This window comes from Vulpes vulpes, chromosome 1 (genome assembly GCF_048418805.1).
Source record: "Vulpes vulpes isolate BD-2025 chromosome 1, VulVul3, whole genome shotgun sequence".
NCBI lineage: Eukaryota > Metazoa > Chordata > Mammalia > Carnivora > Canidae > Vulpes > Vulpes vulpes.
In genome coordinates, this window is record NC_132780.1 from 44238385 (window position 1) to 44299332 (window position 60948).

At 41.4% G+C, this 60948-nt stretch overlaps 2 protein-coding genes across 2 annotated transcripts; both read left to right on the forward strand.

The window, feature by feature from the left end:
• Window positions 1–46463: 46463 nt before the first annotated feature.
• On the forward strand, window positions 46464–54316 carry LOC112911322 (spermatogenesis-associated protein 31D3-like; the record flags this gene model as incomplete). Its single annotated transcript, XM_072747802.1, is given in 6 exon segments — window positions 46464–46560; window positions 49176–49220; window positions 49771–49831; window positions 50107–50119; window positions 50122–51666; window positions 51668–54316. Coding segments are annotated over 6 exon segments (2052 nt in total), but the record flags the coding sequence as incomplete, so codon positions are not given.
• Window positions 52700–54316, forward strand: LOC140599606 (spermatogenesis-associated protein 31D1-like). The gene has a single exon (XM_072762909.1). It carries the CDS (start codon window positions 52700–52702, stop codon window positions 54287–54289), a length of 1590 nt encoding a protein of 529 aa, XP_072619010.1. The 3' UTR covers window positions 54290–54316.
• Window positions 54317–60948: the final 6632 nt, after the last annotated feature.

Below are 60948 nucleotides of genomic sequence, written 5' to 3' on the forward strand. Positions count from 1 at the left end.
AAAAAAAAGCTCCCTGAGCAGACTGTCTTCCTGTGGTTACATATGATCATACTGTCTTTCCTTATGAGGTACATTGCTTAGCTGTGTGATTGTGAGTAATCTCTGTGTGCCTTGGTTCCCTCATCTATGAAATGAGGGTAATCAAAATCACTACTTCATAAGGTTGTTATGAGGAAGGAATTACAAATGTATCTTAGAACTTTACCTAACATTGGAAGTTTAAATTGTTATCTATTATTATCATTCACTTAAAATGCTAGACTTCTTCTTTCTTATCTTACTGATATTTACCCACCAGCCTGCCTGCCATCCTTCCATCCTTCATAATGAATATATTTATTTAGTACCTAATATGTGCCAGAAACTGTGCTGGGCTCTGGAACACATTGGTAAGCAAAAAAGACATAAAGTCTCTACCTTCCTGGATCTTATAGTCCAGTGGGAAGGCAGGCAGAAATTCGACAGTCATACAAGATCATATAAATGGCCTGTGATACATTCCATGAAAGGTTCATGAGCTGGTTGATGGTGCCAAGGGAACTTAGAACATGGGATCTGGCCCCACCAGGGAGGAGAGGGTTTTCCTCAAGCATCCTTCAGGAGCTGATATGGGTTAAAAGCTAAGAGGTGTGTAGGAAACAGTGTGGCCAACCAGGGAGGCAGGAGTGTTCCAGACAGGGAAATCTGGGTGATGAGAGCAAAGCCAGCAAGGAGGGAGGAATGTGATGCAACAAGAAGAGGGAACAGAGTGGGAGACACAGATTATGCACACAGAGCTCTCTGGGCCAAACCTGGGATATAGCACACATTGAGTAAGTCTTTGGAGCAATAGGGAGCCAGAGGGAAAAAAAATATTATTTATTTCTTAAATTCCAGTATAATTAACATACAACATATTTCTTTCAGGTGTCTAATATAGTGAGTAAATAATTTCCCTACATTACTCTGTGCTCATCATAAGTGCATTCTTAATCCGGTTCCCCTATTTGACCCATCACCCATCTTCCCTTCCCCCTCCCCTCTGGCAACCACCAGTTTGTAGCCAGATAAAGTTTTTTTTTTTTAATATTTTATTGGTTTATTTGACAGAGAAAGAGCAAGAGCACAGGTAGGAGAAGCTGCAGGCAGAGGGAGAGGGAGAAGCAGACTCCCCGCTGAGCAGGGAACCCTACATGGGGCTGGATCCCAGGACCCTGGGATCATGACCTGAGCCTCAGGAAGATGCTTAACCTACTGAGCCACCCAGCTGCCCCAGAGAAACGTTCTAAGATAGGTTTTCTGTGTACGTGTGAGGTACTCTGATTTTAGTAGTAGCATTTGAATTTCTTTTTTTTTTTAATTTTTATTTTTTTTATTAATTTTTATTGGTGTTCAATTTACCAACATACAGAAAAACACCCAGTGCTCATCCCGTCAAGTGTCCACCTCAGTGCCCGTCACCCATTCCCCTCCAACACCCGCCCTCCTCCCCTTCCACCACCCTTAGTTCGTTTCCCCGAGTTAGGAGTCTTTATGTTCTGTCTCCCTTCCTGATATTTCCCAACATTTCTTTTCCCTTCCTTTATATTCCTTTTCACTATTATTCATATTCCCCAAATGAATGAGAACATACACTGTTTGTCCTTCTCCGATTCACTTATTTCACTCAGCATAATACCCTCCAGTTCCATCCACGTTGAAGCAAATGGTGCGTATTTGTCGTTTCTAATTGCTGAGTAATATCCCATTGTATACATAAACCACATCTTCTTTATCCATTCATCTTTCGATGGACACCGAGGCTCCTTCCACAGTTTGGCTATTGCGGCCATTGCTGATAGAAACATCGGGGTGCAGGTGTCCCGACGTTTCATTGCATCTGAATCTTTGGGGTAAATCCCCAACAGTGCAATTGCTGGGTCGTAGGGCAGGTCTAGCATTTGAATTTCTAAAAGATTAGTGTGAATGAATGAATTAGAGTAAATGAATTCTGTGAATTAGTGTGAAGAGTGGCCTGGGTGGGGGGGTTTGCTAAGCAATGGAAGGCTATTGCAGTCATTTACGACAGAGATGATGTCAACATGGAGGCCAGTGTGGGGGATGTGCATGGATGTGAGGTCATTTAACAATTAAAATCCTTGGAGACCGATGTGGTTGGGGTTGGGAGAGCCGGGTGCCTTGGATGACTTCAACATTTTCCCTGTTGTTTCTCTCCAGTGACCAAGAGGTTTAGGTCAGTATAGCATGTGGGGTCTTTTCCGGAATAAAAATAGTCAGCAGACCCAAGACATTTGGGAAAGGCTGCTTAGTCGTGCTGATTAGCCAAAATAGAAGAGGAAGTTGACCTTCAACCCTTGTCTTTGTTTTGTTCCAGCTGCAGAAATCATTTTCAGTTGCTCTCTGCCTCGAGTAAACAACAGTCCCTGTCACCTTATCCCTTTGATGGTCAGTTCCACTTCTCTATTTTCACTGGGACATGATTCTCACTGACAGTAGAAAGTTCAGCACCCAGACTGGCAGCTGTGAAACTACTTGTTCCTTTCCTGAACTATTAGTACTTGTGGGAAACACGTCACAGTGCCAACCACTCACTGGTCCTGAAGTGACCCTGTTATTTTAGGAGGTAGTAAGGGAAATGATATTTTAAAAACCCAAGTGGCACTCTGCGGGTATTGAAAGGTGTAAGTGATAAAAATGGTCACCATACTAAAAGAGCAGGGGGGTGAACGGGTGCTGGATGCTCCCCACACTCTCTCTACGTGTCAGCAGAATATATTGGAGCTCGGTGAAGCAACCCAGGACCGAAGTGCTCTCTTCAGTTGAATAATTAGACAACAGCGGTGGTCAATTTAGAAAAGCTAAGTATCATCTGTCCCTGCTTTAAAATTTTTATTTGAAGCCAAACACAATCCTTAGGCGGATTTAACAGCATGGGAAAGGGACTGCTAGATTTTGAACTGCGGTGAGGATAGCCCATGTTTTATTCATTTTTGTGTCTCACCCATCCGCAGTGCTTGTCATGTAGTAGGTACTCAGTGAACGTTGGTTGGATAAAGGATTCATCCATGTTTTCATGGGGTGTTTATATGGTATGATGAGTTCATAATTCTGTGCCCCACTAGGTAGAGATGGTTGCTTCCTGTACCGCATATTTATTCTGAACACTATTTAGCGACAAGGGTGTTCTAACATGAAATAATAAGGAAATCAACTTTAGCATGATTTTATACACACAGATAGATACACTTGCTGGCTAGGTGCAGATAGATATTTATGTTCTCCCTGAGAGATGCTTTAGCAACCTAAGCTGCACTAGAATGAGGTTATTGATGTGGGAGGGAGGGAAAGTAAGATAAAACTCAGAGCTTAATTTCTAGGCAGGACTGCTCCTTCCTTTTTTTTTTTTTTTTTAATAGATTTTATTTATTTACTCATGAGAGACATAGAGAAAGAGGCAGAGACATCAGCAGAGAGAGAAGCTGGCTCCCTGCAGTGAGCCTGATGTGGGACTCGATCCCAGGACCCCAGGATCATGACCTGAGCTGAAGGCAGATGCTCAACTGCTGAGCCACCCAGATGCCCCAGGACTGCTGTTTTCAAAACAAATTTCAAATCCTTCTTGTGTACCTGGCACAGGCCCTGGAGATTTACCAATAATATGTGGTTTGAAATGACCTGGAACGAGGTCCTGTGGCCCCCTGTCCTTTGAAACCCTTGGCTGTTCTGGTTTCTGTTCCCTACTTTCCCACCATCAGCTCCCTGGCCAGGGCCCCGTTCCTTCCGATCTGTGCTGTTGGATCAGTCCTTTTACTTCTGTCCTTTTGAAACTGATTTTTGACTTCTCCTTGTTGCTATTGTTACCGGTTCTCCCATTGTTCCAAGACCGGCAGCATTAGCAATCACCTGGGAACTTTTTAGAAATGAAAGTGCTGGGCCTCACCCTAAACTTGCTTAAGAGGAAACTTTGGGGTGGGGCCCAGCAGTTAGGTGTTTTGTTTTGTTTTAATTTTAAAGATTTTATTTATTTTTTCATGAGAGACAGAGAGGCAGAGATATAAGCAGAGGGAGGAGCAGGCTCCCTGTGGGGAACCCAATGTGGGAATCAATCCCAGGACCCCAGGATCACGACCTGAGCCAAAGGCAGACGCTCAACCACTGAGCTACCCAGGTGCCCAGCAGTTAGATTTTAACAAGGAGGTCATTTCAAATGTGAGAACCACTGCTGCTGCCGTCTGTGAAGCTCAATTCCCAGCGTGCCACCTTTTGGTTGCTTTTCCTGGCGTCCTTGCCAACAGCCATGTAAGCATACAGATCTGCGTCCATCTATTCAAGGCCTTCTACAGCAGCACCAGCTTGTGCCTTGTCCATGCAGGTGCGTTCCACACCGAATTCAAATGAACTACTGGCTCTTCCCACTGCCTTTTAATGTTGGTTCCTCTGCTAGAAATGCCCCCTCTCCTCCCAATTTGTAGAAACATTACTCATTCTTTTTTTTTTTTCAAGTTTTTATTTAAATTCCAGTTAGTTAACAGTGTAATATTAGTTTCAGGTGTATGATACAGTGATTCAACACTTCTGTATAATACCCAGTGCTCATCACTGTAAGTGCCCTCCTTAACTCAGCCCCCATCGAACTCACTCCCTCCTGCCCACTTCCCATAAAAATTTTTTTGCCATGGTAGATAAGATTTTAGGTAGATAAAATTTACTAGACGTCCCATTTTTCCTTTTCCCTCTTTTCAACATATCCTCAATTAAATCTTGATTTCATGCCAAGGCAATCCCTCTCATGGAATGTTTTCAGATACTGCTTCTCCTCTGCTGCCACAGAGGGAACTCCTTTGTGGCCCTCCTAGTCTGTACCCCCACCTCCTGTGTGACAGGGTCTGTATGTGTGTATCTCCCATCCCAGAGAGAGTGTAAGAGCCAGGGAAGTCTAACTTGTCTTTTATTTTACTGTGTCCTCCCTTGGCAAAACACAGGGCCTGGGACTGAGTAAGTTTGGCCAGTTTAACAACAAAGAACAGTATTTGCCTGAACATTGAAGTTTGTACTGTGACAGCAGTACTAGGAATGAGTTTTTCCTTTCCAATGTGGTTTTCTCACATTATTGTGGAGGGTATTAAATTGGAGTCAGGAGACTTAGGCCAGACCAGTCTTCTTCTTTTTTCTTTTCTTTTCTTTTCTTTTCTTTTCTTTTCTTTTCTTTTCTTTTCTTTTCTTTTCTTTTCTTTCTTTTCTTTTCTTTTCTTTTCTTTTCTTTTCTTTCTTTCTTTCTTTAAGATTTTATTTATTTATTCATGAGAGACACAGAGAGAGGGAGAGGCAGAGACACAGGCAGAGGGAGAAGCAGGCTCCATGCAGGGAGCCTGAGGTGGGACTTAATCCCAGGTCTCCAGGATCACTCCCTGGGCTGCAGGCAGTGCTAAACTGCTGAGCCACCTGGGCTGTCCGGGAAATTGAAATCTTATTGTCTGAAATTTGAAGCAGGAAAAATTCAAACTTTAGTACCATTTCCCTATTCTTATTTGTTGATGACAAACCAGCATTACTGCCTACCTTTCAGGCTTTGAAGGGATTTTTCAGGCTTTATCTTGAGTTGAGGGTTGAAAAAAAAGAAAAAAGTCAACCAAAAGCACATTTTCTAAGCCCTTGTCTGGCCCTACCCATTAGAAAAGTGTGAGCGACTGTTCTATCAAAACTAATTAAACCTTAAATGTATAACCAACTCTCAATTACCAAAGTTAATGGGGCTACATGCATACATAATTATATGCTACGTTTATATAGTGCTTTTAACTTCTTCAAAGCACATTTCGCTGTATTGCATATATAAAACAGATGGATTTTTTAAAAAATCTACAAATAAGGCAAAAAAGAAATCTTGGAATCAGTAATTTCAACTTTCTACCTTTCCGAAGGCATTAGAACTAGTGAAATTAAAAAAAAAAAAAAAAAAGAACTAGTGAAACTGTCTAACAGGGCTTTTATTTATTGCCCTAGTCTCTCCTTGACCCATCTCAACTAAAGGTGAGAAATGACTGAAAGATTTGGAGGAATCTCTGGAGGAGAGGAAGCCAAGGAGGAAGGGAAGCCAAGGACTCGGGCCATCTAACCTAGATCATTAGCTCCAGAGTAATTAAGAATAACTGTTATGTGTGATTATATCCAGAAGGTCCAGAAAGAGATGAAAGGCATAGGAAATGATGTGTGACTAACAGTATTTAGGGGACTCTTGTTATTGTCATTCACTCAACAAGCATTATTAAGCACCTACTGTATGCCAGGTGCTTTCAACAAAGAGGATGGATACAGCAATGAACAACCCAGGCAAGACAGCCGTTGTCATGGAGATGACCTCCTTGAATGGTGAAGACAGCCAATAAACAGGAATGTAAATACACAAACAAGCTAACTTCAGGTAGCTCTAAGCACTGTAAAGTCTATAAAGGCAGGAATGTGCTATTGAGTGCCACAGGGAGGGGATGCTTTCTTACATAGTGTAGCCAGGGAAGGCCTCTCAGTATATTCTTGAGCTGCAACCTGCTATGAGGATCCCACCCTGTGTGGGTCTGCTAACCAGAATGATGGAATGAATGAACCCACTACGTATGCTAGAGGGAGGGAGACCAGGCCTGCCACAGTTCTGTGGTTATTCATTTTGTGTCCTTTTGTGGATATTACTGAAACCTCTCCAGGACCCCTGATTTATTGCCTCTACAATGGGGGTTGCTAATACTGATCACCTTGACAGGGGTGCTCTGAGGAATAATGGGTAAACAATTGTGAGGAGCTATATAAATGCTAAATAATGATCACAGTAATAACCTTTTATTAAAGTTAGCACCATGATAGGCAGCTCACACTCGGATGCCTTGGCAAATGTGGAAATCGATACGGCTGCTCCCTGCACACACCAACACTATCCTTTAAAATAGAAAAAATAAATGAGCCAATGATCATGATATTCAAAGTGTTAGTGATCAAATAAGTGTCTTGAGAGAAAGCTGATGTGTGAAGTGTAAAATGGGAGTAGCAAGATAATGGCACATTACAGCCCGGAGCAGGTACAGGACAACCAGTGAATGCAACTGGATGCTTGCTGGTACACGCGCCACCTGCTACAGGGTGGTAATTCTAACCTCATCAGGACTAGGCGCTGCCACCACCAAAAGCATTGGCAGACAGAAAGTGGGATGAGAAAGAGCCGGATCAGCAGCATCTCTGCCAGCAGCCCCATCTGGCCCTCTTGGCCTTGGTAAGCCTTCCCCGGGGTAGGGTAGGGGAGAGTGATGGTGGGGAGGGGAAGGACTGAGAAGCCAGCACCAAGGGGCCCTACCTTGGAAGGGCACCAAGAAAGTAAGGCGGGAGCGAGGAGGGGAATGAGCATGGCATTTTTTCCCTTCAAGAATGAAATAACCCAATTCCAGGAAAGACTTTGGTTGGCTTCATACCAGATCCTCCCTACACAATTAGATATGTGAACCTATCCCTAGCTACTCTTCATCCTTTCTCCAAACCTCTCACTGAAATTTAACATTAACACCACAAAAAACAAATTCTTTTTCTGGGGTGGGGGGAGGGCGTGGTTTGGAAGGTCCTACCATCTCTTTGATATAAATATGCATGTGCCTGAACATTCTTTCCTGTCTCAAACCTCATGTGGGACAATCACATTGTGTGACACACAAGCACACAAGCCCAAGCACATGCACGCATACATACACCCTTCCCCCCCCCCATGAACCCACTCCCCCCCCCCCCCCCCCCCCCCCCCCCCGCCAATCCTTTGTTAAGCCCTGGCTCAGCTATTATGCAGTGCCTGTGGGGTATAGGCCACATAGAAAAGTTTACATTATTGTTTTTTTCTCTGAAAAGCAGGAAGAGAAGACCATTCAAAAAGACTTATTTTATGGCTGGTACTAAACACTTTATTCTGTATTGACTGAGCAAGTCACTTTCCCACCATGAAATAAGTAGAATCCAGATGACCTCTGAGGTGCTAAGAGCCCCTAATACATACTTCACTAAAAATGAGAGAGGTTACAAAGAATATGGCAAGGTAATCCTAGTTTTCAGGAAATTGTGGTTTAAATTGGGGTGAGAGAGGATCAAGAGCCTCAAAAACACCTAATTGATTTTGACCAAATGGAGAAATTTTAAAATATTAAGTATACTGGGCCATGACTTTATTATATTATGTATTGTGGGTGAGCATGCAACATGGGCCATAGTAAGTGCTCAGTAAATTTTCTGCTTGTAAGTAAAACATTTCTACCTATCAGTTTCTCAGGCTGGTTCAAACCTGAATTTATTTATTTAAGTCTACCATTTCTTCAAAGTTCTCTGTTTCTGAAAATAGTCAATGAAGAAATGTAGGGACAACTGTCCTCAGGAGATGTGGTCATCCTTATGGTCAAATCAGTCTAAGTAAAGTTGGTTTATTAGCAGGACTGCCTAAATGGCTTTCAAATTTTGTTTGGTGTTTTTTTTTTTTTTTAATTAATTTATTTATTTGAGAGAGAGAAAGAGAGAATTGAGGGAGGGGCAGAAGGAGAGAGAGAGAATTTCAAGCAGACTCCCCACTGAGCACACACCTCCTCCAGGAATTGACAGGGGGCTCGACAGGACTCAATAGAGGCCTCCATCTTACAACCCTGAGATCATGACCCAAGCTGAAATCAAGTGTCCAGACCCTTAACTTCCTAAGTCATCCAGGTGCCCCTTTTAGTAAGTGTTTGTAATGCTTTGTTATAATAGGCTGTCAACAAGTGACAGATAAAGTCATAAGGAAGGAAGGTACCTTTCAGATCCTGTGCTTTCTAAATTTATTTTAGAAAAAGAGAAAGCTGGGGTAGAGCCATAGGGAGAGATTAGCAGACTCCTCCCTGAGCACTGAGCCCCAAGCAGGGCTCAATCCCAGGACCCTGAGATCATGACCTGAGCTGAAATCAAGAGTCAGACACTTAACCAACTGAGCCACCCAAGCATCCCTGGATCCTGTGCTCTTAAATTAAGCTAACCCATATTCAACAAAATCCAGGATCAAGTTCCAAGGAATGGTTCTCAATTATTGTCTTGGGTTCTTTATTTCACTTTTCTTTTTTTCTTTTTCCAAGTTTCTATTTCTCTTTTTACCTGCTGCTTGGCTTTCTTAACTCCCCTTCTCCTAGCTTCTGCCTCTGTGCTTACCCATTTTCGACTTGAATAATTTTGGCTTTCCCACTCTTCACCTTTGGCACTCCTTCGAAAATGGGTTATGTTTACCTTCTGGCTCTTTCTACTTCTGGCTGCTCAGAAGTTTTGCCCTTACACAGCCAAGTTTTGATCCCAGGACATTTTCCTGGCTTTGGCCTGTCTCAGTGGCATCCGTGCTCATTTTGACTTCTCCAGATGGGGGCATGCACAAGAGGAAGGATCAAAAAAAAAAAAAAAAAAATCAAACAAGGAAACAGGAAGAATATCTGGTTCAACTTAAACTGTGTAGGACACTGAGGGCTTTCTATTGTACAGTCTCTGCCTCCTTATTCCTCTCCTTTTACTTTATTTATACATTTTTATTTACTTATTTTTTTAAATAAATCTTATGCCCAACATGGGGTTTGAACTCACGACCTTGAGATCAGAGTCCCATGTTCTACCAACTAAGCCAACCTGGGCACCCCTTCATTTTCTTTTTTTATTCTCTCTTATCTCTGACTCTTTATATTTCAATTTTTATTAAATCCCCACCTTCTAACTGGTCAGTATTCTAGTATCCCTTTGTAAGACTTCAGTGGGAATGAGAGTGACATCCATTATGCAAAATAAATTTGATAGCCAGGAGAAATTGCTGAATCTCTAGTGTCTTTATAGCACTTATCAAATGCCATTTAACCATATTTTTGGCAAATTGCTCTGGCTTTCAAGGGAGTCAGTTGATGGGTAAGTCAATAAATATCTGTCAAATGAATGAGTGAATACATACTAGTTGTGCAGCATTACATCAGGTACTTTAAATAATACAAAATATGAAACTTCAGTGGCTCAGTCAATTAAGTGTCTGTTTCTGGCTCAGGTCATGATCTCAGGGACCTGGGATCTATCCCCACATCAGGCTCCCTGTTCAGTGGGAAGCCTGCTTCTCCCTCTCCCTCTGTTCCTCATGTTCTCTCTCTTGCTCTGTGTACTCTCTGTCAAATCAATCAATCAATCTTTAAAAAAAAAAAAAAAAGAAAGAAAAAAGAAACTTCATCCTTGGCTTAAGAAAGACATCTTCTCATGCCCATGCAACAAAAAGCCTGCTTTGAAATATCAACAAGGGCCAGACCTGGTTTACTATGTCTTCTGGAAAATAAGAAGTCATCTCTCAATGCACAACCAGCTATATTTGGGCAAAAGTGAATGTGAGCAAAGCACTGGTTATAGCAGTAACAGACATCTATGAGCTAATGAGTTATAGAAGCTGAACATTATTACTATCTACGGTTTTCTACATAGCATCTTCATAAACAGCAAAATGTATAAAACATAAATGAGTAGAAAGAAGTGAGTACCTGTAGAACTGCAGGTAATACAACTTTGCTATCACCCTAGAAGCCTCTGCTCTTCTGTCTGAGATAATGTTCTTTTACTGACTTTTTAAAATAATTTTACCACCTTTATAAGTGCCCCTAAAAAGTTTCATTTTACCCAGTTTTGAAATGAAAAGAGATTAGAAAAGAAAAATAACAACTACATGCATGTTCAACATCCGACATGAAAAAGACAACTAGTTTTTTAAAATAAGAGATTTTGAAGCATAGGGGCACCTGGGTGACTCAGTCAATTAAATGTCTGACTGGGTTTCAGCTGAGGTCATGATCTCAGCGTAGTGAGATCTAGCCCGTGTCTAGCTCCACATTCTCTCCCTCTCCCACTGCCCTTCCCTGCCAGCTCACAGGCTCTTTTTCCCTCTCCCCCTCAAAAAAACCCTTACAATAAAAAGATATTTTGAAGTGTACAATTTCTACTGGTGATCAAGGCGTTTACTCTTTAGTGCGCTTTTATGTTTGCTGACTGCCATGCACTCCCCTTTTTCATATCTCAAAGGTATTCTTCCCAATGCTGCCTTTGGTCTTATAACTGCTTTCCTGGACTCAGTGGGACTTCAAAGGATACTGAGCTCATCATAGAATAAATTTTGCTATCCCATGGTCATCACTGTAATTATTCCTAATTTTTACTTTGCTTCAAAAGTCTCTTCCCTTGTCCCTTAAACTCTGTACTTTCAAAATGGTATCTACAGCTTTAATTACACCTGACAATAAACTCTCACCACAAAATCTGTTTGATCATGTACTACACCCATTATTATATTTAAACATCCTATTTTTAAAAAATCCCACTTATATCAGATTCCCAAAGAGTTATAATATTAGCAATGGTGTTTTTAAAATTGTTTCTGTAGTTGCTATTTGTAATTCTTGCAAATCAAAGTTGTACAAATGATTGATGCCAGTTGAATTATCTACCAAAATGGGATGAAATGGTCCTTAAACTACTGTGTACCAAACAAATCCACAGAATAAAAGCTGAAATGGGACTTGGGCAACTCGGTCTCCACAGAGAATCAAATCAGATGCTGTAGTGTTGACAAAGTACTTCAGATTCAGAATAATCCTGCTAATCCCACTTCTTCCAAATTCATCAGCTAATGTCATTTTCCATGAAGAAGAGGTCTTCATGAGTTGCAGTGAGATAGGATTTGGAAAGGTAGAGAGCAGCAGGAAAAGCTTCTGGGGATGGGATCAATTGGAGCAAAGGACAGAAGGCAAAAATGAGAAGGTCATGTGTCTGAGAAACAATCTGGACCTCGAGTGCAATAAATATAAGCTTATGACGTTGCCACTGCTTTGTGAAACATAGTATTTTTGTTATTTATCAGTTATTTCTCCTGATCCAGATTTCACTTTTTAATGATATAATAAATAGTGATATCTGGTCTCATTTTTCTGTGTTTTTGGATACAGCAACTACAGTGCTCTGGCCGAATGAAAGAAACAAGATAGAGGATACAAGATGATAGAGGCTGAGTCAGATTATGAAAATCTTTAAAATGCTTATACTAGACTTTACCCATAGAAGTTATTTAGTATTTTGTTTGTTTGTTTGTTTGTTTGTTTGTTTGTTTGTTAACTGGGTGCACCATGAGGACAACAGTGTTTTTTATGGCTTTTCAGGGATAAAGACCCTAGGCAGCAAGATTAGGTAAGATGATACAGAAATAATTCAGGCATTAAAAATAAGATTGGACAAGGTTGGTGATGGTGGTAATGGATCGGAAAGGAAGGAGTGGAAGCAGCATATAAGGGAAGAATTTGGCTTCTTTCTCTTTGTCTTTTCAGCCACTTGGGCTTAATACTATTCAGTCTTCCTGATATATTTTCCTTACCATTTATATTTTCCTTCTGCCCTTGATAATCTACTTTTTCTTTCCCACCTTTCCCCTCTCTTTTCTTTCCCTTGTCTGCGTTAAATTTTTTTTCTTTCACTTTTCTATACTCAATAAGACAGATATCAGATGGGCGATACGCGTAGACTTTAACTATGACTTACTAATTAGAATATGTTGCTGCTTAAGAAATTTTTTATACCTTTTATCTTTAGTTAGAAAGAAGGAAAGAAAAGAGAAGAAAAGACACAAGGGAAATAATAGTAGAATGAAAAAAGGAAAGAAAAAAACTTTCATTTATTTATTCATTCAAGAATGCTGTTTCCAGAGAGAGCCAAAAAGAGAAAATACAAAAAAATGACTTATATTATTGTAATTTTATTATACATTTCCCCTTCTAAGTCAGTTGGTAAAGTAGAGATCCCAGGAGGCAGAAGGTGAAGGTGTGATGGGTAGTCTTCTTCTGTTCCTTTAGGTCATGTGTTCTTCATATTAAGAGGTGGAGTTAAAACCCTATGCTCAGGCCTTAGTGACTGGCTCAGGCGATAGATTCTCTGGAAGGGACTTTTGGGGACTTTTGAGACTAGGTTGTAAGAAGCCTGGGTCTTTTGGAACACTTACCTGTGGTTTGCTCCCTTTTGGAACCCAGCCACTACTTTGAGAGGAACCCACGTCACCTGGAGACCCTCTGATTGCCAGCTTTAAATAAGATAATAGTCAGCATCCCTTGTCAGTTGTATGAATGAACCATCTTGACTTCGGGCTCAATCGAGCTACGGATGATTGCAGCCCCAGCTGACATCTTACTGCAATTCCTAGGAGGCCCTAAGCAAAAACTTCCCAGTCAATCCCAGTCAATCCACAGAATAATAAGACATAGGAGTAAATTTCTGTTTTAAGCTACTACACTTTGGTGTGATTTGTTATACAGCAATAGATAATTCTTTCATTTTTATATGAGACCTAAAGAATGTTTTATCAAGTGTTTGAAAGATTCATCATACCACCCAGAAAGCATATATATTATTTTTTGTATTTTTTCTCCTAAAAATCACTTTATTACTCATTAGCTTTGAAACTGGAATCTGAATTGACTTTTATTAGAAAGCTTAGGAAATATTTAAGCAAATATTTTATTTTTTATTATTTTATTTTAAAGTAGACTCCACACCCAGCATGGAGCACAACGTGGAACTTAAACTTACAACCATGAGATCAAGACCTGAGCTGAGATCAAAAGTTGGACACTTACCTGACTGAGACACCAAGTCCTCCAGCAAATATTTGAAACGCCATCATATTTTGAGTACATAGAAATGGTTCTCATATGCAATCAGAAGATGGAGTTTAAGTCCTAGCTCTGTCATTTATCACTATGTGATCTAGGGCAAGTTATTTAATGTCTCTGATTCCTAGTTTCCAATGCTATACTATATTTGAAGGTACTTAGTAATGTCTACCATAACATATTCAATAAATGTCCATTTCTTTATATTTCTATGAAAGTCTCATGCTCATAAGTGCAACCATGTTGAAACTTAATGTGTTATACTGCATCCTAACACTGAATATTTTTATTATTTATCAAATATTTCTCTTGATAAATATTTCATAAGCTTCAACAGTGTTACCTTTACTGATGTGATCCTCTTTGCTTTCCTGTGGAATAACTTGTTTAGTAGATTTGGGGGACTCATTCTGTTGCTAGATTCTCACAAAAGTACTTTTGTGACTACCGTTTTTGTTTTCCAAGGACATGACCCTGTTTTACATCTTGAATGTGGTTCTCTACCTTAGTACAAATGTTAATAAGTTAAGTGCATATCAAATAAGAATTTTAATTCAGTTCATCATATGTTTATGTATTTAAATTTAAGAATCAAATTGATATAATTGGTAACATTACCCATTTGCTTTGATTTGAGATGCCAAGTGATTGAAAAATTTTTTAATTTGGAAGTGAATTACCTTGCTTATTTGAATTTATCATTTTTGCATAATTAGGATGAACTAATTTAATTTGCAGTTATCCTTTTAAATGACTTAAATGATGTCTGCTGAGATATTCAAGGCCACATGATAGTGGAGTCATCTGAGTAATACTCTGTCTCATGGGTTGGAAAGGACAATAGAACTGTGAAGCCTGGGAATGAAGTTGCAAGCTTGATCTTTTCTCCTTTATATATATATACACACACATACACACACACACACACATATATATACACATATATACATGTATATATGTGTATACATATATATATGTATTTTTTTTTTCTGCTTGGTTCCTCTCACCTCACTCTAGGCTGCTTTATGTTTTCCAGGGGGACCGTACATTGCAATTTTATGATGGTCCTCCTTTTTCAACTCTGTTCTGATTCCATGTCATTTTCACTTATGTTCAGCTCGCATCTTAGTTCTGCAAAGGGGTGGCTGGTTACTCACTTTGGTGGGTTATGGTAAGAATCCCTGACAGTGCTTTTGATGAGGACTGAGGTTCTTCCAGCAAATACTACTTTTTGATGATACATTTTAATGAGGCTTTTAAAAATCAGGACACCAGACTACTGGCTAGCATAGTTGGAACCTATAATTTTAGAACGGTGTTTGCAGTCTAATTTCACTCCCATTAAAATGGCTACCCATTAAATTCATTAGTGGAATCCAACATATTGTGTTGCTTAACCTTTTCCGTCTTCTTATGGTTTTTATTTTATTTTTTTCACAGAAAGCACTGGCCTAAATAAATCCTTTACTCTTTTGTAATGCTTTCATTTTGGCCCTACTACTGCAGAAAATTAACCAAACTTCTTCATCTTTGCATCTCCACCCCGCCAATCTCCATCAACCTTGTTAACCAGGTTTTAAAACATACACTCAAGAGGTAGTCAACAAAGGTGGATGCCAACTTTACTCTGGGACTTCCCTCCACCACCCCCATATACGACATTTTCAAGAAATAGGAGCTTTGTCTTATTCTTTTCAAGGAGCTTTCAGAACAATCAGTAAAACAGAGTTAACCTGTTAACTAACATTAGAATCTCATTTGAAACTATTTTCTACAGCTCAAAAATGTGGCATGAGGCAGATCCCTACTTAAGAAGGACTTTATTATTTAAGTTGTCCCGAAGACCCTCAGATTGTAAGAGTAGAGCTACAGGATGATGAGAAGCACAATCTTGGCCACTCTGGTATTTAACTTCAACGGAGAGAGTGAGATGATCTCCCAAAGCATGGGAATTGATTTGCCCTAAGCCCTTCCTTGGTATTAAACTCTTATAATCACAGGATACAGAAAAGGAAGAAACTTGGTGTTCATTCTGTCTCATTTTGCAGACCAGGAAATTGAGACTCAGAGGTGCAAGCTCATTAAGCTCATATAATTATTTAGTTGGTTTCTTGGAGGAGGACAGTTTCAGAAAGGATGCATAAAAGTAGGAGTATTTGAGAACTATTTAGGAACTGTAATATTGGCACTGACTGACTAATTGGTGGGGGGGGGGGCACTGAGAGATTGAGTACCCACAGAGAAGGAAAATTCAAAGATGGTGCAGTCTTTAGTTTTAGCACCCAGGCAAATGGGAGGCATTCATTCTGAAGGAGGACATAGGGAAAAATGTAGCTGCAGAGAAAGATTATGAATTCAACCTGGAGTTTTGAGTGTCTTTGTAAGACCCAAGACAATATGTTATAATTGAATATACACAGGAGGCAAACCATGAGACTCTTGAATTAGGAAAGTTTAGTAAAGCATATTTCTGGGAAGATATTAGCATCATCCATAGCTAGTGTGAGGCCAAAGAAGACAAAGATGGAAAGGTGTCATTAGGTTAGGCTATAAGGCAATTGTTGGTAACCTTGACAAGTGATGGTCAGTGGAGTGGTGCTGCCAGAAGCCAGTTTGCAATGGGCTGGGAAGTGAGTGGCAAGTGGGAAGTAGAAAAACAAATATGAGCAACTATGAAGATATTCAGGACAGTTGAGAGGAAGGAAGTAGGGCGGCCCCCACTCCCACATCCCCACCCCACAGGGGGAGATGTAGAGGGAGGGTTTGTCCGATATGGGAGAGAGCATGTTTCAGTGCTGGTGGTAGGAAGCCATTATTTCTACTGAGGTAATTTTTCTGTTCCCTGGCTCCTGCCTTCTGTCTAAAGGTCTGTGTAGTTCCTGGAAATCTCAGAGCAGATCTTTTAGGAGCATCAGAATGATCTCTTGATAATCCATTATCAACTCACTCTTAACAACCAGCTTTTGTTATCAACTCATAAGCCCTATTCCCCTCTGACTACTTTCCAGATGCTTACACTCACATTAGATAAAAACATCTCTCAAATTTGCAAATGGGGGTAATGAGAGCAGAACTAATTTTTCCACATCTCAAATTGGCCTATATAGGAGTGCAAACCGAGAAATCCCCATTTCAGGGCAATTTTTAAAGATCTGAAGAAATCCCATTTTATGATTAATATTAATCACACAATTACTGACTCTCTTTATATTTATGTCACTATTTTTTATTGATTGCCTACTATATAATAGGTCTTCGGGACAAAACATCTAAACATGACCTGAATATCTTGTTTTCTAAATATTTTGCATTTTGAAGAGAAATTTCTGGACGAAAGAGAAATTGTTTATGACGATTTTCTACATTTTTGGTACAATGTTCTCTGCTGTGTCAAAACAGTGTTCTTTAAGATACAGCTGAAACTTTTTTGACACCCTACATCCAGATTCCCTTTCTTTTGCTGGAATAGATCCCCGCTGTGTAATTCTCAGTGGGAAAAGGGCCCAGCTTCTCACTGTGGAAGTTGAGGAGTCCAGATAGTGTCTCTGGATGAAACCGGCAGCTGAGGTACAGACAACAGATCTAATTAATCAATGGGCTACCTCACCAGGGATATTACATTGAGGGAATGGAGTGAAATCTCAGAAACATTAAGAATCACTTTTGCTGGCAGCAGCAGTGCTGAGTGTCTGTCTGACAGTGGTGGGTGCATGGTGTCAGCCTAACCAGGCTGATCCTGGGAGTGGAGCTTGGCTGTCTTCAGCTGTCTGGCCTCCCTTGGTTCCCACCTCTGCTCTGAGCCTACTTCCTGTTGATTCATTGAGCTCCCTGAGAACTGCCTAAGAAATTTCTCTTTTGCTTAGGTTAGCTGGAGGCAGGTTCTGTTGTTTGCCATCAAGAACCCTGTTTGATTCAGAGGGTCACAATGGAATAATAAAGCAACGAACCAAAACATTTACATTAAGCTTACAATTGTGGGCTGTAGGCATTGTGCTAAATGCTTTAAATAAATGATGTCACCAAATCCTCAAAACAACAGGGTGAGGCAGGCATGTGGGTCAGTTCTTTTAAGTATCATCTTAAGGAACTCCTCTTTTATGAGGCTTTTCTGAGCTCTTTCTCCTCTTGCAGGTAGACTTGATTCCTGCTTTCTGTCCACTGTGTGTCCCATAAAGAGGAGAGGATGTGTAGGTATGTGTAGATGTGTATTTGGTACAATGTATTCATATACCTACACATTCTCTCCTCTTTATACATATATTACATACATAAAGTATACTGATCTGATCATATTTCAGTTTATAATATATATATTTTTTATTTCCTGATCACTTATTAAGTTCTTATTATGTGTAGATATTGTGCCTAGTAGTTCACTCGCATTATCCCATGGCATTCCCACCAGAACTCTACAGGTTAGATTTATTTATCCATTTTACAAAAGAAGAAATAGGAACAAGAAAGGCTAAATGATTTTCAAAACGTTACCCTTCACAAGAGTTGCAGAGTTGAGATGTGAACATACTCCGTTTGGTTTGTTTTGACTTCCAACACCTCTGCTCTTAATACTCTGCAAATTACCTTCACATTCTCATTGTGCTCATAAGTGATGCTTCCCTCCTGTCTTGGCTAAGATAGTCTGCATTTTACTTTTTTTTTTTTTCTACTCTCCTAGTATTGAAGGCAAATCTCTGTTCCTTATGACACTTCACCCATTCCTCTGTCTGTGACAGACATCGGGAGTTTATTATTATGTTCTATGCCATGAGTCACTTCAAAGATCTCTCTCCCCATTCAATAGGAAGTCACTCCCACTTGGTTAGAGATGAATCTTATTTGCTGTTCCTGGCCTGGAACAATACCTCTTCCAAAAATATACTTAGAAAATTATTGTTAGAGTATTGCTATTTTCTTTATTTTGCAGATGGGAAAATAATAATTAGAGAATTAAATAATAAACCATTCACCTGGTACTATTTGTGTCCACCTCGTTGGGTTTTTGTGAGGATTCATTGGATTAATACACATAAAAATCTTCAAATCACATCTTGGCACAAGGTAAATTAGGAATTAGTACTACTATTCGAAAGCACACAAGTTGTATCCAGGAGAGTTAAATCCATAGAGATAGAACTGTTGGTGGTTACCAGGGTTGGGGGAAGGGAGAATGAGATGTGACTGCTTTAATGGGAACAAGGTTTCCTTTTGGGATGATGAAAATGTTGGGAACTAGATAGTGGTGGGTGTATTGCATTTTGACATAATGAATGTCACTGAAAGGTACACTTTTGAAATGGTTGATTTTATGGTACATGAACTTACTCTCAAAAGAAAAAAAAAAAAAGTAACAGAGGTTATACCGGATGGTAGGACCAGGGAGACTCAGAGTGAATGCTCACCTCACCCTAGTCCCTGCCCTGGTAATATAGCCAGAATGTGGACATTAGTTCTCTAAATAAAACGTTCTTTCCACTTCAGTATGTTGCTTTAGAAATCAGGACAAGTTTATCCTCACTGCTGGGTAGCTGTGATAATTGTAGATGAAGGAGGAATGTTCCTACCTTGGGTAGGAAAACAAAATTTTAAAGTCCTTTATAGTTTACCAAGCAGTTTTGGAGAACAATGGATTGCAAATAATGGGAACTTACTGTACCTGAGTGACCCGTGTAATGTGCATAGTAAACATGACAAAAGGAGGGGCAGGCCAGAAGGGAAGTCTTGAAAGTTCACAGTCAGAAACTTCTCTTCTTGCACTTTGGGGGTGGTGGTGGTGGTGGTGGTCTGTCTTTACTGACTGCAAAGGCAACTCAAAGACTTCAGAACTTTATCTATTAAAAGCAAAGTGACATCATTCTCCTCCCCGGTCTATAAGCAGCTCCAGTGAGCTTGCTGAGGCATTAATGGGGCTGGGGACCTCCGCTTAGTCTAGTGTAAATAGACCTTAGGGTACAGTCATGACTTTGCCATTAAGCGTGAAGCGACTGGGAGAGTTCTCGTGAAAACAAATAAAATCTCAGATCTTCCATTGCTAATCTCTTTGCAGCTTGCTTTATTTATAACTGTGTAAATGTGTTGTAGCAACAACCCATTTTGTAAACAGCCACCTCATTGCTCCTTAATAAACAGGAAGATACTAATAAATAGCCACCTCTCATTTTAAGGCAACTTGACATAGAGAACTTGGCTAAAAATTTAGAAGCAAATTGATTAATTTATTACATGTCCTTGTATTTATTTTAAAGGGATTTTGAGGGGGCTTTGATCTGATTTTGGGGTCAAGTGGGAAGCCACTGTCCAAGTGAGGAGTCCAGATGTCTGTCATCTATCTCCTTATAGCCCTGGCCCCTGATACACCTGTGGAGCAGAGGGTTACTTCTATTGCTTCTAAAACCTTAGAGATATCTCAAAAAACTTTTTAGATATTTTTCTCTTTCTTTCAGCATAAATTATGAACTTTCTCCCTCTGCCACTCGAGACAGAGAGAACATTCTTTTTTTTTAATTTATAAATTTATTTTTTATTGGTGTTCAATTTGCCAACATATAGAATAACACCCAGTGCTCATCCCATCAAGTGCTCCCCTCAGTGCCCATCACCAGTCACCCCCACCCCCCGCCCACCTCCCCTTCCACCACCCCTAGTTCGTTTTCCAGAGTTAGGAGTCAAGAGAGAACATTCTAATGGGAAGATGGTCACCAAAAGAGCTACCCATGGCATAGGTGAATAAGGACCATTCTAAAGTTTGGGGACAGAGTACTAGGTGAGCAGAGGAGAAAGGATATTTAATTCTTTTGGCCAGGGATCTTTGGGTGGCTCAGTGGTTTAGCCTGCTTTCTGCCGAGAGCATGATCCTGGAGTCCCAGAATCGAGTCCCACATCGGGCTCCCTGCATGGAGTCTGCTTCTCCCTCTGCCTGTGTCTCTGCCTCTCTCTTTCTCTCTGTCTTTCATGAATGAATAAATGAATGAATGAATTAATAAATAAATAAATAAATAAATATCTAAAAAAAAATTCTCTTGGCCAGAATGGGGGTGAGAGTGTGATAGGGGGGTGAGATTAGTGAGAAGTTGAGAAAAGAGATAGCATTTAAGCTGGATCTTGAAGGATTTCCTTGGATGGGAAGGGGTGTGTGTGTGTGTGTGTGTGTGTGTGTGTGTGTGTGTGTTGAGGACAGGGAAGAAAGTTTTCCAGAGCCATGGAAGAACACAGAACTCTTTGTATTTATATTTAGAAAGAGAAAGAGATCTGCACCGTTGGAATGTGGAACCAACTGGAAGGATAGGTCCACGAAAGAGTTAGTTGAACACATCTTGCTTCCCTAGTCCATCAGTGAGAAAGAACAAAGATGTGGAAACTTTAGTTGGTCCACGTTAAGTTTAGCAAGGTAAGAAGTCAGAGAGTCATGGCAAAGGGACACAGAGGGGGGGAAAAGGCCAAGAAGGACAAAGCTTTCTGTTTTGCTAAGAGTACAGATGGTTATCATGATTTCAGATGGCAGGTGTCAGAAAATATACCACTAAGGGCCAGTCTTAGCAGAAGTGCTAGCAGAGAAGGTGCTTTAATCATCTGGGCAGACATGTCAGTGTGGGTGAGGTGGCTCAGAGCCTTGTCACCACCATTCCTGATCCCACAGAGCATCACTGTTTCTTCAGCTTTCATTTTCAGCATTTTTATTTCCAGATTTTTTTTTTTTTTTTGGTGGTTAATTTTTATCATAGGGTGATCTAGATTCATTTTAGGTGAGTAACATTTGTGTTTAAATACATTTGTTTGTACTTTTAAGGCTGATTTCATTGGCCTGAGGTTAATTTTTTCTCCTTGAGAAATATAATTCCATTTTTGCCAAGAGACTCACTGGGAAAATTCTACTTTATCCCTAGTTTTAAGTCATGTGAGTATTCCACATATCAATTACAATGATATTTGTCAGAGTTTCACACTTGAAACATATTACATGTGCTGAGGAGTTGTCATTTGCCAATCCCAGTGAGCTTTTCACCTGACCCATTCTGCTCCATGCCACCACTGACTGGGCTTCCTTGCCAGCTGATGTCCAAGGCACCAGCTTCTCCATCTCTCTCTGAGCTTGGCCGATCACCCCCTTCCTTCCTCCCTGTAGGCCTCAGGGTGCTCCCTTTGGTTGGAAGCTCCCCTCTGCCATCTTCAGTTCCTCAGCCCCACCTACATGTTTGTGAACGTCCCAGTTGCTCTCTGAACAGTCCCAGTTTCCTGCAGGAGCCGACTGATGCATTATCTAGCTATGTTCACGGAAAGCGCACTGTAGATACATCTCTCATGCTTTTGCGGGTTTATTAAGTACATTGCATTCAGTGGGGTACGATTAGGAAGCAGCTATTTTTCTTTATGTTGGAATGTAAAACATTTTAAAGATGTACCCACAACTACCAATGTTCCTTAGGGCTTTTTCTTCCTTACGTCTTGAAAACAGCTCAGGCAGATTCGTATTTGGTGATTATTCAAGAGTTGTATTTTGGGGTATTAGAAAACCTAGTTCAACCTAAAACAAACAAACGAACACCCAGACTTTGCATCTCGCATGCGAAGTAAAAGCTTCCCTCAAGCTCTCTACTCTCTCCTTAGCTCAGTTCTAACTGGAAGCTTGGGGTTTGACAGTGGCAAAGATGGGCAGTATCTGTTCTTCCACTCTCTCTTTTCTTCCCCTGTCCCACCAGCCTCCCAAATTGTGAATTTGGGTGACTATCCAGCATGGGAGTAAGATACCAGCCTCCCTCTGGCAAGCGCTGGCCTTCTCAGTGATTCACTTGAAAAGCCTTCCTCAGTTGGCTCCAGGCTGGTGACGTCATCCCTCGCACCTGTGCATATAAATTTACCTTTGAGGAACTTTCTTTCTGATGAATCTCTAGATTTCCCTTTCATAGCCTGCCAGAGAGGTAAGCAATGGATGAGTGTGGCCTCCTTTTAATAATTCCTGAGAGGCTGTTGTCTAGTGCCTCCCTAGGAGGACCCTGTCATCTGTTTCAACAGCTTTGAGGCTGTAGCTAAAATCGTGAGACGTCAGGAACTATCTAATCTCACATCCCGTTATATGTGCATATATTAAAAGGCACATTAATAAGAAAAGGAAAACAGATGGAAGGGAAAAAGTGAGAAAAAGAAAGATTTGTGAGAAAATAGAGGGAAAGAAAAATAAGGAAAAGTAGAGAGAAAAAAACAAGAAATGAGACCCCTAACCTAGATGTCCTGAAATTGTCACTAATAGCTGTCTTCTGTTAGTAGACTCTGACATTGCCTTGAATGCTAAAGTATGATATTTTATTTGGAAATAGTTCAGCATAGTGAAATTAGTGATAACTTCCCCCTCAAAAAATTGGCACTTAGGAACACTGCACTAAATTGTTAGAAATTATTTTTTAACTGTAGTAAACATTGATTTTGCTCCTCTGTTATCTATTTCGTCTTCCTTGAGTGACAGCCATGAAGTTTAGCATAGATGAATCTTATCTTCAGATCCAGGGGAGGGTCCTGCTTGGTCTAAACCACTCAGAATATCCCATTTCCTTGCCATAGTGATTTTTCTTTAAGATTTATTTATTTATTTATGATAGACATAGAGAGAGAGAGAGAGAGAGGCAGAGACACAGGAGGAGGGAGAAGCAGGCTCCATGCCAGGAGCCCGACGTGGGACTCGATGGAAGGTCTCCACGATTGTGCCCTGGGCCAAAGGCAGGCGCTAAACTGCTGAGCCACCCAGGGATCCCCTGCCATAGTGATTGATAGGAGTTTAAGCCAATCAATGCAGAGCATTTCCCTAGCACAGAGATTGGTATCAGGGTAGTCCAATCAGAGTGCAGCTTGGGATTTTTGTATGATGGTTTTAAAAACTGAGCTTGAATGCAGAATCACCACCATCAGTGCTGCTGGCAGTCATTTTAGGAGGCCAGCCCAAGAACAAAGCCAACATTTGAAGGCAGACAGAACTGAAAAAAAAAAAACAAAACAAACAAAACAAAACAAAAACTGCAGAAAAACTGAGCCAGAGCCTGGACCAAAACATTCCTGGCCCAAGCCATGAAAAGTCCTACAGACTTTTCAATTATAGGGACCAGTAAATTCCCTTAATTGTTTAAACCAGTTAAATAGTTTTTCTGTTTTTTGCCATAGAAATGATCTCCACCAAAAACACTTCTGTTGTTTTTGAGTAAATTAAACTGAATTAAAACAATCCTTATTAAAAGATAATATATTTATAGCTTCTGAATATCGAATACATTTATAGTTTTCTGTTATGTGCCCATCGTAAGGGATCAAAACTGAAACTCTGCAAGCAGACCTTATTGCCTCAGTCACACAGAAGAAGGGCTATGGAATTTCAAGGAAAACAAATATTTTTATTAAGTATTTTAATATTAAGTTGCTTGAAGATAAAGAAAAAAATATAGATGAGCCAGAACTAAAATAATTTGAAAGCACGGCAGTTATTATTTTGACATAAACTTCTGCCAAGATAGGCAAAATAGAAATAAAACAGACAGAAAAACAACCAAACACACAAAAAACACAACTGATACCACTTTAAGGTCTACTATCTGCCAGGGACTTTCATATACATCATCACACTGAATTCTTACAATAATCCTTTGAGATTGCTCTTGCCCCCTCCTCCACCTCCATCCCCATTTTACATTTGTGGAAAATAGTCTCCAAAAGAAAAAGTAATTTGTTCAAGATCATACAGTTATTTAGTATCAGGGAAAGGCTTTGAGTCCAGATTATGCTTTTTCTACAACCTTGAAGTTTCTTTATAAGATAGAGCTAGAAGCTGCAGGTGTCTGTAATGCCAGGTAGGGTTGGAGCAGCTCATCTGAAACTATCGTATACTGGTTTCAGAATGCATTTAGCAGTTGCTCTGTGAGCTGCAGGTTTGTTATACTGCAGATCCTAAGCTTTAGCCTTTTTGGTATTATTTTATTTACAAACAAGTCTGGCCCCTTTCCTTGGGAATAGCAAACGCAAGGGAGGAATTGGATTTGGTCGTGTCGTGTTTGCTTCCACATAACCTATGCAAACATAGGATGCCTTATTCTGACGCACTGCTTCCTTCTCATTTTCCTAAAAAGATTCACGAACCCTCTGCCAATATGATAAGTGTTGGGGGAAATGAGTTTCTGAATTGTCATTCTAGGAATTGCCTTTTGCAGCTGAAACTTCACCACTTAGTCAAGCCCTCCCCTGCCATCTGCTCAGCTCCAAAGCTGCTGCAAAGGTTGAGAGGAGCTACTTAACTTAGAAAGAACCACATCTATGATCAAAATTCCATGCCATTAAACCATCTCTCATTTTTCCAGCTTGTTGAACCTCCAGAGGATCAGACGTTTAGGCTCACCAGAGCACTATGATGAAGTATCAGGTCTTCAAAGGCAACCTATCACCAACTCACTGTACAAAAAAATTTATCCAAGCCAACCTCATAGTCCATGCTTGCAAATTCATCTCATTCCCAGCTCTGGGGCCGATCAAGTCTTAGAGAACTTAGGGAACTCTGGTTTAGTTTTGATGTCTTGCTATCATTGGTCTGTTGGTGTCTGTGAGTGATTTCCTGGCACACAGTAGGCACTGTTCCTCAGGTCTGTCAGACCCTTCTCCAGTTCTTGTTAGGAAACTGTCTTGTGCTGCTGTTCTGGAATCTACACACTGTCTTTTCTTCCTGGGCTCAAGTTTTTAGTTTATCGAGAACTGAAGTTCTTTTATTGTCAGTTCAGCCCTTGTAGAGGCCTGGGTAAGTCTTTGATACTTGCTTCCATGTCTCTCTAACACTTACTACCTCATTCCTTTCTTTCTTCATTTGTTCATTCAATGTGTTTGTTTATTAGAGAACTTTTGCCAAGTATTCATGCCAGTTGGAGAGATACAAAGTGTCTTAGGTCATGCTCCGTAGAAGAGATTGAGGTAGGAATTCTTATACAAGTGATAAACCAAGAGATTGCTGGACAAGTAGAAGGGAAAGAAACAGGGCTGTCAGGCATCAATGGGCTGTGGACCTCCCTGGGGGTGAGTGTGAATGGAGGCTAATGTAAACTCCTGAATGCCCCCACGACACTTCTGTCAGACGGGGACATTTCGTTTGCATGACTTGAGGTGTGAGCATTAGTAGCCAATACCCATGACATCTGGGGAATGAGTACACTCTGATGACAAAGGGGATCTGGGTGGAGGAGCAGTAGTATCTGCTGCACAGTGACAGGTGATGTTTAGTCTCTGAGTGACTCCATGGAATGGGTAATCCATATAATGTGGATGTGGAATGATAGAGCTATGCACATGAAGAGCATATAACCAAGCTAGGTGTGGGTACATGGTGGGGGATGGGATGGAGGGGAGATGGGGTGGTTGTCAAGGAATGTTCCCTGAGGCACTGACTCATAAATTGAGTCCTGAGGGTAAGACAGGATGATGGCCAAGAGGAAGGAAATTTCGGGTGGAGAATGTGAGCATGGACTTAATTAGTGAACAGGGCTGCATGGTGATTTTTGTGTGCCCTAGGCATTTTTGCCTAAAATATTAAAAACTGTGTCTTTTGACTGCATCAATACAAAGATACATGTAATCCATGTTGGATTATATTTGCGTATTTGGTCGTGTAGATTTTAAGAGTTCAAAACATTTTCATGGACCCCTAAAGTATCGTGGGCCTGTGCCCCTTGTCTCTGTGGACATGTGGGTCCTGCTGGTGGAGGCAGGAATATGTGAGAAGGCAACCCTGACTACTTCAGTGCTGCCGGATGCTAAGTGTGTCGCCACTTCTGTCAACTTTGCTTCCTAAAACTATGCTCTACTGAGACTGGGCTGTGTTGAATAATGCTTTCTCTAAATTTGTATCTACCTTAGAATGTGATTATTGAGAAATAGGGTCTTTGGAGATGTGTAATTGCTTGCCTTTAATCCAAGGACTGGTGTCCTTATAAGAGATGATGCAGGGAATCAGGCTGTGTGAAGATGGAGGCAGATTGGACTAATGTGGCTACAAGTCAAGGAACACTATGAATTGCTGGCAACTTCCAGAAGCTAAGACAGAGATACGGAACAGGTCACTTAAAAGGAACGTGGCCCTACTGACACTTTGCTGTTAAATTTCTTAGCCTCCAGAACTGTAAAAGAATACATTTCTGTGATTTAAGCCACCCAGTATATGGGGTTTTGTTATGGCAGCCCAGGCAAACTAGTTTATGCTGTCTTTGCAAAGTGTCTCCTCTGAATCTCAGGTGTACCTGGTTAGGACTATCTGGGCATGGTGGAGCCCAGACTCATAAATTCTTTGCCTTTTATTTTCTGAAGCATCTTTTTCTTCCCCTCATTGACTGTTAGTCCCTTGGTACTGAAGAGCAGGCATGGAAATATCCCAGCCCAAGAGGTTGCTAAGGTAGCTTTTACTTCCCCAGGGTAGTTCCCTGCGTTCATTCACCGTGGCAAACTTCTCATCAGGACTGCTGGATACTAGAAGAAAATCTAGCCATGTTTTCATAGCTCCAAAGAAAAGTGTTTGCTTTGGGGGACAGGAGGAGGAGGGGGAGCTAGATACATTTATTGTTTAATATCTTTCTTTAATCCCTGATCAGCTGTAAATGCCCTGCCCATAAAACTAGGCTTTTCCAGTCTTCTAGACTTTTGACAACAACAACAACAACAAAAATGGTTGAGAAATACTGTTTAATACATGCAAGTGTGAAGATGCCATGCTGGAATAATCACAGACTAGGTGCTACTGGAGGGCAAGGACCATATCTTTTTCTTCTTAATGCTCAGCATCTGCTACAGAGCCCAGGACACCGTATTCTTCCAGTAAACATTTGTTGAATAAATTAATTTGTGATTGCATTGATGACCACGGTGATTTAGCTCATCAGGGTCACTGGGTAGATGTTTGTCACTGCATCACATACACAAATTCTAAAGTTGCATCTTTGGATGGGACCATGACTTCTTAGGTGGGGGTATATGAACAAATAGCTGTGTTCTCCAAGAAGTACCTCCAAATAAGTTCTCAGGTCCAAATACTCATCACTTACTATTAATACACATGATAAAGGTATGTCCTTTATATCTAGTATTACCAGTCCCAAAGTATAATTTTATACTTTGAAAATTTTTGTGACTAAAAATACTTCTAGTAGGTTTACTGGGTGTGGGAAATAGTTTTAACATTAATGAGTGTTTATGATGAACTAAGACTGTGCTAAGCACTGTATATACAGTATCTCATTTAATCATTGCAACCTATCTATGAGGTTGATATTATCACCACTTTACTGATAGGAAACTGCTTTTAGACAGATTAATTTGCCCATAAATGGCAGAGCCTGGATTCAGATGGTTGTTTTCCTAACTGCCAAACACTCTGCTGGTGTCAAGCTTTAGTGGGCTAAAACTCATTTAGGGGAGTTTGATAAAATACAGATGCTTAGGTCTCATTCTTAGAAAACCAGCAAGTCTAAGGTAATCTAGCAAATCTATATATTTAATTATCATGCAGATGACCTGAATGCCAGTGGTGCATAGACCACACTTTGAGAAGCACTGCTCTGTATATGAGATGTCAAATATGCAGTGTGATTTATTTTTTACTCTAATGTCATAGATGCAATATCATTTTCTCCCTTATGGATGCCCAGTTGTTCTAGCACCATTTATTATGATGACTATTCTTTCTCCACTTCCTGGTTTCATTTTTGTCATGAACCAAGTGTACATATACATGGGCTCTGAACATGAACCTCCTATTTTGTTTTTTCCGTACAATTCTTATTATCCATTGAAAACATACTTTGAGAAATCCCACTGTGAATAAAGGGCAAAGAAATCTTGGAAAACTCCATGGATCATTTTGTGACTGGGTATTGTATCCATAAAATTTGGAGATGACCATTTACAAATCAATGCTCAGTTTTTCCTGGGATCCTCATTTAAATACACGGGCCTACCAAGTGCAATTTTTGGTATTTGTGGGAATTGGTTTACAGCTCAGTAACATCCAGGAATTACTCTTTTTCCCTCTCAACTGTCATTATTTTCCTCCTCCAAATCCTCTTTTACCAAATCAGCAGTAAAATATGTTAGAAAGCAAGTCATCTTTTATTAAGAGCATCCTATCTTACATTCAAATGTCATTAAGGAAGAAAGATGACATATAGACATAGCAGTATTCACCTCTAAGTTCCTGCTTTTGAACAAACCTTCCCCCTTCCTACGATTTGCTGTTGTCTCAAATGGGGTCCCTACTGTCAATTCAGCATCATTGAATCCAATTTAAAAATGAGAAAAACAGAGTATACATATTTGCCCACTGATACAAAAGGCTACCTTTTAAATATGGCTTGATGCCAACAAATAATTTTGATATACTGTCCAGCAAACTCTTAAAAATATCTTTCATTTTTATAGTATTATATGATACAGGTTAAAAAGCATTTGCATTGAAGGGTAGGGAAACTGAGGCATAGAGTTGTGAAAATTATTTAACTAAAATCATCAAGGAAATTATACAAACAACCAGAGATCCCACTGCCTTGTTTTTCAATGAGTTCTGGGCTTGGAGGCAGTTACCCAGCTGGATTTCCAAGAAGGGCAAAAGCTCTTCATTAGAAATGGTTAATGCATATAAAAAGGGGGAAAAGAAGAAAAAAGAAGGAAACAAACCATAAGAGACTCTTAATGAGAGAGAACAAACTGAGGGTTGATGGAAGGAAATGGGTGGGGAATGGGCTAGGTGGGTGATGGAGATTAAAGACAGCACTTGTTGTGATGGGCAATGGGTGTTGTATGTAAGTGATGAATCACTGAATTCTATTCCAGAAACCAATATTGCACTGTATGTTCACTAACTAAAATTTAAACAATAATAATAAAAAAAAGAAATGGTTCATGCAACACCCAAGTGTCCATTTACATCTGCAGTCATAGATAGTTAAACACTGACCCAGCTGGCCACAGGAAGTGTGTGGGCTAAGTGAAGGGATGGCATCCAAATGATTATAGTATGGCCACCTCAAATTCTCAACACTGATAGCATTGAAAGTGTTTTGTTATTGTTTTTGTGTTTTCCAGTATAGGGGTGTGGTAAACTCAGATGAGGCTGTGTTAGTAAGTACCCTTTCTCCATTCTCTGTCAGTGAGAAGCTCAACAACTAAGTGTTGAAAGAACTTCCATTGTTCTACAATTGGGCACACAACTCTTGGAGACCAACTGGTGACTTGATAGTCACCTGGGGAGAAGCAAATGGATTTGAAGACCCAAGAAATCACCCATGCCCACTGCACTAATGGAAGAAGTTCATGGGTTTTCTTCCTTCTGCACAGAGTCTAGTTTCTCTTTCTTTCATGCACAATTAGCTGACTTTTTTTTTTCTCCAGTAGCTTATGCAATTGTTGGCTACTGTGTGTGTTGACTATACTTGTATTTTCCCTGCACTAGCAGTCATATTTTATTGTTAAATTGGAAATAAGGATCATTATGTTGTAAGCTAAAGTTGAGAAAGGAAAGCAAGTCATCTTTGAAAAGTCCTTTTCTTGGACAGCCACACCCCTGATAGGCCAATGGACAGTGCTGGGAAAAAGGGTGGTGAGCCTTGCATTAAGGTGGAATAGAAGTTTCTCAAGCTTCCTCAATATCAATAATTCAGGGACAACTGGGTGGCTCAGTGGTTGAGCTTCTGCCTTTGGCTCAGGGCATGATCCTGGAGTCCCGGGATCGAGTCCCACATCAATCTCCCTGCATGGAGCCTGCCTCTCCCTCTGCCTGTGTCTCTGCCTTTCTATCTGTGTTTCTCATGAATAAAGAAATAAAGTCTTAAAAAATAATATTCAGATTTCCGATCTGTTCCACTGGGGATGCTGATTCAGAGGGGTCGGGATATGTTCCTAGAATGTGTATTTTAACAGCCATGTGATTATTATCATTAGGAAGTGTGATTTTGAAGATGTGAGTCCAGTTAGGGAGGTCCCTGATTCCCAGATATCCCCCATTGTTCCCACGGAGGCAATTTTTTCTTTTTTAGTCCTTTGCCAGCCTCTGTTCTGTACCTGCCACCAACTGCCATTTTGTCCCACTTGGGCAGGTTATTCTTACCTCATATTCTCATGCCCTCATCACTGTACCTCAGCCTAAAGTCTCCACCCCATCTCAAGTCATTCCCATTCTACATGTCTCAGTCACAATGGTACCAAACGATTTGTTTTTCCATGCCTATCCCAACCTCTTCAAATCTTTCAACTCTTTTCATGTTCCATTTCTTTTTCTTTTTCTTCTTCTTCTTCTTCTTCTTCTTCTTCTTCTTCTTCTTCTTCTTCTTTTTTACAGAGGGAGAGAGTAGGGGCTAAAGGGGCAGAGGGAAAGGGAGAGAGAGAATCTCAAGCAGGCTCCACAACCAGTGTGGAGCCTGACACAGGGCTTGATCTTAACAATCCTGAGATCATGACCTGAGCCGAAATCCAGAGTTGGATGCTTAATCAACTAAGCCACCCAGGTAGGTGCCTCTCACATTTTATTTTCTTCATGGAATAGAATACCTTCTGTCACTAGTTTACCCATTATGCTTCCGTTTCTTCTTTAAGAGCTCAAATATCACATCCTTAGGAGTCTTCCTCAGCTGCCCCAGACACAGTTAATTCTTGTCTGGTGTTCTCATGGCACTTTGGACCTCTCTTCCCTATAACATATGTTAGGTGGTAATGATCTGTTTACTTGTTTGTATCTCTCAGCAGGCAGCTTGGAGAGGGACAGTGTCTTTATGTTTATATTCCAGTGTCTAGCAGAGTGCCATGTACATAATAGGAATTTTTAAACATTTGCTGAATGAACTTTAGACTTTAATGATTATATATTAAATTATTATTATCAAATAAAAAGATATAGATTTATTTATATAAATTCAGATATTCATTTATTTGTTCATCCATTTATTCAGACAAATATCTTTTGGGTCCCGATTATATGCTAAACATAAGTGATTCAGTGATAAGCTAAAAATACACACTTTCCTTGCTTTCATGGAGCTTTGAGGTGAGAGAAATATATTAATACAATAATTATAAAATGAATAGATGATTTGCTACAATGAAAAATACCAAGGATAAGCCTATGGAGGCAATGAAAGCACATAATGTGGTGGGGGTGGAAGGTTAAAAGCTGATATAAGTGCTGATAATGAAAAGAAACCATCTAGGGAGGGAACAGATTGAAGAACCTTCACTCTGGAAAAGGGAAAAAGCCTGTTCAAAGGCCCTGAGGTGGGAGGAAATATGGCAAGAACAAGGAACTGAAAGATGGATCGTATGTACAGAGTAGAGAAAGCAAGTAGATCTATGGCTCAAGAAAAGACTGTCACTTAGGGCCAAGAATTTTCATCAATCTTATTAAGAAGAAGAAGAAGGAGAAGAAGGAGAAGAAGGAGAAGAAGGAGAAGAAAGAAGGAGAAGAAAGAAGGAGAAGAAAGAAGGAGAAGAAGGAGAAGAAGAAGAAGAAAGGAGAAGGAGAAGGAGAAGGAAAGAAGGAGAAGAAGAAGTTGTGTCTTTATTCTAAGTGCAATGGGAAACCAGTAAAAACAAAACAAAGGAAAACAAAAAAACCTGAGTAGTTTGGTGACTGTGTTATTGCAGTTTTGTAGGGACTTATACCTATCAAAGAATGATTTGCTTTACTATTTATTTTTGTTTTGACCACGCAAACTACTTCAGGACAGGAATCATGCCTCACATTTCTTAGTGTTCCCAGCATCTAGCACTATATAATAAATAGAGTGGGCAACCAGGAGATGCATGTTTCTTGTTTTATTTCACATTCTTGAGAGTGAGGCTTTTTGTAAACACAGAAAGAAACTTAGTTAACTAGACCCACTGGATAGCCTAAAATGACATAACAATTTGTGTTTAAATTTGTGAGAAACATGTTTGATATGGTGAGTGGACAGCTGGTTACCCACAACAGTCTTAATCTATGAAGACTGTTTCATAAGTGCTTGTGAAACTAGTCAGTGTTAGTTTGAAAAGAACCTGTTTCCCTTGCTTAATAAAGTCATTTTATCACTCATGACGCTTGGAGTTTTGCCATTAGGAAACAATACTAGAGCTGTAATGATGCTTTGGACTTTAGGAGTCCTGTTTTGAAAATGTAGATAAATACCTAATTGGGAGTAAAAGATATATTTATCAACTGACATCTGTGGAATATTTTGATGGGGATTTAAATATAAAGGTAATTGTATATCAGGGAAAGATCCAGGGGCATCAGTGATATAGAAGTGAAATCTGCCAGGTGGCCTCTTCCTCGTTTTTTTTTTTTTTTTTTAATTTTATTTATTTATTCATGAGAGACACAGAGAGAGAGAGGCAGAGACACAGGCAGAGGGAGAAGCAGGCTCCCTATGGGGAGCCAGATGTGGGACTGGATCCTGGACCCTGGAATCACGACCTGAGCCGAAGGCAGACGCTCAACCGCTGAGCCACCCAGGCATCCCTCACTTCCTCAGTTTTGCTTCTTTTGTTGCCTCTAGAAATGAAAGTCATTTTGTGAATGATGGTGGTGATTGTGCTACTGACCAAAGCTGAATCTGACTGGATGTTGGTTTCACAGTGAAACAAAGAGTACTTTTCTTCATAATCTTTAAGACACTATGAAGTGTAATGATATCATTGAGGAAAAGTGCGATAGACTTTGTGAGATATGTTGCTTTGTCATACAAGCTGAGCTGGTGGCTCCATAGCCCCAAAGCCTTCATGATTCAATGGACTTGTCAAATCAACTTCTTGGAAACAGTTCTTTCTGTAAGGCCAGGATTTCATTAGAACTAACATTAGTACTAATATTAGGTGTACTTTCTGATCTTCCACCACATTTTCCCCAGACTTCTTTATTTGCCCTATTGCTCAGTTAATTTCTAGTTGCTGGAGGGGACAAAAATGAGAAAGGAAACCTTGGTTGATGTTTTAGGGCAAGGGTGATTTTTCCAGAATATTCCATGAGGATTTGAAAAATTAAGAACTCTGTACATGACAGGGACACATTTCCACCATGCACATTAAATGAGACTTTTCTTATTTCCCTCTAGGGCTTTCTCCACTCTGCCCTGTGGATGTCTACAGCATCATTTTTATATTTAGCAATTGCTCCTCATTAAATGAATTATGACCATGGCAAATCTCGAATTAAAAATATTTTTAAGTGAATAAAGCCATTCTAACATTAAATATAATTGCTTTATTTCCTCACAGGAGATGGCCATAGATCTTGTTTGGAGTTTTAATAAATTTTTTTAAATCACCATAAGGAATAAGGTTCTGATTATGCAAACAGCTACACTAAACAAAAATGGATCCATTTTTTTTTTAACCTTTTCTTCTGAGAGATACTCATCTCAGGTCCTAATTTTCCAATAAGTCTGAGTCAGTGATTAGCAAACTAAAGGCCAAATCTGGCCAGCAGCCTTTTTCTGTAGACAGATTTTTATTGGAACACAGCCATGATAATCTATTTAAGTACTATCCAAGGCTGTTTTTTTTTTTTTATTACAACAGCACAGTTGAGCAGTTGCAACAGAAAGCATATGACCTGCAATGCTGACAACATTTATTATTTTACAAAAAAGTTTGTTGACCTTGGTCTAAGATATGTTTCTCTATATTCTTTGACTATTGATTATGCTAGAAGCTCCTTGAAAGCAGAGACCAAACACAATTTCTCTTTGTATCTTTAGTGCCTCTCACACTGTCCTATTGGAAATAAGTGCTCAAGTCCAAAATGAATGAAAGTAACTTAATTCAGCTGTATAAATAATCCTGCTACCCTCACCCCCAACCTGAAAGACTATGGGAAAGAACCACTGAAAACCAGACATAGGGTGATTTTCTACTAGGATGGTTTTTGATTAATTTTCAGGAAGATCTGTATCAATTACTCTGATCCTGGTGTTCTGAAGAGGGTTGCTGCTGCTCTCATTTAAGCAATTCAGGGATGGAAAGACAGGGATGTGGGGGAGGGACCAATGCAACTTTTGCTGTCCCATGAGAATTGGGGCAAAGGGATTTATGAGGAGGGCCCAATGTCTGGGTGCTGGGCAGCATGGTCAAGGAATAGCTAAGCTGGCATCTTGGGTTGTTTGTATTCCCAAAATTACTTGCCCCAGCAGGCAAATTCTGTCTCAACATTTGGTATTATGTGAAGAATATTTTTAGGAGGCAAATGTACTCCTCCATTTGTCTCAATGCTCTTGTTGACTTTCCCTACGTATGTAAATGTAGATTAGTTTTTGCAAAAAAAAATTATAGATCTAATACCTTGCTTGAAAAGGCATTGGAAAGGGCTCAGGAAAATACTCTTGGCCAGTTTCCTTAATAACCAAGCCGGAGGTGGCAATTACATATAAGGTTTATTATCACTCTGGCCCTTCTTCCCCTTCTACCGTCAGATATCACTAGTAGATCCCTACATTCTTTCTGACATAGGTGGCTTCTGAATCCTTAAAATCTTCCAAGTAACCGCCACCAATTAGTCAGAATTGGCATGTGAGATGAAACCCTACTTGCCAGAGCTGGTTTTATATATTTCTAGGTGTGAGGATCTTATTCTATGTCTTATTTCTTCCTTAGCTCCTTTTGTGGAAATCTATCCAGGCCCTAAAGGAATGGGGGAGGCTAGGCAAGTCAAGGCGTTGTCCACAGAATGCTGAGCAAAACATAGATGTGAGGTGATCAGCTGGAAAAAAGCAGAGACACATTGGAAAGTCACACAAAGTGGACATGGAAAAGGAAGAGCTAGATTAAGGTAAGCATTGGCATCTAGGCCAAGACATTTGACTGTAATTTGGAAAGTCAGTGTTGCCGAAGGCTGGTAAGGGTGTTAGTCAGAGATCTCTGGAGAAACAGAACCAATAGGATAGGATATGAATACACACACACACACACACACACACACAGAGAAAAAGAGACAGACAGACAGAGGAGTAATGGTGGGCATTTGTTTTAAGGAGTCAGCTCTTGTGAATATAGAAGTTGGCAAGTTCAAAATTTGCAGTGCAGGCCATCAGGCTGGAAATTCCAGCAGGAGCTGATATTGCAGTCTTAAATCTTAAGGCAGTCCGAAGGCAGTCCTTCTTCAGAGGACCTCAGTCTTTTTCTTAAGTCCTTTACCAGATTGGAGGAGGCTCACATACATTGTGAAGGGTCAGATCATCTGCTTTGCTCAAAGTTTGTGGAATTAAATTTAACATCTAACAATTTCATAGAAATTATTGGTTAGGACAAAGTGGGTTTATTTAGGTGAAACAGAGTTCATTTAAAGAAAATTATTAAATAAATACTGGGTGCAGATGGTATAGGGATATGTCAAATGCATATGTACGAAAATGGCTGAGATCAGAGAATGGTAAGCAATCGAATCACTATACTTTTGTAATAAGGAAATGTCATAAGGAATTGGAGTTTTAAGGAGATTAATTCTGTTGCCTTGAACAAAGGCCATTGGCAAAAAATATTCACCAACAAACAATAAATATGAAAATGTCCTCTCTTGTTACAGTAGTGAAATTCTGCCTTTTTTAAAGATGCTAATTTTTTGCTAAATTTCCTGAAAGTAAGTTTCCCAGTCTGCTTTTTTAAAAGTAGCAGTTTATGGGTCCCCCCTCAACAAGTAGAAGTTTTAAATTTTATGTAATCTTACCAGTTGGGTCTTTTGCTTTATGATTTCTTAAAATGATTTTAAGCTTAGAAGGTCATCTTGTTTTTTTGAAAAATTATCTTATTTATTTATTTGGCAGAGAGAGAGAGAGAACACAAGAAGGGGGATCAGCAGAGGGAGAGGGAGAAGCAGACTCTCCACTGAGCAGGGAGCCCAATGCAAGGCTCCATCCCAGGATCCCAGGATCATGACTTCAGCCAAAGACAAAGGCTTAACCAAGTGACCCACCCAGGCATTACTTGTCCTGGGTTTTAAATTCACAGATCTATCACCTTGTTTGAATGGGCATTTGGAAAAAGGGCATTTTTAAATATTTTACTTTTTGATGTACCTGGACTTATTTTGTTACACACTATGATAGCTGCATCTAAACTAATTTTATTTTCCCTAAATTCCTACCCAGTTACTCCTGTACAAGTTCCTTTCTGGTAATGTCATTTTTATTTTCTAGCAAATTCATACACAGATCTAATTCTATTTCTGCACTAGCTCTAGTCTATGTTTGGTATCTATACATTGTTTCTTCTTTCAGTAGTAAATTATTTCAATGATACGACCTTATATTTAAATTTAAATATATAGTGTGGCTAGTCCCATCTCATATTCTTTCTTCAAAATTTTCCGTGATAAACATATTTTTCATCCTGAAAACCTTAGAATCTAGTCAGATTCTCCAGAAGTTTCATAGAATGTTAATTGGATTTGTGTAAATCATGAAGGCTATAATAAATTCATGTATAATTCATTTATGTATGAATTTATGCACATTTTCAATCAACTTTTGATGTTTGTGACTATAGAGCACAGATAAGATTAGAGTCAATGAATTAATCTAAAATAATAATGAAGACATTTTATCTCTGTTGCCTCCTTCACTTGAGCAATTTAGATGTATAAATAGCCCAATTGAACTTAATTCCCGTCATTTTTGCACCTACATATCTGGCCTATATATAATCCAACAATCAAGGATTAAAAGACTGGCCTCAGGAGAAGAATAAAAGAAACAATGATAAAATTGTCAGTGAATGAATTTAGATACTCTTGAAGGATAATTCACATTTAAACTTTTATTTTCACTTTCATTTTAATTCCCTAGGACTTCAAATGGAAACCCATGATCCCACCTGCAAGGATCTTCACCTGCGTGTTTTCATAATTATTTTTCTCATTAGCTTTGCCCTTCTTATGCTGTGGTAACTGCACAGCCTGTTTTGGCTCAGGCTAATTCTTGGTACTTTTGAATCTCTCATGATAGCACAAAGCAGTGATCAGACAGGTTGAACAATTCAATGGAAATGTAATCTGATCTCATTTTAGCCACATGTAAGAAGCAACCTGCTGTGAACCAGAATTGTAATCAGAATTATCTGATTCCTGTGACCCTTCCTTCTTTCTCTGCCCTGGTGAATGATGGCTAAGGAAATTTAAGGCATGTAAAACATGTACCGTTGATTTGTTGATTTGGCCATTGAACCCAACATCTTGCCTTCTTGCAGGTAAAACTACAGATCACAAGTTCTAGGTTGTATTTATAAGGGCAAAGCATTGACATGTATTCACTTAAGTTGCTTCTTGACTCAGGAATGTCTTCTTTCCCTTTAAGCTATACTTCCAGCATTGGAGCCAGGTGGGAAAGCAAAGTAAAAGCAAAGCAAAACAGCAACCAAAACCCACAAAGGAATCTCTGTTGGCAGAACAGCTGAGCTGCAAAGAAGGAGGACCTCCAGACCAGAGTTGACATGATGTGAGTTTGGTCAGTTCACGGATGTGAATGTGAAGGTAAGAATCCTCTGCAGCTGGCTAAGGAAGGCCAGTTTCAATGCAGGAAAACCAAGAATGAGTAGTGGACAGTGGAGAAACAGGAGAAGAGAGGAAAACTAGACATAAAATGACAAGGAACAGAAAACACAGCAAACTTTAGTGTTGGGGGTGACCCCTGTGACACTGCTGAGTCCCCGTGATCACATCTCCCTGTATTTGCCCTTATGTAGTCCTCTGTCTTTGAACTGGAACAAGGACTGTGACTTATTCAGTCTAGAAGTGGCAGAGTGATGCTGTACTACTTCCTGTATCTATACGGGAAGCCTGAGAAGTTCTGCTTCTGAGCCCTGAGCCCTGATCTGCTCCATAGAGGACTCTGTGACCCTGCTGGAGCTATGTGGAGAGGCCATGGGAGAAAAGCCCAGCCAAGCCCAGGCCCTACCAGTGGAGTGCATCCATACAAGTGACCACTGATAAGATCAGCAGAAGAGTTACCTGACTAAGCCTGGCCCAGATGGCAGAACTGTGAGCAAACAAAATGTCCTTTGTTTTAACCCAGGAAGTTTTGGGGCTTTTGCTCTATCACAAAACATGACTGTTAGTATGATAATGAAAGAGAAGCAGGAAGGCCCGAGGCCCAGGGGCTCTGCTCTCTGGGACAGTGTGGTGTGGAGTGAAGATGTAGGCCTGGGACCATGGAAGCTCAGTCATAGCTTCACTTTTTACCTTTTGCTCTGTGGTCTGGGGCAAGTTATTTAGTCTCTTGGGCCTGAGTTCCATTATCTGTAAAATGAGAAAAATATTTCTTCCCTCACCAGAGAGTTAAGAAATGAAATTAGTGAGACTTTGGGACACATATTTAGTACCCATCAAACATGAGTTTGTTCTGTTCCATTTTTCCTTAGAGTTCCCTCCCTCACCCCTGCAGGGGTGACCTAAACCACATTAACTCTTAAGGAGAGTCTTGTACCCTGCTAAAGGTCATTCTGTCATAGGTCAGTTTTATACTCTGTATGGATTTGATAAACAACCACTGTGTTTATATGAAAAAGAAGTAATCCACTAATTCTAAGTGATGGATATTTATTTTTTTTATGATGGTAGGTTTTGGGGCCAGTGTGTATTTGTGTCTATATGTTGAAATTTATACTCCAGCTCCTCTGGAATATCACAGCTGTTTATTAGACCAAGCTTGAGTCATGAAGGAACATTATATTCAGTTTATTTGTTGGTGGAACATGTGAAGGCATACATTAGATTTCCATTAGATTTTCACATGTAAAAAGTTACTACCTCTATTGTTTGTAAAGCTCACTTAGGCAAAAACTTCACATTTTGAGGCAGCACTGGGTAAAATTTGGTGCTTACTGAACAACTGCCTTCATATAGAAAGTGTTAGGACTCCAGAAAGAAAGGAGTCCCACATAGTGTGTCTGAATTATGTTAAAACTGTGCAGAATCCAAGTTTCCAAGGCTTCTGACAGAAAATACACATATACACACATACACACATACGTACAGGCCCACACACACATGAAAGAGAGAACTACGGAGGGAAGAAGTAAGACTGCTGTGGCCTCAGTTTCCCACTTGTAAAAAGAGAAAGCCAGACTAGAAGGTTCTCCAAGGTCATTTCCAGCTCTGAGTGCAGCACACATTTTAAATCTGTGCCTGTATTCACCCTTTGTGGACAGTGAGATTCAAAAAAGGTTGTTCTCCAGCATAACTTTAATTGCAGAGCTTTAATTAGAAAAATAATCAAAATTCTCTTTCAGATTATGGTTTTTAAATTTTATTTTTAATTGTTTTTATTGTTTCCATTTTATTTTAAAAGAGAAACTAACAGAAGCTGCCATTTGCCAAATTGTTGCACACATTTCCTTGCCATAGAACTGCCCTAGTAAGTTAACCTGAAACAATTTTCTAAATGTATTTTTAATGAGAAAATGAGATCCCTGAAATTTGTCTTCAGCATATTTTTTTTTCCTTTAGACCTCTTATAGGGCTCTGGGGTTTCCAGAACTCAGCGCCAAAAGCATGGCCAAGGAATTCAGCTCAGTTTAGTAATTACCTTGTGTTAGTCTCACTCAACATAGTTTTTCTCCTAATGGTTTAGGAAAGCCATTCAAATGCTTTGATTCTAGTCATAAAAGTTCCAAAGGGAAGGGTAGGTGAATGTGGATGGAATGTTTAGCTTCTTAAAATGGCCATACCCAGAGCTTATGCAGAGTTAATTCTTATCAGGGACTCTAAAGAAGAGCAGGTCAACGTAGAATGCATGAGAAAATGAAAGAGGTGAAGTAAGCCTGGGAGTATCATTCCCTCTCCAATTAGGACTCATGATTATAGCAGACATTTATTTTTGCCCCCTCTCATGGCACAAGGGAAAGAAGGAGCTTCCCAAAGTCTCCCTGTGTGCTTTCAGAATGCTGACTCACTCCCAGATTTCACAATGGAGCATTTACATCAGACCATAGTTTCTCAGACATTTGGTGAGGGACCAGTTTGCTTCCTCCCCTACTCCCCCAGACACAATGGACTGATACTTTCATAAAAGAAAATGATGCAAAGAAATTACTGAAAAAATGACACGCAAAAAAGACAAAATAAATATAAGCCACAATTTTTCATTACTAGACTCAATTACTGTCAAATTGCAATAGAAGCTTCTAACCCTCCTCAGTTTCTGTACTTGGTGCAGATGGTAACAAGGATGTGAGAACCAGTATCGATGCATGAACCACAGTTTGAGTAGCCTGGCTAGGACCAGCCCAATAGTATTCTCCAGTTCCCAGTAATGATTTCAGGAGTGTTCCTATGACCTGAGCTGGTGCCATTCACCTGAATGGTGGGACTCAAGTCGAGAACACTGGGACAACAAGTCTGTTTCCCCTGGCTGGATGCCATCTCAGGACTATAAGTAAGAAGTGTCTTGAGAATGAGTCAACACTGGGAGGCATAACCTAGGGGTAGGGAGTCAGAAGCTCGATCTACTCCTATATTGCAGAGAAATAAAAGTCAATAAATTGAAATGAAGCAAGCCAGAATTCATCCGGTTTTCTATCATCTGCAAGGGAATCTTATGTGATACAGTGATGAACTTGCATATTTCCTCATGAACTCTCAACCAGCTTCTCTTTTGACAGTCATCCTCCAAACAGAGTGTGTAATTCTTCGGGCTATGAGCTTCCCACTGCCATCAATACAAAGTTCAAGTGTCTTAAACTGTCATGTAAAAGCTGTCACAGTTGATTCCCTTTCTACCTTTTCTGCCTAATTTTTTGCTATTCTCATTCTCTGGAACATATCATGCTTTAGTGTGACCAGACGTGTATTTTATATATGTTCTAGGTTTGCTCATGTTCCCTCTGGCTGGAGTGCATTTACTCTTCCCACACCCTGTTCTGAGTTTCTAAGAATAGATCCTTGAGAACATAAGGTGTTCATTACTTTTAAAAATTATGCATCCCCATCATCCCTCCTGATTCAAGGGCTAATTTTGGGAATGTTGCCAGGAGGGCAAATCAATGCACCCAGATACTTGATAAAAGTTGCATTTAGACCCCAGAAATCTCATTTTATAGGGAATCTATATGGTTTTAATATTCAAATCTCAGCAACAAGCTTACAGGAAGTATGACTTTAAGTTACCATAAAAATGAATAAGCGAGCAATGATGAAGACATACATCCACACCAAAACATGTACAGAAGTAGCAGATTTATTCATAAAAGTCAAAGTAGAAACAGCTCAAATATTCAACTGCTCAATCTCTAAATACAACATGGTATATCTATACAATGGTATATGATTTGCCATAAAAAGAGAGAAGTACTGATACATGTTACAACATAGATGAACTGGGCAGCCCCGGTGGCACAGCGGTTTAGCGCTGCCTGCAGCCTGGGGTGTGATCCTGGAGACCCAGGATCGAGTCCCACATCGGGCTTCCTGCATGGAGCCTGCTTCTCTCTCTGTCTGTGTCTCTGCCTCTCTCTTCACTCTCTCTGAATGAATAAATAAATAAATCTTTTTAAAAAAAACAACATAGATGAACCATGAAACATTATGCTAAGTGAAAGAAGGCAGATACAAAAGGCCACATATTGTATGATTCCACTCATATGAGATTTCCAGAACTGACAAATCAATAGACAAAAGTGGATTAATGGGTAATGTGGGTGGAGGCAGGAGGAATGAGAAGATTGAAAGGTGAAAGAAGCCCATGGGGAAAGTATTTCTTTTTAGAAAAATGAAAATGTTCTAAAGTTGATTGTGGTGATGAATGCACAACACTGTGAATACACTAAAAACCAGTCAATTGCACACTTTTAATGGGTGAATTATATGGTACGTGCATTAAGACTCAATAGTGGTGTAAAAAATAAAAAGAAAGTTTGTAGGAGCTTTATTCATAATTGCCAAAACTGGGAACTATATAAAGATGTCCTTCAAAGGGTGAAAGGATAAATCAACATCCAGACAATGAACATTATCCAGAGCTAAAAAGAAATGAGGCATTAAGTCTTGAAAAGACATGAAGGAAGCCTACGTTGATATCATGATGTGAAAGAGGTAAATCTGAAAAGGCTACACACTGTAGGATCCCAACTAGATGACACTCTGGAGGGACTCTGGGAACACTTGGGTGGCTTAGTGGTTGAGTGTCTGCCTTTGGCTCAGGTGGTGATCCCAGGGTCCTTGGATTAAGTCGTACATCATGCTCCCCATGAGGAGCTTACTTCTCCTTCTGCCTATGTCTTTGCCTCTCATTCTTTCTCTCTCATGGAGAAATAAATAAAATCATTAAAAAAAACCTCTCTGAAGAGAGTAAAAAGATCAGTGGCTTCCAGGGATTAGGGGGGCAAGATGGGATAAAGAGGCAGAACATCGATGATTTTTAAAGCAGTGAAACTACTCTGCATGATAGGACAATGGAGGATACACTGTATTATACATTTGCGCAAACCCATAGAATGTAAAACATCAAGAGTGAACTGTAATGTAAACTATGACTTTGAGCGAGAATGATGTGATGTGTCATGGTAGGCCCACTGATTGCAATAAATGCCATAAATGCCCCATGCTGATTCCTGATATTGAGAGGGGGAAGGTTCTGTGTGTGGCAGGGAGGCAGAAGGGCGTATGGGAACTCTGCACTTTCTGCCCAATTTTGCTGTGAACCTAAAACCCCTCTAAAAAATAAAGTCTACAGAGAAAAGAAGAGGAGGAGGAGGAAGGAGAAGAGGGAGAGGAAGAGGAAGAAATCCTGTGAGCGGCTCACAAGGCTCATCTCACGTGGCACCAGCTATAAAATTTTCCCTGACCCTTCTCTCTTCTCCTTCCTGGCAACAGAATTAATTACTGCTTTATTTGTGTTTCCATTGTGTTCTTATTCCTACTTGCTTTAAGATTCATATCACTTTATTATAGTTGTTTGCAGGTCTCACTAAACTATTACCTGCTCAAGGGCTGAGGCCATGCCTTGTTTTGTTGGTATTTCTACTGGAAATATCCATTGCAACATAGTAGAGTTCAATAAGTTTAGTGTGTGAATGGATGAGAGACATCTTACAGCTAGCTACTGTTTTAAATACAGTTTTAAAGGATTTTGCCCAGAATCTGCTCTTCAAGCCTGAAAGCAGCTGTCCCCATGTGGCTCATCCCAGGGACAGTGATAGGGATGGCAATGAGGGAGCACTGAGGACTGTCCCTAAAAATGGAGAGAATATGGAAACCCTAAGCCAACAGCTTATCTAGACTTATCTATATGGAGTCTCTTGAAATAGAAGCAAATTATTCTACTAGAGCTTTTGGAAAATAATCCTCCTTGGAGACCATAGAACCAAGTGCAGTATAAAATGCAGGACCAGACTTATGTGGTGACACAGGTCAGCTGGAAAGTTGTCATGGAGTTGGTGTGAAGATCTCACTGTATCAGAGGCCATCCCTTGCCATCTCTGGATGGCTGCTTAAGATGCTCCTGTGAAAGCTTTCTTATAAGGCTTAGGGGTAAGATGTATGTAAAGTGTGCGAGATGCCTTCCTGAGAAGACATTTAAAAATTTAAAAATTTGTTATTCATTTACACCTTACTGAGAGTTATACCAAAAAAAGCAGGTTTTCAGAGGGTAGTAGAGAAAACCAATATAGACATTGGTGCCAAGAGTGAAAAGGAAAAAGTACCTAATGGGGTAATAGAGTAATAAAAAGAACTTTTCTTCACAAATTTGCCAGGATTTAATGGACAAAGTGAATATTCTTAGTCACAGAGATGCTTTAATTTAGGAGTAAATAGGGTGACTGTTTTGGAAATCGCTTTTGAATATTGTTTAAAATAGAAGTGTTGAGAGCATTGGGGATTTGTCAGCGTTCTGCTGCTTAGTAGCTGAGTGATCTAGAGAAGTCACCCTCTCTGAGTTTTCAGTTTTGTTCTCTCATAACAGGGACATAATGATACCTGTCCTGCTTAGATCATGGGGCAAATGTGAGGTTGCTCCAGTAAAATGCTTTATAAATTAGTAAATCATTCACACTTGATATGAGCATAGAGAAGTTAAGTGCTGTGAAACTCCCTTAGTGAATTTAAGGGGAGGTTGCTTTGGTGGCTATCTATCTGTCTATCTATCTGATGTACCTTTAATGTCTTGTTCCTTTCAATTTTGAAGGAACTTCTACTGGGGTCTGAAAAATGTTTTAACTCAATGCACATAAATGTTCATAAGGATATCTAGCCAAAATAGGCACTTTTAAAGGAGAAAAGCCTTTCTTTGACGATCTTCTCAAAGAATCGGTCATTTTTTTAAAGATTATTTCTTCATTCATTCATTCATTTATTCATGAGAGGCACAGAGAGAGAGAGAGAGGCAAAGAAACAGGCAGAGGGAGAAGCAGGCTCCATGCAGGAAGCCCAATGTGGTACTCGATCCCAGGACTCCAGGATCATGCCCTGAGCTGAAGGCAGACACTCAACCTCTGAGCCACCCAGGCATCCCAAGAATCATTAATTTGTATTAGAAGATTAGAAGAGGTTCAACATGCAGAGTTGCCATTCTAAGGAGCATAATGTTTGAGCATTTACGACCCTCAGTACTTGTCACTTTGCTCATCTGTCCCAGAGATCAGCTGACAATTCACAAATGTGCCAGGATGCCTGTCCTGTGTACTTGTGTAACCCTTGGCTTGTGTATGACTCTCCCTAGAATAGCATGATATCCTTAAGGACAGAGACCAGGACTTACAGGTACTTGTGTCTTTTTGGTTTCCAAAAGTAAATATTTATGAAATGAAAACGTGGCCGAGACTGCATGCCAAGGTGAGGAGGGAGCGACACCTCTTGGCAGATTTTACCTTCCAGGCAGGTTACCTGTTCCTGCATAATTGAAAGGAGACTCTGCTGGGTCAGGGTGAAGGCTGTCCTACCCTTTCATAGACGATCAAGTTAATAGTGCTAGGTCAGAAGTGTCAAATAAAGGGCTTCACAGTTTAAGAAAGACATGAGAAGTTAGGAGGCCGTTCAGAGGACAGCAGTCATGAAGATAAAGAGTTTCAAAATATGTAGGCAGTGTAGAGGGAATTATTGGGATTATTTGAACCTTACAAAAGAAGCCTGGAAAAAGTGTCACAGGTCGTTGAAATTTGAACATACCTGGGGATGGGATGGTGACATAGGGTGGAGCTTCTCAACCCTTTCTCATGGCAAGGCACTCTTAGGAAAAGATTATGTTTAGAGGGTTCACAAGGGCATCCGGTGAGACTCTCCAAGACTAGATTCTGCACCGAGGCTGGGACACTCCTGGGCCCCACTCTGCCACCAGAAGACTGAGGGGATCAATAGCTTAGCACACTGCAACCTATCCCGGCCTTTGAGGACTGGTATGAACTGTATATTTGTGCTCCTCCCTAAATTACTATGTTGAAACCCTAATCCCAATGTGATGGTATTAGGATATGGGGGCTTTGGGAAATGATTATGTCATGAGAATGGGGCCCTCATAAATGGGATTCATACCCTTAGAAAAGAGACCCCAGAAACCCCTTCTGACGTATTTTCTGCCCCATGAGGATTGTAAGAAGAAGTGGTACCTGTCTCTGAAATAAGAAGTGGGGCACAACAGACACTGAATCTGCCTGTGCCTGCAACCTGCACTTCCCAGCCAGCAAAACTATGAAAAAAGTGTGTTGTTTAAATGACCCAGTCTACAGGATTTCTATTACATTGCCCCACGTCACTGACAAGGGATTTGTATGACTATCAGGGAACTAATGTAGAGAAGACAGATGTCTGAGCTTTGGCTCCACATTCTTACAGATTGATCATTTCATGTTCGTCTGTGTGCGAGAAGTGCTCCTTCTGCTCCTGAAGTATCTGGTTGGGATTCCATTTCTTTGTTGGAGAACCAAACCCATCCACAAGGTAAGGAATCCCAGGGAGCCTTCAACCCAGATTCTTAGGGTTCCCATTGCTAATCTCAATTTCCCAGAGGGTTTGGTAAGGCCAATGACACAACTCAATTGGGAAGAAAGAATAGACCATCACTCCTGTAGGAAAGAGATGTGGCAGGCCTAAGGAGGGACGAAGCTTTCTATTTTAAACTCACAGGCTCTCTGAAGCATTGGCAAGTCTTGGGTAATATACCACTCATGTTGCTGTGGAACATGTACAAGACTTTAGGGACTTTTTCTGGTTCACTGAAAGCAAAATCATTCAAGAGGACAGGGGAATTTGAGTACATAGGTGATCCTGAGTGTAATTGTCAGGGTCCAGTTAAAAATTCCTGGTAGACAGTGCGCTTTGAAGGCAGTCAAACTGGTAAGACACAAACAGAGGCCTCCAAAAAGTCAAGGGGGAACCCAAGTATTAATGGATGGAAGAAGCAGAAAAGTACATATAGGGACATGTATGATATGATGAAAGTAGAAAAGTAGGATGATATGTAGGAAAGCAGAATGGCAGGGTCGAGGGGTGACCTGAAGGACCGAGGAAGGGTGGAGAGGTTTTTGGACTTGTGGCTGGGAGAGGGGCTGTGAACAACCTCTTGATCGTCCCCTCCCACACCCTCAGAAACCATCTGTGACTCTTCAGTGCACTGTGATGTAAGCCTCGGGAGTATATATATTTAGCGTCTGCACACTCAGAGCTCAGTTGCCTACTGGTAGCCTTGGGACTCAGAATCAGAGATTGAAAACTGGAATGTTTTCACATTTCTGAATAGAGGAAGAAAAGAATCTCTGAGCTTTGGCTCCACATTCTTGGATATTGACGGTCCTTTCCTCGTCCTCTGTGTGTGGGGAGTACTGCTTTTGCTCCTGAGGTGTCTGGTTGGGATTCTATTTCCTTGTTGGAAAACCAAACCCATCCACAAGGTAAGGAATCCCGGGGAGGCTTCAACCCAGGTTCTTAGGGTTTCCATTGCTAATCTCAATTTCCCAGAGGGTTTGGTACGGCCAATGACACAACTTGATTGGGAAGGGTAAAGAAAGAATGGTCACTCCTGTAGGAAAGAGATGTGGCAGGCCTAAAGGTTAAGGAGGGATGAAGGTTTCTTATTTGAAACTCACGGGCTCTCTGAAGCATTGGCAGGTCTTGGGTAAAATACCACTCATGTTGCTGTGGAACATGTACAAGACTTCAGGGTCTATTTCTTGGTTCCCTGTAGGCAAAAACATTCAAGAGGACAGGGGAATTTGAGTACATAGGTGATCCTGAGTGTAATTGTCAGGGTCGTAAAAATTCCTGGTAGACATGCACTTCGAAGGCGGTCTAACTGGTAAGACACCAACCAAATTCTCTACAAGGTCAAGGGGGACTCAAAATAATAATGGAACAAGTGGAAAAGTACATATAGGGATGTGTATGATATGATGAAAGTAGGATATGAGGATGGCAGGATAGGAAGGAGACCTGAAGTACTGAGGTAGGATGTAAAGAGTTCTTTGGGGTGGCAGGTGAGGGAGAGGCTGCCGACATGCTCCTGATTGTCCCCCCTACACCCTCAGAAACCATTTGTGACTCCTCAGTGCTCTGTGCTGTAAGCCTCGGGAGTATATATATTTAGCATCTGCACACTCAGAGCTCAGTTGCCTACAGGCAGCATTGTGATTCAGAAAAAGGATTTTCAAAACTGGAATGTTTTCCTTTTCTGAATCGCGATACTGAACCGTATCTGAGCTCTGTCTCTACATGCTTAGAGACTGACCCTAACTTTACCTGTCTGTTTATGTGTGCGGAGTGCTCCTTCTGCTCCTGTTCTATCTGCTGGGGATTCCTTTTCTACGTTGGAGAACCAAATCCATCCACAAGTTAAGGAATTCTGGGGGAGCCCATCAACCCAGATTATTATGGTTTCCATTTCTTATCCCAACTTCCAAGAGTGTGGTAAGGTCAGAGAGACACTTAAGATGGGATGTCTAAGGTAAGAATGGACTGTCACTCCTCTAGGAAAAGAGATCTAGCAGGGCTAAGGGTTAAGGAAGGACTAAGGTTTCTACTTGTAACTCACAGGCTATATCTGATGTGGTGGCAAGTCTTCAATAAAATCCCACATTCAGGGATTCTCTCGTCCTACATTATGTTATATAGAGAGTATGGGAATCCATATGACAGAAGAAAGCTCTGTAGCTCCTGACCATGAGTCACATTCCCACATCAGGCATTAGTCGACCAAGTCTTCCTTTGTGTTGGGCGATCTGGAGCACAGTGTTGAGCGTCTGCGAACAGACTGAAGTCAGAGCTATGTCATAGGACACAGGGTCCTGCCCTGAGGGAACACAGATGTGAGTTCAGGCTTCTGGTTCTTTGTCTTCCTTGATCGAAGGACTTCTGCCTGAGAATATTAGCTGTGGGCCTCATAAAGTCGTCCTTTCAATTATCCAGGGTAAATAGAAAACTTTTTATCACCTTTGCAAGGAACACAGAGCTTTATTAATTAAAATTATCCCTACTATTCTTGGATGATAGTGTCTGCATTTCTGATGGAAGAGTGAGAGCGAGAGGAGTCCCAACCCTTCATTCTTTTATTTTTGTTCTAGGGTCAGGGCAGAGCAAGAGGAGGAGGAAAGGCGGGCCACTGAAAGGTAAGGTTCTGCCTATGCCACCTGAGCTCTCCAAGGGTGACCCTTCCTGTCCTTTCGGTGAGGTCCAGGTCCATGATCTGAGGATGTTGGCTGATAGTCCCCCTCAGAAACAGAGGACTAAGAGAACTTGGAGCCCGAGACCCTTAGATTCCCTACTCGGCCCATCCCAGAGCATGAAGCAGTGATGGACCTGGGCAAGGAGGGTTGCCCATGAGGTAGTCCTGTGAGATGTCAAGAGTCAGAACTTCTGGCCCTTATTTGTGAAAGACTTGTGACCTCATGGATACTGTAGATTCCTCCCCGAGGGAAAAACTGACCTCTGTGCTTCACAGATGTCGTCTCAACATCACATGAGATAATGTGCATGAAAGTACTTCATACATGACACAGGCTAATACTAACCTGGTTCACATATTGATCATTTGACTTCATGTACTGATTATTGGGGCTTCAGACATTAATATCCCAAGGGTGTGACATTAAGGGATTCCTGTATTAATACATAGGTTTCTCCCTTCACTACATTTAACCCATTCTCCTGGTTTCCCAGACTACAGATGCTACCAGGGAGAAGTGGAGAAGACACGGAAGCTTCTCTCTGTTTTAAGAAGGTGACCAGTTCCCCTTCTATCCTGATCCCTCTTGGAGCATGTTTTATGCAATTGCAGGGATCCGATATGCAGCCTCCATAGTCATGGGCGGGAGGGGGCGCGTTACCCATAGTAACGGGGGGGGGGGGTATGTGAATGAAGGCCTAGGGGTGAAGGCACTGAGTGCATGGTGAATTCCTAAATGTGGGGCATTGTGAAAGGGCAGCAGGCATCAGGTGGCCCTTCCCTTGCCAGGCCAGCATGTCCTCCTTCCCTTGTTGTGCTCCTGGTTGCAGCTTTGTACCTCCTGTACTGTCTCCTGCAGCCCCCAAGGCCGGCATCATGATACCATTTACTTTCATCAACTGTTATGTCCAGACCCCTCCTGTGAGGTGTGTAATGGCACAACTGCTGAGATCAATCGGCTGCTGTTCCCGGAGGCCCTGGAAGATGCTACTCCCTTGGCTTCCACAGCTCCTGTGACTGACTCATCATTCACTCTGTCCCCTGCCTTCTCAGCAGTCCCTCCAGGAGACCTAATATCAGCTTCCCTGTCTGAACCTTCCCCACCACCTGCCTCCATCTTCTCACCTAACCCAGTGACCCCCTTGACTGACTTATTTCCACCCTCACCACTGGGTGATTCTTTGCCACCAGAGCCTTTTCCTCCCTTGCATTCCAAATTCCCTATGGACCATTTCTCACCCCAGCCCCTTGCCTTTCCCCCAGTCCCACCACATGACGCTCAGACAGTGGATTCTTTTGTCCAACCAGAGGCCAACTTGTCTCTGAATACCATCTTCAACCCCTTACCGGAACACTCCCAAACAGCAAATCCCACTGATTCATCTGCTTGTCCCCAAGCATCACCAACCCTGTCTGTATCACCACCAGACCGCAGTATAACTGCAACTCAGTCTAAGTCGTTTTCCATCACAGTGAAGCCTGTTCCGGAGAGCTCATCTGCAGATAGCCCTGGTAGGTTATCTACTTATGTCACAACGAGCACAGGTATTGACCACTCCAGCTTGTCAATTTCAGACTGCCCTCGGTGGCAAACTCATGCCAAAGACTTTTTCCCTTCAACCTTGGCTCCATGTCACTTCCCTCAAGAGTTTCTGGCCCTCCATTCTTCAGAGGCTTCTTCCAGGGGAGACCCTGCAGCCAACCTTATAGAGCCTGGTAACCTCTCACTTCTCAGCCCCGATGTCCTGGCCCTGCTGGAGAAACAAGTCCAAAAGAAGAGTGACCTCCTGATGTGGAAGGACATGAAACGGGGTTCTTCTCTTCCAAAAAACCTTAAGCCAGACTACCCACCAAATTCATTGGGGAAAATGCTGGGGTCAATAGCTTATAAGCCTGACCTGTCAGACTTGCTTCCTATCTGGAGCAGCAAAGACCAATCAAAGGAGATGCCTGTGCATCGGCAGCCCCCATATCCTACACCCTTAGAGGAGGGCCATTTACAGCAAACTCCTATCCAGCTCTTCTGGGGTCTCCCAACTCTGCATAGTGAGTCCTTGTCCTCCGCTGCCTGTGATTCGGATGATTGTTCCTCAATCTGTATTTTCAGTAGGATCTCGAATACCTCCACAGGCCAGGAATCTCCAGTAGTTCCCCATCCATTTCCTCTACTGTTGCCTGAGAACCAGTCCCAACCTATCACTCAGATCCAGCCCCAAACCCATCTTAAATCCCCACTCCCAATCCTGCCATCTGGTCCTCTACCCCAGATTAAGATCTGTGGGGTGTGTTTTCACAGACCCCAGCACAAATCAGAGCCTCTCCTATCCTCTGAAATGCAAAGGTTGGAATGGAATGTGTTGCAGAAGCAACAGGAAAGTGTGTGGGGTTTACTCCCCTGTGGTCCAAAGATCCAACAAGGACTTTTGTCCTTCAGCTCCTAACCATTCTATTAAACGCCCGGCCTCCCAGGCCCGTGTTGCAATCTCTATCCTTCCTGGGCAGTTTCCTCTCAGTGAAGAGCTTCGAAAGGAGCTAGAGCATCACCTTACAAAGAGGCTCATCCAACACCAGTGGGGCCTTCCCCGCAGGATCTATGAGTCTGTGTCACTGATGATGCCTCCGAGTGACTCTTCAGAGACACCTGAGTTCCAGCGCTTTCGTGGACGCACATGGATCTCTTAGAATCACAGTAACCTGAGTGAATCTGAAAGCTATGAGCGGGATTCAGAATTGCTTCAGCTAGGGAACATTGACATGCAGAAAGATCAGGGACACAACCCAGGGAGTGGCCCCAAAGATCATCTGTTGAGTCAGAATTCTTCAGATAACGATCTGGGGTAAGATTCTGAGAAGGAATTTAGGAGCCCATCAGAGAAAAATCCAACGTCTTTGGCCACTGCAGGTCAGAGACAACTTGAAAATGTCCTGAAAATACACTTGAGCAAAAAGTTTGAGGATATCAATGAGGGTCGGCTCCCTGGGACCGTGCATAATTCATGGCATACTATGAAGCAGATGTTGCTTCTTTCGAAGAAATCCCACACTGAAATAAAACAGAGAAGTTTGCCACCGTCAGTGGGTGAAGACTACACCCTGAATACCTTCCAGGAGCTTCCCTTTGTTGAATCTAGTGCACAAGAAATGCTGGAAGCCCATATTAGAAGGTTTCATATGAGGATGATATGGGGTCTACCCCCAAGGTCCTTGAATCCATACAGCTCTTTAAATTGAGAGAAGCCTCAACTCATTCTAGCTTTTGTTCCTCAACAAACCTGATTTCTGAGGTAAATTCTAAATCTCTCCTTGGAGACAAGGCAGCAATAGCAAACTCAGCCCCCATCCTGGATCGTCCTCTCCCTGCCGCCTCAACTATGGGCAAGGGAGAATAGAGAATCCCAAGTGGATCACCCCCTCATATCAACCATGAGCTTGCAGAGGATGTTCAGAGAATTAAGGAAGACAGATTTTCCACCTATCAGACATGACATCACAGGCAGAGCAAGTCAGAGACAGACTCTCCCAGCCAACAGATGGCCCCCAACACAGCCTGCAAGGGAAGCTGGGGCCAGGCATGAGCCCAAGGATAAGCGTGCATATTCCAGTGGGAGAGTAGAAATGCAACAAGGCAGAAAGATATCTGTCCTTGTGCCCACAGTGTCCAGAGAGATATTCAGGGCCAAGGAACTTGATGCTCGTCAATCACGATCTAATGATATCTTGACAACCAGCAAGCTACATGTGAATCAGAACAAAGTCAGAAGTACTGTTCCCATTCAAAGCCCCTCCCAAAACATATCAATTCTCCAAGATCCTAAATCATCAAAACTTAAAGAACAACTCTTGTCTGAGTTAAAGCTTAAGCTGGAGAACAGGGAGTATAGCCGGGTCCACAGCCAATGCACTAGCCTGCCTCCTGCCTCAAATAGTTTGCCTTACAAGGTCTCACTGACTCATGCCCAGGGTATCATCAGTGGAGACATAGGAGCTTCCCCGGTGCTGCGTGTCCATCTGGAGGACACCAAAGTTAGTATGGAACAGCAGCAGGACCCTTGGGTCTCTAAGCATGTCTTTAGGAAGCACCAGAATAAGAATCTCCCACCAGCTGCAGTGACTGTGAGCCCTCTAGGCTCCAAAGCAGAAGAGCTTGGTGGATGGGATGTAGAATTGGGAAAATCCCACCTTAGAAAGAAGAGTTTCCCTACTAAGGACGTGGCATTGAAGAAGAGTTTCCCTACTCAGGATGTGGGGTGGAAGAAGCTTGAAAGCAAGCCTTCCCAGACCCTATCACAGAAGGATCAGCCTCGTCCTGAAAGCCTTTTCAGAGAAAAAATGAATCCCTTTTTGCAATGGCTTAATCCTGGGATAAAATGCAAAAGGCAAAACTCCCAGGTAAAGGGCACCCCCCAATCATCTGTGGAAAGCCGAGGCCTAGTTAAAGGTAGAGCTGCCTTTACTGGGATGACCGAAGATCAGAAAATCATGACAGATGGAGGGAAGGTTCTAGAGGAGGAAATGGGGCGCAGGCATGCAATAGATATCACCTGCCCTCAACAGCCCCTACCCTCCCCAACCAAGTTTGGGAAAACTCGGCCAAAAGCACAAGTGCAGGCCCAGGCACAGTCTGTTCAGGGGCGTCCTTTCAACCACAGGACTCCCTCCTGTAAAGAGACAGATACCAATTCCTGCCACCAAGAAGCTGTCTTTGGTGGCCAAGGTCATTCTAGAAGTATTGGACAGATCAGAGACAAGGAGAGATGCCCCCAGAAAGCTGTGGCATTTAAGGACCAGCTGTTGTGTCAGAAGTATCCCTTATCCATGCCCCACAGGGAGCCTGTGCCCCACCCAACCCCCACCAGCAGGCATCCAGGTGGCCAGGGTCCTCCGGCCAATCTCTTGGCTGCTAAAAGCTCTGTGTTCAGAGGTCTGTCTCTGCTCTTTAGACATAAAACTCTTCTCCAGAATTTCCAGGGCGGGAAGACTTCCCACCCCCAAGCAATCCCCTATGAATATTGATACTCTCCAATAAATAATTCTCTAATAGTGGTGTCTTTTCTGTGTACTGCACTGGGGCATGGGTTTTGGGTAACTCAGGGCTTGTGCTCATGGAAAGGAAGGAGTTAGTTCAGCTGTTTTTGATTGCTCCCTTTGGCTTCTGAAAGGTGACCAATGTCCTTTAGCTCTTGAGAACTATCATGTGCCCCCAAAAGCCAATTTCCTCTCTGATGAAGTGTGAGGAGATGGGCTCTGTCTCCTGCGCCTTAGCTTAGCCTTACTGAAAACGTTTAGCATCCCACACCTTTCTCCTCATTGAGTGTTTTATACCCTTTAGAGCAACTGTTCTATACCTGAGGAGGTTCAAAGTGAGGTATAGTTCAGAAAATAACAATTAGGCGACTGTTTCTCTTTCACAGTTATTGTGGTACAGTGGCATAATCATTACTTAGAATTCAGTGACCAGAGGATCCCACAGCTGGGTAAAGTCTGAATGGGAGCGTTTGGTGGGGGGATGTTATCCCAGTTGATCTTGGGATGGTTGGGATAGGGTCTACGAACGGAGATGCTGCTTAAGCATCTGTCATGTGGATCATGTGAAACTTGACATGGAGGTTTCCACTGGAAGTGCTTCCCTTCCCTGGGCATTTTCTCATTTTCAGCAGAGAAAAAGCATCACTTAGCTCTCAGGCAGACACCACCTCCCAGGGTAAGATGCCTTAAACGAAATGAAGAGGTGGAGGAGTGACCTTGCTGGTGGAATGAAGGTTTATGCCTCATCACCCCGCTATCATGACCACGTCCTGGTCCACTTTTTCTTCAATCTGATCCAGGCACCACCACTTTGAGGCAGTTTGGAGCACAGCACAGCCTACTGATGCTTTATGCCAAAACGGCATGGAGCTGTCCCTCCAGTACTCAATACCTGCAGAAGGTCAGGCATGGCATCCCTTTTTGGGGAAGGTGAGCTTCCCTCTTCCACGGTTGGTGGCAGTGTATAAGATCTTGCCTTAAGTATGGATAGTTCACCTATCAGGAGGGAGGTACCACCTTTGATATTCACGGCCTTAGTGGATCCATGTTAGGTCTCCCCCAGAAGACCTGCAACTTATGAACCCGAGGTGAGTTCTAGACCGTGTACCAGAGTAGAGATATTTGGGGGCTTACCATGGACCTCCATGGAATGCATTTTCTAAGCCAACCCTACGTGTATAGCCACATTTGCAGTAGGGTTCTGGAGAGAAGGCAACTCCACTTGAGACTGGGACTCAAAACTGGGGTGGGTGTCCTAGAGAGCACCTGAGGTAGTCTAGAGAGACGCATGACTGTTCAGGGCTAAAACAAAACACCAGAAGTTGGCTACCTCTTTCACTACCACAAGTATATCTTCTTGTGCAGGGTTATCATTGACCCGATAGTGTTTGAACCTTAGGGCCACAGAAAGAAAGAGTGTGCTCGCGGCCCTGAGAGGGACTGTAAGTGGAATGGGGCCTCAGGCAGGGAACCTGAGGAGGTGATGACATAATGCAGGCTCTAACATCTGTGGATAACGTGATATCACGTCAACTCTTTTATGATTTTATTTATTCATGAGAGACCTAGGCAGAGGGAGACGCAGGCTTCCTATGGGGATGTGTCCCGCCAACAATTAAAAAAAAAAAAAAAAAGCCTCCAGTACAAGTGCACCCTGTCAATCCCCTTCAGTTCTTTCTATCTGGCAAAATCTTGTCTCTCTGCCTTTTCTAGAAATGCCTGTCAGGAAGTAACTGATTACTATTGGACTATGTCTCACATCTCAAAATTGGGTCTGTTGATGCCACAGGAAAGTCAGCCCCAGCAGTCCCTGGAATTCATTCGTTCACTCCAGAAATGGTTATGCCAGTCTTCCTGACACGTGAACAAATAAATGGAGTTAATTCACTATTTCCTTAGTACATTCTCTCCCCAGTGTTACTCGGATGTATTTGTTTAACATTTCTTTGAGAGAGAGCAGGGGCACAATCACGGGTAGTGGCAGATGGAGAGAAAGAAGAAGGCTCCGCTTGATCAGACCTCAGTCCTAGGACTCCAGGATCATGACCTGAGCTGAAGGCAGACACTTAGCAGTCTAAGCCATGTAGGCATCCCTCAGATCTATTTTAAATTTCCTTCACATTCCTCAAACTTAGGCCAGATTCACTTGCCTAGTAGGTGTGCTGGACCACCATTCACAGAGGAGCCGTGAATGTCAAGCCGTGACATGGCAGCATTTCATAAAACATAACAAAACAAAACAAAAACCTTCCACAAAACATTTTCCCATTTCTCATTTTCCTTTTCCTTCCTGTTATGTGGAAAGAGGTCTCCTTCCCAATTTCAATGGAAATCTACTTCCTAAAATGTCCTTATTGAAAGATAGCTAAATTCTAGTCTTGGTGGACTCATGCACCCTTGCCAGATATCCTCCTTCACCCTTCCTTGTCTATATGAGACATTCAATATCTTATATTTCTTTAACAATTTTGCTACAGAAATGTTTCAACATGTAAAAGAGCAGATAGAGCAGTATAACTTCACACATATCCCTCACCCAACTTGCTCTATTATCATTTAGCAGATGTGATCTCTCCCATCTTTTACACTAAAGTGAAGAAGCCCATTTAAACATCTTGCCATTCATCTCTTGGACATATGCTATATGCCCATGTCAAAGCTCTCACATTTCTTTGATATTTATCACCTGTGGAACATATTCACCACAGACGTGATGAATACAACATTGGTGATGAAAAGGCACTGAGCTTCAGAGAGTTTGACAATCAGTTCTCCTGTGCCTTATCGTCAACCCTGAGGAGCCACTGAGTGAATTCCTCAACTCCACACAAGAAGTAATCTTACAGAGCAATTTCAGGGCACCATTTCACTGTCCCTTAATCACACGGTAACTGTAACATGCAAAAATGTATGGAAAGAGATCACTGTACATGTTGATAAAGACTTGACACTGTTCTATGTGTTTTCAAATATTTAGAAGAAAAATTTTCCTGTCACTGTTCAAATGAACTACGTGTTCCAAGTTAAACACAGTCCATCAAACATTCCTCTCTTTCCCAAAATGCCTTTAAAAGTAAACGATAATATGAAAAAATGCTCCACATCATTAGCCATTGGGGAAATGCCAATCAAAACCAGTATTTGCTAGCACTTCACACCTACAAGGATGGCTAGAATAGAAAAGATAATACATGTGTTGGTGGGAATGTGGAGATATCAGAAACCCCAGAGTATGTTGGTGGGAATGGAAAATAGTGCAGCTGTTTTGGAAAACAGTCTTGCAGTGGCTCCAAATGTGAAACAGAGAGTTATCATGTAACCCAGCAGTTCCACTTCTAGGTGTATACTCAAGATAAATGAAAACATAATTCTACATGTAAACAAAGCTTCATAGCTACCTTATTCATAAGATTCAAACTCATGTCACACCACGGATGGACCTTGAAAACATCAAGTTAAGTGAAAGAAGCCATCCACATCAAATGTCCAGAATAGAGACAGAAAGCCGATTGATCTTAGAGCCGAGGGATGAGGGGAGAGGGAATGATAGAAAAGAACTGCAGATTTTTTTCTCTGGAGTCATGAACATTTTAAAATGGACTGTAGTGATGCTCATGTCTGTGCCTATACTGAAAATCATGGAACTATACACTTAAATGTGTGAATTGTATGGTGTGTGAACCATATTTCAATAAGGCTGTTAAAAACAAGGAAAGGATTCAAAAGCAAATACTTAAGGATAGCAAGAAGGGGAGCATATAAAACAAAAGATGTCAACACATTTTTGCAAGGTGGAAATCCAGTGGAGGAGTGGTCACTTACTAGCAGAGCAAAAGCAAAGTGCTGGCAAACCAATTCACAACTGTAAAATCCAGAAGACGAGCAACCTGGGCACCTAGATAAAAAAGAAATGAGAGGTTCTGTGTAGTAAACATGTTGAATCATTGGTCCTGTTTGTTTTATGTTTATGTAAATATTAATTCATGCATACAATTTAAAAGTCACCCCTTTTTTGGAACGTTGATGCTCTTTGCCAATATTCTGTAAAACTTTGTAGAAAAGTTAGCATACTTCAAATATGCAGAGGATCCCGGGTTTCTTGCCTGGGACAGAACCTGGGACAACTGTTTTAAAGTTGGCATTGCACACGTCTGGGGTCTGGGTATGGTGGAGGCAGCAGCTGCCGGAATCAAAGCCAGAAATCCCAAAGGTTGGGTTAACTTCATTTTTAAAAAGTGTATATTTGAAAAAAAACTTGTGGCAAAGTTGCATCGACAGTAAAGCCAGGTAGTCTTTATCCAGATACCTATTAAGAATGTGACCTGTTTACAATCTCTATCTCCTTTCCTCCTCTCTCCGTGTAGGAACCCAGGTATATGCGTGTGAAAAATATGCATCCATTTGTGAATATTTGAGAATACATTTCATGCATCAAGCACTTTCTCCCTGTATATTTCAGTGTGCATTTCTTAAGAAAAAGAATACTCTTACAGCACCATTATCTCGTTTTGTAAATTTAATATGGACCCAAAACTGTTAACCTATCTCCAACTCATATTCCATTCTTGTCAATGTATCCAGTGGTATCTTCTATCTATGTGTGTTTGTTTAAACGTTCTTTACATGATTTGGCCTAGGATCACATACTACATTTAGTTGTTGTGTATCTTTAGTTTCCTTTAATCTGGATCAGTTTCTCTGTCTTTTTTTTTTTTTTTGGAAGAAGACCAATTTTTTTTTTTTAAGATTTTATGTATTTATTCATGAGAGACAGAGAGAGAGAGAGAGAGAGGCAGAGACACAGGCAGAGGGAGAAACAGGCTCCATGCAGGGAGCCTGACATGGGACTGGATCCCAGGTCTCCAGGTTCACGCCCTGGGCTGAAGGTGGCGCTAAACCGCTCAGCCACCGGGGTTGCCCAGGAAGAAGACTATTTTTGAAAAATAAATTTGATGTGCCATGTTTATAACCCCTTCTGCCTTGGAAATGTTTTTGGGTGGAGCTAATCTTGCTTAGACTTTAAAGGATGTTTGTACAGTTGTGAGTCCTAGGGGCCTTCCAGACAGTCAAGACCACACTTTCTATTCGAAACTAATTCCAGAGCTACAAAGATATGTGGAGGGAGTTTTCTTAACAGAGATACCTCCTGCAGTCAAGGAAGGGTGTGTGAGGTGGGGTGGGCTTGAAGTGTACCTTCCTTTCGGCTCGTGGCAATGGTGAAGCTGAGGATGCAGGAGAAGAGAGGTGGAGAAAGGAGCTCTCACCACTGGTAAGCCCTCCTCAACGGGAGGGACAGGACTGGGTGTCTAAGGCCAAGACTGATTCATGACAAGAGGGAATGTAGGCGAGTCAAGGTAAGGAAATGATACAGGCTTAATTTCAATAGTACATAACCTAAATGATGAAGCTGTAAGGGTGACAACTATTAAATGACTCGCTAGCGTGGGGAGATGACACAAATACATATAAAGCATCAACAGGAGGGACATTATTGTTTAAAATGGATAGAGATGCCAAAATGTATTTGGCGAAATGACAGAAGGTACGTGGGAAAAAATACTTTTCATGGAAGAAGCAAGGACATGTGTGATTGGAAAAACCCTGAAAGGTACTGCTAAAGATAATTACAATTGTGCTCATCAGACATTACACTAGAGGAGCCCACTTTCTAAATTGCGATGAGTTCGGTCTTGTGGGCTATGGTCCAACACATTTGCTCTGTGAAATAAAGGAATCATTAAAAATGTTTGTGGGAGGAAGGGGCTTTGATAGCGAGAAGAAAGAGGGAGCAGGCCTTTGAGACACTCTATGTGTGGAAGAGAACCTATAGGGCAAGTATAGCCTAAGAGGGATTTGGGGAAGTAGAAGCATTACAACTAAAGTTTTTTAAGTTGTTTGCCACGGGTGGCATGGGTGTGCCATGTACTTTCTGTTCCTTGGTTCAGGGTGTTCTGCTCTCATGCTCTTTGGTGGACTTGGATTCTTTTGGGGAGATGGGGAGGGTGGGGATGCCACTGAGTCTATTTCTCGTGCCCTATCACCAAGTAATAAAAGGGTCTCAGGTAACATCAGTGTAACAGGTGGAACAAGAACATTTCACTAAGGTAAATATATGATACAGTGAATAAGTGGAGTAGGAAGGTAGGTTGGAGGCATCTGAGGGGCCATGGGAGGATGGACACATCTGCTGGGCTGGTGGATGGTGGGAGAAGGGTTGCATGTGAGTTTCTCTCTCAAGTGTTGTCCCCTCCCCCACACTAAAGAACCTCTAGTGTCTGTACTAAAGCTCTGTGATGTGTGCCTGGAACCCTAGTCTAGAACACGTACTCTCAATGCCCAGGGGCCTGAGGAAGCAGTGCATTTCCAATAATGTCAGTCATCTTTGTCTGAGAAGCCTTAGTGCACCATGGCTGACCTCCAAATAAGCTTGCTAGGTAGTCATGTCCTTGCCTTCCTGTGTGGGATGGGGCTCCTTCTTCTGATGCTGTGCTACCTAAAGAGGAAGCTATGTTTGCCAATATGTTGGAAACAGAGAAATGTCAATCAGGTAATAAAGGAGAGTCCCTCAGAGATAGTAAATCTTTCTTTTCAACCAGATGAATTCAAGCTATCAACTGTCAAATCATACTTTTGCTGAACCTTACTAC

Coding starts and splice junctions, on each gene's coding strand:
- LOC140599606 (XM_072762909.1), top strand. CDS start 52,700: ATGAGCTTGCAGAGGATGTTCAGAGAATTAAGGAAGACAGATTTTCCA.